The sequence below is a fragment of the Sycon ciliatum genome, chromosome 3 (genome assembly GCF_964019385.1).
Source record: "Sycon ciliatum chromosome 3, ocSycCili1.1, whole genome shotgun sequence".
NCBI lineage: Eukaryota > Metazoa > Porifera > Calcarea > Leucosolenida > Sycettidae > Sycon > Sycon ciliatum.
Window position 1 is genome coordinate 37,224,479 of NC_088645.1, and position 68,453 is coordinate 37,292,931.

General features: G+C 48.3%; 1 protein-coding gene across 1 annotated transcript; it reads left to right on the top strand.

The window, feature by feature from the left end:
- The first annotated feature begins 459 nt into the window (after window positions 1-459).
- Window positions 460-35,997, top strand: LOC135812101 (death-associated protein kinase 1-like). The gene is made up of 21 exons (XM_065325429.1): window positions 460-816; window positions 5,290-5,478; window positions 6,435-6,536; window positions 7,511-7,612; window positions 8,846-8,944; window positions 9,793-9,891; window positions 10,362-10,460; window positions 10,905-11,003; window positions 11,588-11,686; window positions 12,399-12,497; window positions 13,157-13,255; window positions 21,677-21,775; window positions 24,341-24,439; window positions 25,067-25,363; window positions 26,029-26,331; window positions 27,755-27,898; window positions 29,246-29,449; window positions 31,258-31,396; window positions 31,816-32,156; window positions 32,641-32,893; window positions 34,637-35,997. Exons 2-21 carry the CDS (start codon window positions 5,332-5,334, stop codon window positions 34,948-34,950), a joined length of 3,237 nt encoding a protein of 1,078 aa, XP_065181501.1. The 5' UTR covers window positions 460-816; window positions 5,290-5,331; the 3' UTR covers window positions 34,951-35,997.
- The last annotated feature ends 32,456 nt before the right edge of the window (window positions 35,998-68,453 follow it).

Below are 68,453 nucleotides of genomic sequence, written 5' to 3' on the forward strand. Positions count from 1 at the left end.
ATTGTGTGTCCCACGTAAAGTCATCGTTGTCGCTTTTGTCTCTGCGCGGCGTGTTTGTAGCGTTGACCGGACCACACTTACACGCGCTGTGTCGACTGGTAACACCACCACGCAGCCACAGACTCACACAGTGCAGTACTCGCGCGCGTCTCTGTTATGTTTGATTTGAAGCAGAGAGTTGTGTCGTAGACCATGGCATGGTAGAGTGTGAGGCTGTGTACAGGGCTGGTGTCCTCATGCTCAGCTGTAGGCTGTACTGTCTGTAGACTGCACTGATAGGACTATACTAGGACAGTAGGAGTGTAGAGCACAGCAAGTCAGCATCGGTTATCCTCCCAGCTGCGTAGATTCTACGACATAATGATAAAGACTGGTAGATCTACAATACCTACATCCTGGACCTTGTTGCTTGTAGACCTACATCATGTACCTGCGCCGAGCTAGGCAGTGCAGATCCCGCTCGACGTCCGTCACTCGTCAGGCGTCACAGACTCACTACACCACACACTGACACTGCATGCCCCGCTGTGACCTGCATTGTTTCCGCTTCGTTCTGCTGCGACTGCGAGTGTGATGTTCTGCCTTCTGTTTTGACTTGAGCGGCACTGCTAGTACTAGTGTTGGTCGTTCTGCCGCAGTTTGGTTCATGAAGTAAGTTCATCGACAACAGCATCCTTGAGGGGTGGCTTTGTCTTGCAGAGCCGAACTCAGCGGGGCAGTGTTGTTGGATCAGCAGAGCTACTTGGAATGCTCGCGCGCAAGGTTTTTGCCACCGAACATCCACCCGCTCGTGAAGTGTTGCATCGAGAAAAGAAGGTGAGACGAGAAATGCCTCCGAATCACGCGTCGTGTGCCTGTATGTCACTATGTGCGCGCCAGCGAGATCCTCATGGATGCTACGCAGCAGCGAGGAGGAATATTTTATAGTATAGTTCTACTCCACAAGATCAAGATGGAATGTTGAATGTCTTTTGTCATGTGCTTGTACCAGAGTGTTTCACTGCGGATACGCCAGGCAGGGTCTTCCTGTTTGTGACTTGTTCGTGTGTTGCGCTTGTGGCGCAAGCGCTCGTGCTGCGCAGCGTTTTCGTGTTTCTAGTTTCGTGTCTCTATTTCCTCTCGTCACGGTGTGACCGTTTAGCCGCTCGGTGTAGTAATGTCTAATGAAGTCAGTCACTCGTTCTTCTGAGCATGTCCTGTATTGACTAGGGGAAAGCCAGCTTCAGATAATCGACTCACACCCGAAATCGTTGATCGACTTTTGCTTGGCCACTAGTCACTGCTTTTCGTCCAGCCATCAGATAAGAAAGGGTGCGCTGTCGCGCGTTAACGCGTTGGTGTGGGTGACAAGTGGATAGATGTTTGAGCGCTTTTAGTCAGTTGAGCGAACATCTGATAGCGCGATCGTTCAGAGCATTAACTGGTACACCCGAGCCCGGGAAATGTCATTGTTTGTTGAGCGTTCCAACTCCAACTTCCAAGCCGCCCGTTTACGATGCATTTGCTTTGATTGAAGGCGTTCTGATTTAGCACACGCGCTGCATTTCTCTGGTGTCTCTAAAAAGAATTGTAGCGTCCCAGGTTCCCCGCGCTAGAGCTTCCTTCGCCAAACAATTTTGTTCCGCATGAAACACGTGGTTGATTGTGAAAACAGCTGACATGATTTGTCGTGCGCTTCCTTGTGTAGTCGGTTCACAGCCCCAATCAGCTGTTTGTTGGTCGCATGCACACGAAGTGACTGTAGACTGTGTGGACGCTTGCCAGTGAAGCCTGCAGCCTGCCATGGACATGAAAGAGAAATTGGATTCGTATTCGCAGAATGTGAACAAAGTATCGTCGTGTCGTTACCGTGACGTCGAGGAGAGCTGCTGTAGCTGTGGCGCGGGGAACGGTCTACGTCCAGCCCCTAGGCCCCTACCTGTCACCAACGAATGAATACTGAGTACTAAGTACTAGTACAGTGAAACCTGTCTAAGGGACCATCGCAAAAGTTCGCAGAAGCCCCCGAAACGAAGACCGTGAGTTTCGGGCCTGACCCCCCTCCCTCCCCCCTCAAACGAAACGACAGTCACAATATGGGCTTCATTTTTTCACTTCGATGCTCACACATAATAATTATTATAATAATACTACACAAGCATTGTTGTATCAGTGTGTAACAATGTACAGCACTTTATAAATGCAACGATGATATCACCTTGCAGTGGGTGATCTAAGAACGAGAACAGCTAGAGCTATGCAGTTGTATCCTTTGAGCATTACAATGAACGTTGATTGGTGTATATTGCTTTCACATTCAAGCGATATATCTACGCCGGCTGTGATGGCATGCTAATCCTACAGCTCCTATAATTATGTCGTCAATACTTTTTTGAATTGAAGCCCGGTTTGCGATTTTCGCACCGACTCCCTCCCCCCCCAAACGTATGCTCTTCGTTTCAGGGGCTTCTGCGAACTTTTGCGATGGTCCCTAAGACGACCGCTCAAAGGACCTTCAAAACGTGGTCTCTCTTTCCAGGTGGTCTCTTTATCCAGGGTCATTTGACTTGAAATGGTATCCCTTGGTCCTGGTTTCAGTGGTCTTCTAGGACAGGAGGTCGCCTTATCCGAGTGGTCGCATTGACAGGTTTTACTGGCTATGTGGTACTGGTAGTGCTCCTGCATGTTTAATTTATTGAATTATTTTTATACAGACCTGTCAAGGCGACCACCTGTCCTGGAAGACCACTGCAACCAGGACCAAGGGAAGCTATTTCCAGTCAAATGACCCTGGATAAGGAGACCACCTGGTATCAGAGACCACGTTTTGAAGGTCCCTTGACTGGTCGTCTTAGACAGGTTTCACTGTACACGCATCAGTCGTGCCACCACTCCACAATGCCATTGGGCTGCAGGCCAACCCATTTCACTTCCCCACCACCACCACCATGGGTATAGGGAGGCCAATTCCGCTGTCATATTGATATTGCAGATCCTCCAGACAGCCTTTTTTGCTCCACCAGAGTAAAGCTCCTGAGTGTACAGCGTAGATAATGGATGATTCGGGTGAAGGAATGATATCTACAGCGCCAAACTGGCACGGTTTCAGATTTTCTTCTGCAGGCGTTGAGAAGTGAAGCGGCCACAGGGCGTTGGCCTTGCAGCTGCAGCAAGCGCTGCTGATCCATTTTTTCAGTGTGCATGGGAACTACTACAGTGCATCTACGCGCTAAACTGATCAGTAAGGCCGGCGGCAGCGGCCCCGGTCATCCCATCGGATTTCAATGTCCACAACAGTACATAGTAGTGTTGCACGCCGTAGGAAACTCGGTTGCCACAAGATGGCAAACAGTTCTCAGGGCCGTGGCTGGTACACCTTTTAGCGACGGGGGGGGGGGGGGGGGGGGGGGGGGGGGGGAGGAGGTGTGCACGGCCGCATGTGTGTAGGATGGCTGGTGCATGTCATTCACGGTCAATTATGTGCATGCTGAACCTAGGTGTAGGTCGATATTTTTAAGGGGGGGGGGGGGGCACGTGTCCCCATACCCCATGCGAGCTACGAGCCTGGTTGTAATAGGTGTATGCTTGCACTATCACTGCCATTAGCACAACCATCTGCTGTTACCTTGTGTCCTAGCCTTGGGTATTGCTAGTGGAGGAAGGGGACGGGGATCTTTTCGCCAGAAACATTGTGATGTTGTGTAATTTGTTGTAAGTTGAGTGTGTGTTATGAGTAGACTAGTGCAGGCGGCTTATTCTGGCTCAACTTGTTAAGCAGTTCATCAGTGATAGCTGTGCCTCAGGGACAGCTACAGTTTAATGTGTAGCTAGATGTGTTGAGTTGTGTGTTATGAGTAGACTAGTGCAGGCGGCTTATTCTGGCTCAGCTTGTTAAGCTGTTCATCAGTGATAGCTGTGCCTCAGGAACAGCTACAGTTCAATGTTTGGCTAGATGTGGCGTGAAGGTGTTTCTTCATTGGGCAGTACCTCGACACCTGCGTGTACGTCTCATGTATTGTTGTTTGTATTTGTGCCACTCACAAAAAGTGGACAATCAAGGCTTGTTTGCTGCTACTTAAAGTTTCATGCTCTCGCCAATCATCAGGCGACATTTGGCACTATTTGTCCCAGTTATATTATTCCTGAAGATGGGCCTGGCCCGAAAATTTCGATATTTATTCTTTTTGGAAGAATTTGTAGCCAAGAGACCGTTTTCGAGTACTGGTGTATAACTGTGTGAAACATATTATTATGGCCGGAGTAAGAAGTAATAGGACGTGTGGAGTGTGTGAAGGGATGAAAACGATGCACTATTGTCCATTGTTGCATTGTACCCACGTCTACTAGTGTCTAGTGTCGATTGTCGATGTCCCCCTCCCCCCCCCCCCCCTCCCGGATAGCTCTATTGGACTGTATTCACAAATGTGTCTCCTGATACACTCATACATCGGTTATCCGCACCCCGAAGTTACGGGCACTTCGGTCTACCGGGTACCCTTTGGGTGAGTTTAGGTGGAAATATTACTAGTCTTTTGTCAATTTTTATGGAAATAGTGACGCCATATGCCGCATCTATGGCCTTTCCCATTCAGAATGTCTGTGATTCGGTGTTACGGACAAATCAAAGTTGCTGGCAGTGACCGGTCCCGGTCCCGGACTACACGGAAAAATGCGGTATGAGTGTAGAACCGAAACCGCGAAAGAGACACCACTCCATTCAGATCTCTTCATAGTATTGCGCAGAGACCTTTGTTCTTGCTCGGCAGGTATTCGTATTTCCTGTTATGTTGTTCAGTACCTTGGATGTGACAGATCTCTATAAAAGGAAGGTCGTCTCAAATAATTGCAGTGCTTAGTAGATTCACTTCGAATTCTCCCCACACCGCTGGGTGCAGGATTCGTTGGTGCAGATCAGGCAACAAAAAAACTGTGGAGGCAGACTACGTCAGGTGTCCAGTGTACTAATTCCCTGTGTAGACAGACAGATTAATTGTTGAGCATGGTATAGCTTGTTCACTCCCCTTTTCAGCACTGTGTTCACAGATACTATAGTCCACAAATAAAATCAGCTTCCCTTGAAGACCAGCATGTGATGGTAGACATGGATGTGATGGCTAATAGGAGTCGTGGATGTGATGCACGTAGAAATACTGTGCGTTGCATGTAGAAGTGATGAAGGTTGCATGTAGACAATGCTGTGCTGTGCATGCAGAAAAACTGTTCACGTGTAAATAGGACAGGTAACTTTTTTATTTTTAAAGACCACTTCATACGTGGAACGTTGCCGTGTGCGTATCTTTCTGTCTCTAGTGACTGTACCATTGCCCGGGCCATTTCTGGTGGCGTAGGACAATGGACGCAGAGGATGGGGCGCGGCGCACCAGCGAAGCCAGCGCCAATCATCCGGGCGTCAGATTGCTGGAAGCGGCTCGGCGGGGCAAGGACGACGAGCTGGAGATGTGCCTGTCAGCCGGGCTCCCGGTGGACACAGTCGATGATGTGAGCATGGTGATTTTGTAGTAATGCGTCTCTCTTGATAATTTGTTGAAATGGATGCCATCCTAGGGTAGGTATATGTATCACCACAGGTCAGTGTTGTCGGCTTGCCTGACCAGCACAGGTTCCTTTTTGGAGCCCCCACCATTCCCATTGTTGTGTTGTCCTGCTACTTCTCTCCCCTCTTCTTACGAGTAGGTTGTGTCTTCTATAATAATAAAAATATATGACTTGATAGTAAAGGAAAAAGGACCAAGAAACTACAAGTTACGCTGTAATGTCCACTAACAGCAACAGTTACTAAACAAGCAGCTCATCCGATAACATTGCACGACACTGACCGACGTACTGACGTTCTACAACTAACTGGCTAACGGCTCTAGCACATCTTGGATGCTCACTCCAACCGTAGATATCCTTGGCTCTCCATCGGAGTCCAATACATGACTTGTTTGCCTATTAGGTCTTTGTGCTTGAGGTCTAGTAGACTACAATGGTATTTCGCCTATCCTTCCCTGTTCTACTGCACTCTATGACATATCTATTCCATTTTGCGCGGGTTTCCTTATTGCTCGCTCTGAGAAAACATTTTTTTGCAGTATTACAAGGAAAAAAGATAGTATGAATGCTGTTAGGGGTCGTCGCCAAAGGTTTTTGTCGTCCCTGAAACGAACATGATTCATTTGGGGGGGGGGGGGGAGAGGGGTGCGAGCCAAAATCGCAAGTCGACCGACACTGTACATATGACATGTACATGCATGCGATTTTCGTCGTCCAGCATAGCAAGCTGTGTTCGTTTCAGAGGGAGGGGAGGGGGTCCGAGTACGAAATGAACGATGTTCGTTTCAGGGCGACAGAAAACTTTTGCGACGACCCCTTACTGAGCGACGTGTAAATGGATGAGTTGGGCAGGAGTATGCGAATTCCCAGGAACCCTGTCTTGTTCCCGTGTTTTACAGGTCGGCAAGCAAGTGATGCATTACATAGCTCGCTACGGAATGCTGGCAGCGTTCCACGGCTTGATGGCGGTGGATCCGAATCAGATAAACTCAATGGACGACGTAAGGATGTGGCCAAATAGGAAGATTCGTCATGTGCAGTTCGTCATCGTTTGAGATGCTTTGCATTGTGCTAGATTCGCAGGTAGTGTGGTAGTGTGAGAACGGTGATGATAGGCAATGTGTTTTGTGTTTAGTGCACGACGACCGTATTCTCATATGAGAGGAAAATCTGTCCAAAGACATTGCGGTAGCCACCGCCTTAGGTGACCTTAGCCTCAACAGATGTCCACAATAGTGTTTTTCGTCATACCTTCAGCACATGACGAACATTTGTTTTTCGGCTGCAGCTCTTTTTTCCTCCTCCACATACATTCATGCTCAGTGAAATCTGATCACACGTGAGTAAAGTTTTCAGCCGGTGCCATTTCGCAGCTCAGTGCTTCGCAGGTCTAGGGCTGAACAGCTCAGTGCTTGCAGGTCTAGGGCTGCACAGCTCAGTGCCTTGCAGGTCTAGGGCTGCACAGCTCAGTGCTTTGCAAGGCAAGGGCTGCACAGCGCCCTGCTTGCAAGGCTAGAGCTGCACAGCTCAGTGCTGGCAAGGCTAGAGCTGCACAGCTCAGTGCTTTGCAAGGCAAGGGCTGCACAGCGCCCTGCTTGCAAGGCTAGAGCTGCACAGCTCAGTGCTGGCAAGGCAAGGGCTGCACAGCTCAGTGCTGGCAAGGCAAGGGCTGCATGGTGCCCAGCGTGTACTTGACTCCTGCGATCGGATTTCATTGAGTAGCATGGCAGGGGAGGATCCAGAGATCTCTACAGGGACAGTTTAGCCAAAACTGAATAGCTGATGCATGCACAGTACATGTACATGCATATGGTTTCCCGTAGTACATTTGCAAAAAGAATAGGGGGTTCCACGGAACCCTGACCCCCCCCCCCCCCAGATCCGCCACTGCACTGTACTTGTCTGTCTCTGGAATCATAGTGATTTTGTTCTGCCTTTCTGACTTATACTGATTGTGTGTGTGTGCGTGGTGTAGGCTGGTAACGTACCGCTGCACTGTGCCGTCGAGAGACAGGACAGCCTTGGCGTGTTGCAAGCCATGCTGCAGAGGAAAGTCAGCATTAATGAGCGTAACAACGTAAGCTGTTTTTCGTTGTTGTGACGTGCATGGCTCGCGCCCTGCTGTTGATAACTGTTTGATGCGGGTACCGTATTTCCCAGATTAAAAGTCACACTTGATTTTTAAGCCGCAGCCCATTTTCACAATTATCTCACTGCATTCACATAGGTAAGAAGTCACATTCGATTGTAAGTCGCACCCCCTTCTTCGCTCTTCAAGTTTAGAGTAAAAAAGAGCGACTTATATTCGGGGAAATACGGCGTATCAACTCTTAGGACCTGTCACCATGTCTCTTTGATTGAGCGAAGTGTCTACCCCTTTCCAGGGAAGTCATTTGTCCTCTTAGCACCCAGCGCAGATAACCTAATGAGGTGGGGTGGGGGTGGGAAGGAGGGGTGCACTGTGCATAAGAAAGGTGAGGGATGCCAGAACGTAAAAAGGATTGAGTGTAGCTGGGCGCTGATACAAACGAGTACCGTAATTCCGCGCATATTAGCCCATGAGCTTATATCTGAAATAATGCAGTTTGGGGATAAAATATCCAGTAAAACATGTTCGTTTTTTAGCCCATGGGCCAATATTCGAATTTTAAAGGTTCACGAAAAAGTACAAGTCCGTGCTCATAGTGGGTCTACCATACTCTACTAGTAAACTGCACTGAACTGCTGTACCATGGTAGGAAGAGTCCATATTGTGAAAAATTCTACTTGACACGCGAGTTGCATTCGTGTCTGTTTATTAGCCCATGGGCTTAATAACGGAGGTGGGCTTATATCCGTATATAGGCCCGTGGGCTTATATGCGCGGAATTACGGTATGTATTTTATTTATTGCAAGAGAGATTGGAAGCTGTGTCGAAACTCTGAGTTTCCTGTATTACTACGATCGTCAGGCAATTAGTTTATTCATTGTTTTGTTGCTACGTTCGGGCCTGGTTTAGATCTGGCTTTGGAAATTTTTATTTTTCATTGCAATCGGGTTCGGCCTCATTTCCTCTGTGCTGCGCTGATGAGTCCACAAAGGACGAAACAGTTCTGTCCGCAGATTGAGTTGTATTGTTGCTAAACTGTTACAGGATGGACTCACGTCTGTGCATGTGTTTTTTAAATTTATTGTGTTGTTGCTAAACTGTTACAGGATGGCCTCACATCTCTGCATGTTTATTTATTGTGTTGTTGCTAAACTGTTACAGGATGGACTCACATCTCTGCATGATTTTTTATTTATTGTTTTGTTGCTATAATGTTGCAGGATGGACTCACACCTCTGCATGTAGCCGCATTCTGTGGTAACACTCCGGCGGTGTCGACACTAATCGGCCATGGAGCAGCTGTGGAGGCGCGCACGGAGGTACGCCAGAAAGTGACTTGGGACAGGTTTACCGTCATTTTACAAATTTTCGGTGTACTTTTATTTTCATTACTAGCGGTGCATGTCTGTAATACCGAAAATTTCAATAGCCTCGCAAACGCGGACGCACATCCGCAAATAGGAAACTACTTCTCTGTACCTTAAGTTTCTTTTCACCTAGCCTAGTCTTTTGCCGTCGTACCTCAATTTGCGGGCGGGGGGTGGGGTGCAGCCATTTTTATGCACAGGTGATATTCGTTTCTTCTGGCATTGTTTAGTCCCAAAATCTATAGAATGGGCTATGGTGCAAGGTCGATGATGTTTGGAAAAAGGCATACCCGAATATGACATCATGACATCATGTAAGGATTGCTTTGGACGATGGTACCCATTGCTTGTTTGAATGAAGGAGAAGAAGCATCTCATGAAACTGAATTATTCGTTTTCTTCTTTCTGGGATCTCCCTCCCTCCCTCTGTCACTCTCCCCCCCCCCCCCCCCCCCCCCTCTCTCTCTCTCTCTCTCTCTCTCTCTCTCTCTCTCTCTCTCTCTCTCTCTCTCTCTCTCTCTCTCTCTCTCTCTCTCTCTCTCTCTATCTCTCTCTCTCTCTCTCTCTCTCTCTCTCTCTCTCTCTCTCTCTCTCTCTCTCTCTCTCTCTCTCTCTCTCTCTCTCTCTCTCTCTCTCTCTCTCTCTCTCTCTCTCTCTCCCTCCCTCCCTCCCTCCCTCCCTCCTTCTCTCCCTCCATTCCTCCCTCCCTCCCTTTCTCCCTCCCCTCCCTTCCTCCCTCCCTTCCTCCCTCCCCTCCTCTTCTCCTCTCCCTCTCTCCCAATGCCTCTTCCATGTGGCAGGTTTTCAAGACCCCACTCCATCTAGCTGCACAGAATGGCCACTCATCGGCTGTCAAGGATTTACTGGTCAAGGGTGCGGATATCACTGCTGTCTGCAAGGTATGTTCAAGTTTTGTTACGTGCCTAGCAGTACGGTCATTCAATTCACTCTCCTTGACCTGCACTCTAGCAATTTGTGTGTGCATGTGTGCGGTGCGTGCGGTGCGGGTGCATGTGTGTGTATATGCGCACACATGGACTGTGTTTACAATAATTATGCATTTGAGCATGTACAAGTGAAAACTGGTGTGCATGGCCAGAGCCAGCTCTCTTGTTTTCTTGTTCTGCATTGGCTTCTCACAGTACATGACCATCATTCCAGGCTGTGTTTTCAATGTGTTTGTGTTTGTTTGTGTGTGTGTGTGTTTGTGTGTTTGTATGTGTGTGTGTGTGTGTGTGTGTGTGTGTGTGTGTGTGTGTGTGTGTGTGTGTATGTGTGTGTGTGTGTGTGTGTGCATGCGTGTGTATGTATGTATGTGTGTGTGTGTGTGTGTGTGTGTGTGTATGTGCATGTGTGTGCATGTGTCCAGGGTCGGTACATGCCACTCCACCTTGCCGCCATGTCGCCCAGTGTCAAGGCCATCGAGACATTGCTTGCTGGCGGTGCAGACGCGAATTCAACAACGGAGGTAAGCCATTATGCTCTTTAAGGACCAGATTGGAGAAGGCTTTTTGAGTGCTTGGACACTCCTATCTCTGTGTGGAAACCGGGCCGGTCGAGGCAGGTAGAATAGAGTGGTCAATACACACGTGTGCAGAGCATTGTGCGCACCCACGCATCTGAGTATTCATCAGACTTTGGCATTTACTGCTGACGCTGTTGCGAGTGTGTGTGTGTGTGTGTGTGTGTGTGTGTTCTATGGATATTTTGTGAGTCACCCAGGATAGGATTTGAACCTTTGGAACCGTAAAACACCCACTCTCTAAAAATGGTTACCTTGCGTTATACCAGCCATGCAACGGGGCGGAGTGTTGGGTGAGGGCTTTGTGGCATTGGTAAGGTATATCTTCGGAGCAATTCTCGTCTCTTGTCACCTCTTGCCCTTTCTCTCCGTGTCCTTCTGTCGTTGTAGGTCGGAGGCACGCCATTGTACTATGCGGCATCGTACGGACGTCTTCCTGCCGTGGAGCTTCTCCTGCTCCGCAATGCCGATGCTAATGCGTTGGACACCGTTAGTATCTGCCGCCTCCATTAATTGAGCGAATAATCCAAGAACTGGAATTTGTCAGATTGGAATTCTTCCAATTTAGAATTGTGCACTGGTTGAGGGAATGTGAAAAGTCTGAAGGGAAAATTGGCTGTGGCCACCAGGACTCGAACCAGGGACCTTGGCTTGAGGCCAGCGATGCCGTAACCACCGGGCTTTGGTAAAGCTGTCATCGCAGCTGAGACCGTTTAACATTCAACAATTGAGTCGGTTTAGAAATGCTTTGTTGTTCATTAGAATTCATTGCGATCAATTCAGCCGGTTACTCTAAGCTCCGTTGATGAAACCGAACAAGTTGGAAACAACTAGCTGCCTGTAGATTGAGTACTGTGTGCCAAATGTTTAAAACGCTTCCTACGAACTCTCTAACTCCACTGCTGCGTTTTCCTTCCGCTTGTAAACACGTCCCTTCCACGAACAGGGGCTCAGCTGCACAAACAAATCACTACCAGTACTTTCACGTGCACAAATTGTGTTGTGCGTCGCTACAGTCGTATTCATGTTAAGATTTCTCCGTGCGTCTTTGATTTACGTGCCTTTCACTGTAGAACGGACGCAGTGGCATGCACTGTGCTGCTCTGCATGGCCGTACTGCAGTGCTGTTGCCGTTGATCAATGGCGGCGGCATGCTGGATGCACAGGACACGGTAAGCCGATGCAGGATCCACATGGGTTTGCTATAATTATGACGCACTACTATTTTAGTCCAACATCGAATTTACTGATCTGATATGATCATGCTCACAGCTGAGTATTACTATAAATCAACACATATTCGGCCATATCTATTGTCGGCCTGGTCATGCTTGGCCGAAAAATTTGTTGCGGCCGAAATTTTGTTTTGCAAGGTTCAGTTTTTTTTTCTTTTTTTTTCTACAAAATCCACATATCTCCAGACACTGGGGTGAATGATGTTCAGTGTGAGCGTGTGTATGGGTGGCAGCAGTACAGGCCGAACATTTGATGCGGCCGAAATGGGTTTTAGCCCTGGGAGGCCGAAATTTGAAGGGGCCGACAATTTGTCGACTTACATAGTGATCATGCTTCATGGCGTGATACTTGACGCGATGATGTCGTTCTAGTGGATTTGGCAGCCTGATTGCTCGTTCCTGTAAATCAGAGTTTGATCGTGACATCCCCTGTGTTCCTTTGTGTAACCTGACATAAGTATACGTGGATGCTGCTGTGTATGTTGGTGTGTGTATGTGTGTATGTATGTGTGTGTGTGTGTGTGTGTGTGTGTGTGTGTGTGTGTGTGTGTGTGTGTGTGTGTGTGTGTGTGTGTGTGTGTGTGTGTGTGTGTGTGTGTGTGTGTGTGTGTGTGTGCATACGTGCACGTGTGTATGTTCATATGCACAGTTTGGCAACACACCATTGCACTACGCCGCCATGAATGGTCACACGGAGATGGTATCGCTGCTACACCAAGTCAACGCTAGCGTCCTCACACGTAACAAGGTAGTGACGGAGAATATGCTAGGCATCATGCTACAGTGCCCATTGCGCACTTTGATACTTTTCACAACTGTTAGGTACCTCCTCCCGTTCGTTCTACAACCTTTTCCAAGCTGGCCTGCATGCACCCTCGTACTCATCTTTTGTCTCCTTTTGTCACCTTTTGTTCCGTTGGCCTGGGTAGCTACTTGCACGCCCATATTTGCCATAGCTACCCAGGCCCTTTATCTTGCCGCCCTCACTCGATCTCTCTCTCTCTCTCTCTCTCTCTCTCTCTCTCTCTCTCTCTCTCTCTCTCTCTCTCTCTCTGTTCCACAATGTAGTCCATGACTCCTTTTCGTACCCAACACGACGAACACAGCCGTACTGGAAACCAAGCATAGAACAACGTGTATGTAAGACAATATACAGGGGACGGAGGGACGACTTGCGGATGTACTGGGAGCAATTTAACCCACAACAGTATCCAGATAAGTTTCTATACCTAACATAATGCGTGTGTGCATGTGTGTGTGTGTGTGTGTGTGTGTGTGTGTGTGTGTGTGTGTGTGTGTGTGTGTGTGTGTGTGTGTGTGTGTGTGTGTGTGTGCGTGTGTGTACATGTGTGTACATGTGTGTACATGTTTGTTTACACATGCATGTGTATACAATTATGACTATAGCATGGTGACACACCACTACACGTTGCCACCAGACGAGGTCACCTGAAGGTCGTAGAGCAGCTCACGTTCTCCAGATGTGACTTGCACGCATGCGATACGGTAAGTGTATGCAGCATTACCAACTACCACTGAATCAAGAGTATGTTCTATCCCATAACTTCCCGTACGGTCGCTCCAGACGTGTTACGAACTTGACGTCTTTATTGGTGAAAGGTAAAACGAATTCCTGAGTACAGTAAAACCTGTCTAAGACGACCGCTCAAGGGACCTTCCAAACCTGGTCTCTGTTACCAGGTGGTCTCCTCATCCAGGTTCTTTTGACTGGAAATAGCATCCCTTGGTCCTGGTTTCAGTGGTCTTTTAGGACAGGTGGTCGCCTTATCCCAGTGGTCGCCTTATCCCAGTGGTCGCCTTATCCCAGTGGTCGCCTTATCCCAGTGGTCGCCTTATCCCAGTGGTCGCCTTATCCCAGTGGTCTCCTTATCCCAGTGGTCGCCTTATCCCAGTGGTCTCCTTATCCCAGTGGTCGCCTTATCCCAGTGGTCACCTTATCCCAGTGGTCTCCTTATCCCAGTGGTCTCCTTATCCCAGTGGTCTCCTTATCCCAGTGGTCTCCTTATCCCAGTGGTCTCCTTATCCCAGTGGTCTCCTTATCCCAGTGGTCTCCTTATCCCAGTGGTCTCCTTATCCCAGTGGTCTCCTTATCCCAGTGGTCTCCTTATCCCAGTGGTCTCCTTATCCCAGTGGTCAACTTATCCCAGTGGTCGCCTTATCCCAGTGGTCCCCTTATCCCAGTGGTCTCCTTATCCCAGTGGTCTCCTTATCCCAGTGGTCTCCTTATCCCAGTGGTCTCCTTATCCCAGTGGTCTCCTTATCCCTGTGGTCTCCTTATCCCAGTGGTCACCTTATCCCAGTGGTCGCCTTATCCCAGTGGTCACCTTATCCCAGTGGTCGCCTTATCCCAGTGGTCACCTTATCCCAGTGGTCGCCTTATCCCAGTGGTCTCCTTATCCCAGTGGTCTCCTTATCCCAGTGGTCTCCTTATCCCAGTGGTCTCCTTATCCCAGTGGTCTCCTTATCCCAGTGGTCTCCTTATCCCAGTGGTCTCCTTATCCCAGTGGTCTCCTTATCCCAGTGGTCTCCTTATCCCAGTGGTCTCCTTATCCCAGTGGTCGCCTTATCCCAGTGGTCGCCTTATCCCAGTGGTCGCCTTATCCCAGTGGTCGCCTTATCCCAGTGGTCGCCTTATCCCAGTGGTCGCCTTATCCCAGTGGTCGCCTTATCCCAGTGGTCGCCTTATCCCAGTGGTCGCCTTATCCCAGTGGTCACCTTATCCCAGTGGTCACCTTATCCCAGTGGTCTCCTTATCCCAGTGGTCACCTTATCCCAGTGGTCACCTTATCCCAGTGGTCACCTTATCCCAGTGGTCACCTTATCCCAGTGGTCACCTTATCCCAGTGGTCACCTTATCCCAGTGGTCACCTTATCCCAGTGGTCACCTTATCCCAGTGGTCACCTTATCCCAGTGGTCACCTTATCCCAGTGGTCACCTTATCCCAGTGGTCACCTTATCCCAGTGGTCTCCTTATCTCAGTGGTCTCCTTATCTCAGTGGTCTCCTTATCCCAGTGGTCTCCTTATCCCAGTGGTCTCCTTATCCCAGTGGTCGCCTTATCCCAGTGGTCGCCTTATCCCAGTGGTCGCCTTATCCCAGTGGTCGCCTTATCCCAGTGGTCGCCTTATCCCAGTGGTCTCCTTATCCCAGTGGTCGCCTTATCCCAGTGGTCGCCTTATCCCAGTGGTCGCCTTATCCCAGTGGTCACCTTATCCCAGTGGTCTCCTTATCCCAGTGGTCACCTTATCCCAGTGGCAGTGGTCTCCTTATCCCAGTGGTCACCTTATCCCAGTGGTCACCTTATCCCAGTGGTCACCTTATCCCAGTGGTCACCTTATCCCAGTGGTCTTGTAATAGGTGTATGTATGCTACGACCTGAATACTCACTATTTGTATTTCCCGCTTGTTCCCCTTGGCAATGAGCACTCACATAGAAGAGCGCATGCTCCAGGTTCTGTTCTGTTGTAGTCTAGTCTTGAGTTGTCGTTGTCCTGTTCTCCTTGTCTACACTCTTCTCGAATACTTCTAATTATCCAATCATATAAAACCCCTGTGTTCCGGTGTGAGGGGGCATCATTAGCCGGGAGCAGCTAACACTGGTGGCAGCGGAAAACGTCCACCACTACATCGCTGGCGGAGTATGTACGCCTTCGGAGATCGCCGACTATGAAGTACCACGAAGGCCCACGCAAGTGAAACCATATCCTCATCCACTCTCTTCGTCATTATTTTCCTTTCTGCATTGTGTTTCTTTCTGCTCGTCGTTTTCTTGTTGCATGCATTGTTTACCATGGTTTACAGTCCATAGGTCAAGCATTGGCGCCAACCTGTCTGGCCAAACATTTTCGGAACATTTTCTGTGTCCGTGTTTTGTGCATACTGGCTGCTGTCTAGCCTCTTGTTAGGATATCTGCTAGCTGGGTAGTAGAGTCTAGCTACACTGTGTCCGTAGAGTAGTTGCCTATTTGGAATTGTCTCTGCCAAATTTAGTTGTTTGCCGCTACGCACGATAGGTTACGTAATAGATTTAGATTTAGATCGATAGTTGATCGAGGCGTCGATCGAGTCCACGGGAAATTTTTGCAGATAATTTTTTTTCGAAAATTCAAAAATACAAAAACAAATTTTTTTTCACAATGGGCCGTTCAGCGAAATCCAAGAGACAAGAAAAGCTAGAGCGTAGCTTCGCTGAAGCTGGCTGTGACATGAGCATTGCTGAAGAGCGCGAGAGTTCGCCGGTACAAGGGTTGTCCCATCGTTTTCGTTTGCCGGACACAGACACACCACATGCACGTCCACTGCCGAAGCCAGTTTTGCTTCCTGAGACATTCGGAAATCAGCCAGGCCAAGATTTCACCACGTACATGAGGCATTTCGTCCACACATGCGAGTTGAGTGGGTACGACGACGACCAAAAGCTACGGCTACTACCTGCTCGCCTTGTTGGTACAGCTCATGAGATGTTCACCGAAATTCTAACTCACACGCCTGACATGAACTTTTCCGACACAGTCGAGGCTCTGCATGTCCGTCTTGAGCCGCCCCAGCAAGCATTGATGCACGAGGCCAGTCTTCGCCAGCGAGTGAAGCTGGCGAGTGAAACTCAGCACGGGTATGCCACGGAACTTCGTCGGCTCGCTCGTCGAGCCTACCCAGGACAACAAGGTGCACTGCTTGATTCAATGCTTTTGCAACTTTTTATTGATGGCCAGGCATCGAAGGATTTGCGCTTGGCGTTGGCGTCACCTCGGCCCACTGATTTGGATGCGGCGGTCCAAAAGGCCATCGAGGTAGGTGCTATTTATGCTCGCGAGCAGGCCCGCACCGTACCTTACCAGTATGCACAGCCCGTATTTGCTGCTGCTCCGGAAGTGAAGCCCCGTCGCACTGCTCATGGTCGTGACCCCTACGCAGCAGTCGGTCCACTGAAGTCGGAATCTGAGCGAGACCAGTTGGCTTCGCTTTTGTCGAGTTTTGATTCGCGTCTCTCTGCTTTGGAGGCGAAAATGGAGAGCGTGAGTCTGTATCGCCCCACCCGACCCCAGCAAGACCATGTACGTTTTGTTGCTCGTGGTGCTGGTGCTGGTGCGCCTAGTCGTGGTCGTGGCCAGAGTTTTGCTACAAGGCCTGTGCGTGGAGTGTGCCATGGATGTGGTGAAGAGGGCCACTTCATTGCATCTTGCCCGCACGCAAAAAACTAGGTTGGACTGGTGACACGGGGCCGCCGTCAGTCGTCCGAGTGGAGCCCCTCGAGGAGGTATGTGGTGCGATCTCACCCATTATTGTACACGTTGATGTTTGTCTTTCGTCTTCGTATTCGTCTCCTGTTGTTGCTCTTGTTGATTCTGGTTCAAGTGTGTCGTTAGTGCATTCTAAATTGTTGCCTAATTTGACAGAGCGACCTCCTCTAGAGTCGGCTCCGCGGTTGTGTGCAGTCAATGGCGCACAACTTCCTGTCGTTGGATCCATGGATCTGTGTATGTCGCTAGGAAATCTGTCTTTCCAGCACACGGTTGTTGTGTCTCCTGGTATTCACTGTGACATGATTCTTGGTTCCGATTTTTTGTTGCAGCATGGTGGTGTATTAGATATTGCTCGTGGTGTTGTGATGTTTGGCGATGTGTCTGTTCCGTTGCATGTTTCTGGTTCCGGGTGTCCTCCGTCACGTACGCCCTATGGCTATGATCGTATTGTTCCGCGTAATACTTCCCCCTCATGTAATAGTACTCATACTCCTCATTCTGATTCTGATGCATGCTCCGACGATGTACCTGTTTCGTCGTATTCTTCTCGTGTTGCCCTTGACGATTCATTGTCTGCACGGGTTGTTGAACCCATGGCTCAACCTGGCGTTGTCCCGGCGTGTGCGCCCGAAAGTGTGGCCGACCCTGTGGTATACTCATCTCGTGTGGTGTTTGAGATGGAGTTGTCGGTACCTGCAGGACATGTTGTCTTGGTGCCTTGTGCAGCTGTTGATGTGTGCACGGTTGCGATGGATTGCGTGGCAGATCCATTGGAGTCCTTTATGGCGAAGCATCCAGATGTGGCAGTGACTCCTAGTCTTGTAACTGTTGGCCCTAACCAAACACGTGTGGTTGTGGCTGTTGAAAATCATGCAAATCATCCTATACTCATTCATAAAAATACCAATGTTGCCGAACTTCATCAAATTCCTACAGATTGTGAACATATTGACGACACTGAAGCTATGGTTTCCTCAGTTTCACCCGACCCGATCCCGCTAACTGAGCAACGCAAGAAAGTCATCGATGAATATATCAACGCACAAAATCATCTCTCCACAGAACAGTCTCGCACGCTCACTGAACTACTTCATGATAACCACGATTTATTTATCTTGCATGATGATGACTATGGCTACTGTGACATATTCCCTCATAAAATTAACACAGGACAAAATAACCCTATAAAACAACCTACCCGGCGGACTCCATATCACCGCCGGAAGGCTCTGCAAGATCTACTGAATACGCTGTTAAAGCAAGGCATAATACAAGAATCGATTAGTCCGTGGGCATCACCCATAGTATTGGTGCCAAAGAAGGATGGCTCTCTTCGACTCTGTATTGACTACAGGAAGTTGAACTCTGTCACCGAGCCTGATGCTTACCCGATTCCCCGGGCGGATGACATGCTTGATTCCCTGTCTGGCTGTCGGTATTTCACGTCCCTTGACTTAGCGTCCGGGTACTGGCAAATAGCAATGGAAGGAAGCGACAAGGCTAAGACGGCATTTACCACGCCACTGGGCTTGTTTGAGTTTAATGTTCTGCCGATGGGCTGCAGGAATGGCCCAGCGACATTTCAGCGCGTAATGGAAGCAGTCCTGAGTGGCTTATGTAACACACCGGTCCAGCCATTCTGCCGTGTGTTCTTTGATGATGTCCTGAATGCCAGCGAAACGCTGTCTGGCCAACTCCAGATTCTGCTGCCCGTGTTCGCGCGAGTTCGGTCCGCTGGACTGCGGTTCAATCTGAAGAAATGCTCCTTCTTCCAGGAGGAGGTCACTTTCTTAGGACACCGCGTGTCAGCGGAGGGCATCTCCCCGAATGAAGCCAAACTCGTCGCGGTCAGGAACTGGAAGACTCCGAAATCTGTCACAGCTGTCCGCGAGTTCCTTGGCTTCGCTGGATATTATCGCCGCTTCATCCGTGGGTTCGCCCAGCGTGCTGCTCCGCTGACTGCTCTGACAGGCAAGAATGCTCGCTTTGCATGGTCGAAAGCTTGCGAAGCGGCGTTCCAGGCTCTGAAGCGTTCGCTTGCCAGTGCGCCGGTGATGGCGTACCCCCAGTTTGAAGATTCAGCAGGTGCATTCATTCTGGACACCGATGCGAGCAATGTGTCGATTGGTGCAGTCCTCAGTCAGATCCAGGATGGAACTGAGCGACCAATTGGGTACGGCAGCCGTGTACTGACGAAAGCTGAGCGCAACTACGATGCTAGCGATCGTGAGGCCCTTGCTCTGGTCTATTTTGCGGAGTATTTCAGGCACTACTTGTTGGCACGACCATTTGTTGCCAGGACGGACAATACTGCGTTGACTGCACTCCGGAACCTGAAGGAACCCCGCGGACGGAAAGCACGTTGGCTTGACTGTTTATCCGAATATGAATTCCGAGTCGTCCACCGTCCAGGTCGCCAACATCTGAATGCCGATGCTATGTCCCGCGTGGTGACCGATGTGCCGTCTCCTCCGCCGAGTCCGCCGCCTCTTGCCCGTGATGTTCCGTTGTCAGCTGCTGATGAAGTGCCACTTGCTGTTGATGTTCCTCCGGCTGCTGAGATTATTCCTCCGGCCGTTTTTGTTCGTCCTCCTGGTTCCTCTGCTGCTGGACCGTTGCCGGATTGTTACAAGCCTCAGAGTCTTCTTGCTCCGTATGCTGATCCTGCTCTGTCTGAGTGTTTCACCCGATATGATGCTGCCAGTGGCAAGTTTGTTCGTCCGCCTGAAGCCGTTTCCCGTCCTCCCGACTGTCAACCGCCTGCCGTTACTGCTTCTCGTCCTGACCCGATTACGCTGCCTGATGATGATTTGCCGCGCTGCGTTCCGCCGCTACAGCCACCGTCGTCTGATCCGGTCCGTACTTCTTCTCCTGTTTCTCGTCGTTCTGGCCGTGTCCGCACTGCACCTGCTCGACTAGCTGACTATGTCCTGGACTGAGTTTATTATTTGGTTTGTTTTCTTTTGTTGTTTCCTAGGTATTTCGTTCATTCCCGTGGACGTGAATTTTAGCTAGGGGGGCACAGTGTAATAGGTGTATGTATGCTACGACCTGAATACTCACTATTTGTATTTCCCGCTTGTTCCCCTTGGCAATGAGCACTCACATAGAAGAGCGCATGCTCCAGGTTCTGTTCTGTTGTAGTCTAGTCTTGAGTTGTCGTTGTCCTGTTCTCCTTGTCTACACTCTTCTCGAATACTTCTAATTATCCAATCATATAAAACCCCTGTGTTCCGGTGTGAGGGGGCATCATTAGCCGGGAGCAGCTAACAGTCTCCTTATCCCAGTGGTCACCTTATCCCAGTGGTCACCTTATCCCAGTGGTCACCTTATCCCAGTGGTCACCTTATCCCAGTGGTCACCTTATCCCAGTGGTCACCTTATCCCAGTGGTCTCCTTATCCCAGTGGTCACCTTATCCCAGTGGTCACCTTATCCCAGTGGTCACCTTATCCCAGTGGTCACCTTATCCCAGTGGTCTCCTTATCCCAGTGGTCACCTTATCCCAGTGGTCACCTTATCCCAGTGGTCTCCTTATCCCAGTGGTCTCCTTATCCCAGTGGTCGCCTTATCCCAGTGGTCACCTTATCCCAGTGGTCACCTTATCCCAGTGGTCACCTTATCCCAGTGGTCACCTTGACAGATTTTACTGTAGTTTCTATCGTTTGTGATCCACTAAGGGAGTGAGTTTCCTGTTTGTGTGTTGTTTGTGTGTTTGTGTGTATGCAGTGCAGAAGAACACCATGATGTTCTGTTAGTGTCCTGTTAATTATTCGTATTGTGTGGTTTGTACATGCACTGTTTCCCTCTCTGCCTGGCATGCATGAGCCGTGTGCTGCTGCTGGTGCTGTTGGTGCCTGGGGAAGAAAAGCGAATGTAGGAAGTGCATAGGTGAACAGACCACACAAAATAGGTGCACTCGGTTCTTGGGTATCTTTGAAGCACATTAGGGGTCGTCCACAAATATCGATATTTTTTAGAGAAGATATTCGTTCGTTTGGGGGGGGGGGGGGGGGGCGGTTTGGGCCCTGTTCGTCTCGTCTTTGTGAAAAAAAACGAACCCTATCTATGGACGGGCACTGTGCAAACATGTAGTTTATGACCTACACAAAGTGAAAGTCAACCTCGTGAATACACGGATATATCCACGGCAAAGTTGTGTGACCGTGGCAACGTAAACCTAGGTGTATGGTGAATTTAGAGTTGCATGCAGCTGGTCACGTTTCAAGAAGAGATTGCTCTTCATTAAAAAATATCGATCCTCTGCATAAACATGTGTATGTTCGTTTTGAGGGGGGAGGGAGAAATGAACAAATATTGTCTTTAAAAAAATATCGATATTTACGGACGGCCCCTTACTGAAATTCTGTGTAAACCCTGTCAGCCGCCATTCAGTGGAATATTTCAACGTTGCATGCCGTTTCAGCCTTGCCTCAGTGGGTTTTTCAAAGATTCTACCTGGCGCTTCGTAGGCTTACTCTTTCTGTAAAATCTCATCCACTGATAAGTTTCCTCGGAGGCAGGAATGCGATAACACTGAGAAAAAGGACACCACCCTTCAGGCTCTTGAGCAACATCTCGAAGCTCCATTCTTGTTTTCAGGTGTTCATTGTGTGTTTCTTTGGCTGTTGTCTGGTTACCCAACTCCTGTGTTGATTGTGCAGAATGGAAACACGGCTTGCCATGTGGCATCGTTCTACGGCCGTAGCCTAGTGCTTCGCCATCTACTATCCCTCGGCGCACCGATCAATCGGCAAAATGAGGTAGACTTCTGTTGATTGTTATTGTCTTTGGTCCCAGGGAGAGTATAGGGAGAGTTTAATTGTAAAAGAAGAAGAAAAAAGTGCATTGAAGTCGCACTTTCAGCCTCAGCTGGTTGTGGGTGTTCGATAATTTATTCGCGAGCTTTGTCAAACGAGTGCTACACCACATGAGCCGCGCCAAGCTAAAAAGTGGCTTAGCATTTTGCCAACAAATCGAGAAAATCACCAAAACGTCACAGTCGGCAAAATTCTACTCGAGCGCAGTCGCGAAAATATTCACTTTCGAGCACCCTTTGAAACTTTCAAGTAAAATAGTTTGCAAGTGGAGAAGAAGAAAGAGGCCTTTTATTTTTGAGCAACACTTCTTCAGTGTTCCCTCTTTCATCGTTGTGGGGATTTCTTGCCCCTGCCAGAGATCGTAATGAAGCGTTCTGGAGAATGTGGAGGTGAGCAGGATGACACTCTGTCTCCGTGTGCGCCCAACCCCACTTGACGAGGAAGATTCGCTCATTCATAGTGGCCGTGTTTCTCATCGTGGCCACGACTAGAGCGGCTAGTATAGCTATGGGGAGACGTGTACAAGCCGTCCGACTATCATTCTGACAAGCTGCCTAGTGAGTTGGCGCTTGCTGCGATGTTTCACTTGGTTTCGGAACCTTCAAATGTTCATGACGTGGCGTACTGTATTCCAAAATTTCCTCATTTCAAGGCCAATGGTGCCACACGACGAAGCGACGAATTGACTCTACCTGTAAGCATTATTGTGGTGCCTTCTACCACTACCTGCACCAGGGAAGGAGAATGACATGGACTAGGACGGACAAGGAATCAGTGCCGCTTTTTAGCGATGTGCTGTCTGCTAGACCTACACGTACGTGCAAGGGACGGATGGAGCTCGATCTCTGGCACAACACTACGAGCTACATGAAAGGATTAATTCATGCTGGCATAGGTGATCGGAGAGAGTAACGGACTGTCTTGGTAAGACTTAGATGCGACGTATCCCAGCCCAGCGAAAATATAGTCACAGACTCACAACATCATTGAAGGATATGAAAATTCGTGGTGCGTGAAGAAATGACATGAGATACATAGATCAATTATTTATTCTTTCTTTGGATCTTCTAATTAGAACACAAGTGCTCATTCTTCTTGTATTGCTTCCACACCTGCTAAGCTTGGTCTCCACTTGGTGTCCCATGATTTTGGGAGTTTGGGCCGGTCTTCAAATCCTTAGTGTCATTGATACCAGGTATGCTGTGACATGTGCGCAATGTATACGTATTTATGGCACATATACATTTCAGATGGGCACCAAAATTTTCCTGATGGAAGTTGGATAGGTAGACATCACTTTGGCATGGAAAAAGAAATTTCCAAAAATTATGCCTAAGCCACCTTTTTGCTTGGCTCGGCTCACATAGTGATGCAATACATTAGGCGAAGGTTAGGCCCAGCGGCCTAAACGGTTTATTCTGGCGCCGACTGTGTTTGCATTTATCACATGAGCATTGCTGTGTTGCGAGCGGTTTGTATCCATGGAGTAACAGCTCTATCACGCTTGCATGTGCCACGTAACCAAAACCATTCACGGTTCGCGTCAGACTCGGCTAGAGGCCGAGTTTTCCGCAACCGTAGCAGGAGCGTCGCACACGGTACGGTCACTACGGTATTGACCGTACCACTATTTGCCCCAAGTACCCCGTGAATCAATAAATTCCACCGATTTGGCCTCTAAAATTCAAAAATTTTCGGCTCAGCCATCCCTCCCCCACGAGTAAATGGTACTTCAGATGGCTGACCGTTCCACACAAAAATACCTTCCGACGCCCCTGCGTAGGAACGCCACCGCCCTTCAACGATCAAGGCGCATGTGACGAAGCGGTCATGGATAATGCATGTGTTTGGTTGTCTGCGTGTGGCACACAGCTTCTTTGTCCGACCTTGTCAGGACGCATCGATGACGACAGTCAAGCGTGGGGGCCTGTTAGAAGTTTTCTGCAGTTGAGCTCGATGAAATCTGACCCGAAGTGCATATTTGGGGACATCACTTATACGGCCCTTGACGCCCTGAATGCGGCTGGACGTACACACATTCCAAATACAATGATGCAATCTGAACTGGTCCATGGCGCCAGTTTGCACTTTGGGTCGGGTTTCACCGAGCGCAACTCTTGTTCTATAGGAAGTTATATTAATGTTTGTTTGTTCGTTAGGGTGGTGGCGTTCCTACGGAGACGGAAAGCTTGGCTTCCAGCCATGCCTCACGCGAACCGTGAACATTTTTTATGTTTATGTTTTGCCTAATGATTGCGAAAGCAGGAAACTTTGAGTAGCAGCACACAAGCCTTGATCGCCCGTGTTGTTCTGTATGTTCACGATCTTGTATGTGTACATGTGTGGCAATAGGCGTGGGTTCGAATCCCACTTCTGACACCATGTTGCATTCCGAGAAAGCACCTAAAAACTCCAGTCTGCTCTCGAGATCACTCATATCGCAACTGACTTTATTCACACTGAATGAATGCCGTTGTGGTTATGCCTGCATTTTTCACTTGCTGTTAGGATGGTGACACGTGTCTGCACCTGGCCGCACGGCACAATCGCATCCAGTGTGTGCAGGAGCTGCTGAATTCCAATGCTTACGACAACATACCTAACAAGGTCAGTGTCAGTGGCATGCATTTTGTATTTGTGTTTGTATTAAATGGATTCTCCACAGGCCTTAGCCTAAATCGAGGGAGTCTCTGCCAACAGCTTATGAAGCAGAAGAAGCTGAGGAGAAAAATGGAAATGAAAAGCTGTGGCGTATCGTCTTCCGTATTCCATTCCCCCCCCCTCTGTTCTTTGCATTATACAATCTGCCACAATTTGACGCTCATATTGTCTCACGCATCATACGGTAGCTGATCTGGGGAAAAAAACCTGTTATGTGATTGCTAGCGAAGTTTCATTGTGGTCCGGTGAACAACTGCGGAGTACCGACTGCACATTTGAGTGCACATTCCAACGTACAACAATAATTATGTGTATGTGTGTGTGTGTGTGTGTGTGTGTGTGTGTGTGTGTGTGTGTGTATGTGTGTGTATGTGTGTGTATGTGTGTGTGTGTGTGTGTGTGTGTGTGTGTGTATGAGTGTGTGAGTATGAGTGTGTGAGTATGAGTGTGTGAGTGTGTGTGCGTGTGCGTGAGCGAGCGCACATACATGCTTGTGTTTGCATATTTACATGTGTGCCCGTGTGGTCTTATGCGTGCATGCGTGCGTGAATCTACATGCGTGCATGTGCACAGAAAGCGGAATTCCCCATTGCAACGGCCGGTGCGATAGCCCGTCCCCGACTAGAGGACTGGCAGGAGGAACTCACGTACTCCGCGCTGATGCGTTTCGGCCCCGCCGAGAACAAACACACGCCGATCGTGGTGTACGGCGAGAGCGAAGCCGGCAAAACGGCCCTGATCGACTCGATGTGCCGTCACAAGTCCAATCCGGGCCTGCTGAGCAGCAGCGAAACGATCTACAGTACGGATCACCTGCCAACGCTGGGCATACACATTCGCGAAACCAAACTGGGCTCGAAGATCAAGTCGGTAAGCGTCCTGTGAACGCCGTTGTCTTGGTTCAGCTAGGTGATACTCTGTTCAGTCTTTCTCTGAGTGTGTGTCCGCACAAAAGCAGATCTGAAGCGGATGATGGTGATTCATGAGATTTAAGATGGACTTATGTCCAGTTTTTTTCTTTTCGATTTTAGCGTAGAATGGAATGGTGACACATCGGCTCTGCACGTATCCACACGCCTGGTTGAGCAGAGTATAGTTATGTTGGAAGGACACATTGTTTAGCAGCCTCTTTGAATCTTCCCAGTCACTTACTAATCTAAAAAAAGAAGGAAATTATAATGTCCGTTCCCCAAGGGAACTCACGACGGCCGCTAACACCCCGGTAAACCTAGCGGCAGATGCCGCGCCTAATAACTTCCTAACCAAACGACGTCATGCAACTCATGTTCCTAGTCTAATGACATCATGTTTCTGTTCTAGTGATGTCATTCTCATGAAAAAATGTCTCCTGTCAGATAGTTTCTTTTTAAAAGCATGAAACTCTGAGTGGAAAGATATATATTTTTAATTCCACTGGATGCTCGTTTGCACTGACGCTCTGCACGTCATGTATGGTGCACTGTGACCAGTAGTAAAGGTTCTCCTGTGTCTTCATCACGTTATGATGCAATGCTGTTATGGTTTCTTGGCATTAGGTGATGCGTATAGTGGAGGCGTCGGGGCACCACGACTTCCGCGCTCTGTGCGCGCCGTGCCTGCGCATACCGCGCGCCATCCACGTGCTGGTGCTCAACCAGCGCTGCGGCTACGACGAGCTGCAGGCGCACGCCACCGCCTGGCTGGACTTGGCGCGCATTTGCATGTCGCGCACGTCGCAGGGACGCGCGCTGCGCCTGCGCGTGCCGCTCATCCTGGTGTTCAGCAACGTGGACAGCTCGGCGCTGCGCGTCACCAAGAACCCGAAGAACAACCTCAACTCCACCAACGTTGCCGAGCGGGTAAGGTCACCTCTTGTTGTGATGACCGGTGTGTTGAAACGGGACGACATACAGTTGCGCTCGGCGAAATCAGACCAAGAGTGCACATTCGGAGCCCTCAACTTGCACGGCCCCTGACGCCCTGGAAGTGGCACGAATGCGGCTGGACTTACGCACGTACAAATACAAAGATGTAATCGTAACTGGTACAGCGCGCCAGCTTTACACTTTGGGTCGGATTTCACCGAGCGCAACTGTCGTTCTGTCTACAGGGTGATATCACTCAATCTCCTGACACCTGCAGCTGCTTAACCCTTTGAGGACGAAGGACGAATATATCCGTTTTTTCAGGTATAGCTGGATTCCTAAAGACAAGTATATCCGTTTTTGAGAAAATTGCGATATCGATATATTTTTAGGTGCTTGAAGTCGCTCTTATGTTGCTCAGACGAGTACGATCTGATTCTTCGTCAAGGTGAGACATGTCGCAGTCGATCTGCGTCGGTCCCGTGGAGAACTGGCCACATTCGAGTATACTTAGAGAATGCGCCGATCGAGAAATTATTCGGAATTTGAAACTAACTTGTTACTTTGTTGAGAGTGCCGATGGCATGTAACCTGTCAAGAGTCTCCTTGTCTCAGGCCCTCGGCATTATCTTTATGAGCAGCGATAGTGAGGATGAACAGTGTGATCCGTTTTACTTTTCTGAGGATGACAGCGAGGTCGATGTTGGCTAAATTCGTGGCGATACCGCTGAGGCATTTTTCGCAACATACACCTATTTTGAATTGACCATTCTGATCTCTATAATGGATGATGTTGAAACTTTGGTTTTGTTGCCCACTGATGTCTATGTCTCTTTAGAACCAAATTTTATGACACTAGATCAATTTTTGAAAATACCGATTTTTCGCCTGAAAATGGTAGGAGTCCAGGTGGTTTTGGGTAGTCCTCAAAGGGTTAAATAGCGGCGGGGAGAGGTGAGAGATTGGCCCGTAGATAAGAAGGCATGTTGACAAGTAAGGTGCTTGGTGATAGTGTGAAAGTAAGGTGTTAGATATGGCACATAGATGTGGTCATGTAACAAAGTGTAAAGAGGAAAATTGTCACACTACCCCACCGGTCTCACTCGACTAATTCCGCTTCTTGTCCTCTGCATACCCCTGTTTTCCTTCGGCTCTTCATGCTTGATTCTAGTACAATGCTGCTCAATGAAATCTGATTGTGTGCGTCAAAGTTTCCACCCTGCACCGGTGTTCGCAGGTCCGGTGCTTCACAGCGCCGGGCATAGCATTGCCGCGTTTGATCGGTTGTTGTTGAGTAGCGCCGTACATACATGTATTGCTCTGAAAATGTCTCTCCTTTGTGTTCACTTTCTGCCTTTCCTGTGCCTGTCTGCTGTCATCTACCTCTTGTTGTCTTCATACATGTTTGGCACAACAGATGTTCAATGAGCTCCAGCCAAGGTACAAGGAGTGGTTCGACTTTGGTCCGTCACCTTGTGTTATGGATTGCCGCGTCCCGTTTAGTGCCGAAATGGACATGATCGCAGAGCGACTCTTTCTGGCCAGAAAGTCCATACTCAAGGTATGTCGCATCTCAGTCTGTTCCTTGCCTTTCCTGTGCATTTCCACAATCTATGTGTCGCATGTGTGGATGTGCACGTGCACATACGTATACATGTATTGTGAAAAGAAGAAGGACAAAATGTTACGAGTTATGACTAACTAACCACCAACGTAACCAGATCTTCTACAGCCAGCGAGTGCGACAAAATGGCACAAAACTGACAAGGAGTGCTGAGACACTCGGCGACCTGCATTCTTTTCACGATAATTTAATTGGCTCACCATCCGAGTTACAGTATACATGTATGTGCATGATTGTATACATATGTATGTGCACGTGTGTTCATGTGTGTGTATTGCTAACACTTCCTTATGTACAGCTTGTAGGTAGTCTGATGTTGTAGCAATACCGTAAAGTCCCGCCAGAGCGCCCCTACCTCCGCAACCATTCCAGTGGGTCCATTTGGGGAGGGACGGATGGGCAAGTCATACTTCCCTCATTCAGTACTACATGAAAAAGTACTCACCCTACGAAATCTGTGCGTGCGTCTCGTACGCCGACCAAAGCTGAGAGTCGTACAGACCCATCAAAAACAAGGTTTTGTGCGATTTCTGGTCAAGAGGGTGGGAACTGTTGCGTACATTTCCAACCGGGTCGAGGACGCGTCTGCACTACAGTCCGGCGTTACACCCTTCACAGAGTCATGCGAGGATACAGTCATTATCACCTCCCTGGCAAGAAGTCAGGGAGGGGCGCATGGGAGAGACGGGGCGCAAGGGAGAGACGGGGCGCATGGGAGAGACGGGGCGCATGGGAGAGACGGGGCGCATGGGAGAGACGGGGCGCATGGGAGAGACGGGGCGCATGGGAGAGACGGGGCGCATGGGAGAGACGGGGCGCATGGGAGAGACGGGGCGCATGGGAGAGACGGGGCGCATGGGAGAGACGGGGCGCATGGGAGAGACGGGGTGCTCTGGCGGGATATTGCGGTACATGTATATGGTTACGGTGGATCGCACTTTCTATAATTTGTCTGAGCGTAGTGATCTCAGACAATAATCGAGGGTCACATGTGCCTCGACCCTTGAGCGTGATAGCGTTCCCATGGATGGGGAATACTCAGTGTAACCGAGTCTCACGCGAACCGTGAAACGCTCTTTCTCAGATCTTGCACCAACAGGCATTCTGTGAAAGGAACTCGGGTGGACACATCCATTCCCATAGCGCTGCACTATGGGAATGGATGTGTCCACCCGGATTCCTTTCACAAATGAAGCTGCAGGAAGCCTTAGCCCTTCTTCACAACTGGCATTCTACTGTGCATCTACTGAACACATTGTCTGTATTTTATACTGGTGTCTGCAGGAGGCCAAGGACGTGCCGAGGATCGTCGAGAAGATTGAATCGCTGGTCTCCAAGATATCACGCAAGGCCAAGCAGCCATGGGTGCCCTGGGAGACCTTCCAGGTCGAGGCCGGCAAGAAGTTCTTTCACAGCGAGGATCGCACTCGCACGGAGGCCGAGGTATTCCTGAGGCGCGCCGTGGGATTTCTACACAAGGAACTGAAGGTAAGTTACATGCAAGAGATCAGTACTGTAGACTGCTTAAACAGCCTGTGCCCCTCGTGGTGAAGGCTGTTTCCATGAGGTTTGGATGAGAAGAGTGTTCGGATAAGGGAGCAGTCACACATCTATCTAAAACATCGAATTTCCGGATAGTTGACGGCCGGATAATCGGCGTTCTGCTGTATTGTAGAAAACCCTCATGAAGCTGGTATGGAATAAGTCGATGTTTCATTTTTGCATTCCAAGTCCGGCACGATTGGCTGATGAGCCGGATTTATTACAAGTCTAATCCGAATCGAACTCCTTTTAATTATAGTCGTCATGTTAATATTGTTCTTGTTCCTAACGCCCTCTATTGGCATCTGACTTACATGGTTGATTAGCTTTTTTGTGCTTACTTTCCTTCTAGTATGATACTTCCCAGGGGCGTAGCTTGCACATCTGTGGTGTAGTGACTATAACACCAGAGTGCATCTGTGGTGTGGTGACTATGTGCCAGATCACATCTGTGGTGTGGTGATCATGTACCACTAGCAACCCCACAACCTACGAGAGCTTGCTTTGCTGGTGCGGTGACTAGGCACCGGCGGATTCTGCTCGAAAAGGTGGGCAGATTCTGCTCGAAAAGCAGAGAAATTGGCAGAACCATGCAAACCTTATGGCGGGCAATTCCTCGAATTCTGCTCCATTTCTTTATTCACGTACCAAACATGCATGAAACTTACCAGAAAAAGTACCGAAATCTGCCAATATTTCTGCCGTCATTATCCGCAAAGGCCTAGAGGTGACCAGACTATGCTGATTACACACGAGCTACGCGCCTGCTTGCTCTTGTGATTGGCTTCTCGGGAGTCTTACTGAGTCTTTGTTGATTCTGCTGTCAGGTGTGGTACGGTGAGCCATCTGAAGTTAGTGACTACACCCAATTTCCAAAACTTGCTCCGATCGCTTCGATTTTGGTCTCATTCGATTCTCCCAGGCGTAGTACATAGGAAATCTGCAAGTATTATTCAAATCGGCCCAGCCATTCTTGAGTTATAGTGATTTGAAGTGCGCCAAGTTGGACTTTCGCCGGAAACAGAAATGAATGGGAGTGATGGGAGAATCGAGACCGACCGCACACTCAGTGCATGCAGTACAGTGTACAGTGCACACGCCTCGTCACTCGAACTGCGCGTACGAAATTGCATACTTTCGTATGCTGGCGCAGAACAAATTCGCTCGTAGAGGAAGACGAAAGCTTCTCACCGCCTTGTAAGTTCACATGGCTAGTAGTTTTTTGACGCTGAAGACGATGGACTAGTCCGCGACGCTGCGACCCGACCAGAACAACCCGAAATTAATACCCTGAAAAAGCGCGGAGCGCAGAGCTCGTAAATTTTGTCGTATGGAAACGGGACTTCGGGTCTCAAGGGCACGAACATCTCCTCTCTCAGATAAAGCAATCCACTCGATGCGATATTCTACAATTTGACCTGGCCACGCCGAAAAGCACTGCGATGTCGGATTCTCCCATCGGAAGTATAGAAACTTGTTTCCAAAAAATCAGCGTCTGGGTGCGAGGGAGTAAAGTCACTACTGAAGTACAATTTATTCGTGGGGGGGGGGGGGAGGGGTTGCTGAGGCGAGAACTTTGGAAATTTAAATAAATAATAAATTTTTGGAAATTTAGATCCCGTAAATTATGAGTGTATTTTATTAATTCACGGGGTGCCTGAGACGAAAAGTGGTGCGGTCAATACCGTAGTGACCGCACTGAGTCCGCCGCCCCTGGCTGTCTACTCTATCTCCTGTTGTTGTTGTTGTGTCAGGTGATTTCATTCAGCACTGGACCGGCCAAGAACTTCATCGTCCTGGATACAAACTGGTTCTTTGAGAAAGTGTTGCCACAACTAACGGCGCACGCCAAGCGACCTGTCGGTTTGAAGCCATTGACGTCTGATGACGAGGGTAGGTTTCCGCTGGAATTGACAATGGCATTAGCCATGAATTGTGAAGCAAACCTTTCTCTTATTTGCTCACTTCCACTCTCTTAATTCACACTGTTGTGGGACGTATCCACTCACCCCCATTGTAAGGCGCTGCATCTGCTGCTACGGTTTACCGGGTGTTAGCGGCCGTCATGTGTTCCCTTCGGGAAGTTGAAATGATTTGTCGCGAAACAGTTTCACATCTGGCCACGGCCAACTACCCTTCACTTTGTGTGTTGTCGCTATTGCTGTCTATGTCTCTGTATGTGCCAGAATATGTGGAGCGAGAACGGACGCGATAATTTACTTTTACTTTTTGATCCACAATGCTCGCATTCTCCTGCTCGTCACCAACATATTGTATATTGTGTGTACCGCTCTCTCTCTCCCCTATCAAAGGCCACATGTTCATTTCTGAGTTTGAGGCCATCATGGCGTCCATCGTCGGAAATCAGCCCGTCAGCGGTATGATTGCACTGCTGAGACAAATGGAGCTGCTCCACCTTCTCCGCGGCGATGAGCTGCGTGTGCTGATGCCCAGCTGGATCCCGTTCGCCAACAACTCGCCCGGTCCGTACCTGCGCGAGCGCGTGGCGTTTGCCGGTCGTCGTCTGAAGCTCGGCGGCATATCGGCGCGCTGCGCAGTGCCGCTGGTCAATGCCCTGGTGCTGGGCATGCTGGAGGAGTACCCTGACTTCACCGCATCCGTCTGGCCACTGGGCATTCGCATGGTCAACTTGGTGAGTTGCCTGTCACTATTTTTAAAAGGTTTTGTTATGTCGAACACAACCATTTACTAAGAACCCTCCAACATCCTCTGCAGCATTTTCTTTCCACTTGTTAGCACTTCACACCCTCCGAACAGGCCCTGAGCCCCTCTGACCCTGACCGGCACGGTAATGAGTGTACCTCGGTCTATGTGTTTGTCAGGTGTACACTGCTGTCTGGCTTTGGTCTCTTTGTGTTTTGCGCGCGCGCGCGCGCCTGTGTGTGTGTGTGTATCCCTCATAGTGCCCATGCTTGGGTGGAGGGTGGTGTGACCCGTTTGGGTAGCTGTGTCATGGTAGTAGCAGTATAGTCCTCCTCAATGAAATCCCGTCGCGTCACTCAAGTGTGAGCCTATTTCGCAGCCCAGTGTTCGCTGGTCTAGGGTGTGTGTATATGTGTATGTGTGTATGTGTTTGTGTGTATGTTCCTACGTGCATGCATTCAATGGCTTCACAGATCGAAAGTTCTGCCGTGGAGATCAGTGTGGAGCTTGGTGAGCAGCGGTCTCATGGCATGTTGCTGGTCTACGCCACCAGCAATCTGTCTGAGGACCTTGCCAGTGAGCCACTGAAGGCACTACTTGGCGACGTGTTAGAGGTACTGCAGCTACGTTTGCAGACCGAGGCACCGTCAATCAGCGTGGAGGTGGCCGCTCTCAGCCAGGCCCAACTGCCACAAGTCCGGCGAGGATCCATAGACACGATCTCCAGTAAGACATAGCGTAACATGAATGTCAAACTTGCCTTCAATGTCATCGTTGTATTCCTGTGATTGTCTTGCAGGGCAAGTCGTACGGTATCGCCGTAATCCTGTAATTGTTACGTTGTGCAAGTCAGGGTATGGAGAATAAAACGGCACCAGTTCGCTCCTCCCTGGATCGGTCACCCTAGATAAGCCTCACTGTAATGACTGACTGGTTAAGTACCTGAAAGGTGGTGCATGCTCAGTTTCCAATCCAGGCCTGTCTCTGTACTAGCTGAACAAAGTATAGGTCCTGTACACATGCGCAGGTAGACTATTTGCAGTGGAGTACATATCCTCATTTTTAAACATAATTCCTAAATTTTGCTGGGGGAGTTATATTCATAAGGTCGAGGAAGTTGAAACGGGAAAAATTCTGAGGAAAAATTGACCCGACCGCCACCAACCATTTGCCTAATAGTTTGTACATGAAAACAACTGTGTCCTAGTTTCGTAAACTTGGAATAATTCCGAGTTTAATGCCGTGAGGCAATGATCAGGCAACTCATTTGTCTGATGATGCCGTATGACATACAACTCGGAGTTACAATTACAGTAAAACCTGCAACTAAAGACCACCGTGACTAGCGACCAGCCTGCTACTACAGACCACTTGGCCAGGCACGGACGGTCTCACATTCAAAATGCGCTGTGACTAGCGACTACCTGCTGAACGCGACCAGCGACCGCCTTTTCTTGTCCCAAAGACGATTTTTGACCCGTAACTAGCGACCGCGATGGAGAAAATCAAATGTTGCTCGAAGCTCCTTCTTGAAATTTTGCTGATTTTCCATAGTCCTGAAAGGAATCTTTCGGTACTACAGCTGAACAAATGAACGCAGGCCATTATGACTGTGGAGTCGGTGTGGACTGCACTACACCTGTCAGAATTTCAAGCGCTGTCAAGAATAAACATGATAGGAAACGTCTTTGAGAGCGCATCGAAAGCGCTCTCTGCTCGATGTTACTACTCGGAGGAGAAACGAAGACTGAGCGGCTCTGTCACCCAGTCATACAAATGAATCGACGATGGCGTCAAGGAATCCAGAAACAAAGCAGCACCGCAAGGTCCTGATGCTGAAGGATCGCGTTCAAACAATCGAGAAGTCACAACAAGGATAGTCGGTACGATTGATCGTATGAACAAATTTGAAGCCCAGCGAAAAACGAAACTTCCACAGGGAACGTTTGACTCCTGGCTTCAGAAGAAGCAGCTGAATTTGAATTTTGCAAAACATGTAATCTTCTCTCTCTCTCTTTTTTGTCTCTCTCCATCTCTCCGTCTTTCTCTCCAAGTGTTGTTTGACCTGAAATAAGAATGGCATTGCGCAAGTCCTGGGGAATTGTATTAGCTGCATTTTGATATGCATATCATATACTGGGATCCATATATGGTCGCACGGTGCAAACCTCTAACTAAAGACCACCTGCTACTAAAGACCGCTTTTGCTGGCACCAAGGGGTGGTCGGTAGTCACAGGTTCTACTGTAATTGGAACATCGTCTGCTGAGTCTGCTATGGTGTAGGCCTTGTCTTTGACATTGAGCACTCTCCGCAGCTCGGGGACCAACGGATTTGTTAACGTGGAATGATATGAATTGCCGTGCAGTGATTATGAAGCATATTGAGAGGACTATGCTGCTCCAAGGAGTAAAATGCACATTCTATATCCATGATTTGCTGTGTATTTCCGTGTGTGTGTCTGCACCAGGCAACATAACCGCTAGCCGTAGTGCCGCTCTAGCCCGTGCCCAGGCCAGCGCTCCACACCTGGCCGTCACGCCACGTCGCCAGTCACCGGCATCGCGCAGCGGTGAGCGTCACCTGTCCACGTCCAGTGCCCAGCTGACCAACGAACACTCTTTGCGCATCACGCCTCGTCTGGACAGTCCGCAGCTGGGGACATCGGCAGCAAGTGACATACAGCTGGAGGAGTACGTGCAGTCGCCGGGATTCCGGCAGAACACGGTATGTGTGTATGGCGACGACGAGATCGACAACGAACGTACCACAACGGCAATATAACGCTGACACTACTACCTTTGATGGCCATGCTATTGAACAGAGTAAACAGAAGAAACTGACCCGTCGACTGACGTACGGTTTGTTTTCGTCATCTGTGTGTTGAATGATTATCCTACCTTTGACAGCCACCCTACTGAACAGTGAACAGAACAAACTGACCCGTCGAATGACGTACGGTTTGTTTTCGTCATCTGTGTGTTGGATGATTTTCCTACCGTTGACGGCCACCCTACTGAAGAGAGTAAACTCATTTGATAGTATCTGTAGGATGAGATCCGGCACGGTTTCGCCATCTGCGTGTTGGATAATGTTCCGCCTACAGTCGACCGATGCGTCCACCCACGTTGACCATTTGCTCTCTCCTTGCTTGGTGGAAGGAAACGAAGACATGTCCAAACGCGTTGAGTATGCAGAATTTAGATTAGCTAGCTTCCCGCAGTAGAAGAGATTTTGAATTTTCGTTTTTAGTACTTTAAACCGGAGTTTGCACTTCTCTTTACACAAACACATTCTATCATCCATATGCTCCTGTAGTAGCTCACACTGTACCCCATCGTGACCCCATCCCCCTGCTATGTGTTGGTTTCCTTACTATCTAGACTGATTTTATATGATTCTGGACTGATTTGAATCATATTATCTTCCTTATTGGCCATGGGCCATCGTGGAAATAAAGAATAATAAAGAATAATAAAAAACACGGCTTGTAGCCAAACACGGCTTGTAGCCAAACACGGCTTGTAGCCTTGTAAATCATTTGGAGGCGCTAATCTTCATGGATCAGGACTGTGTTCCTTCTCTCCTTGTCTCCCCCCCCCCCCCCCCCCCCCCCACACACTCTCTTTCCCTATTTATCAGCACTACAGATGGAATATCATCGACTCGTTGTGCATGATGGATAACGAATTCACATCGTATTTTCGCTAGACAACTAGTCCACATAGTAAATCTCTTCCATGCTCGCGAATGCTGCATTTTCATTTTAGAAATTAGAAGTTATAATTTGAGAACCCGTTTGGAGCCAATATGACTGCATGTATGTCATGACTCTGCAATGTGTGTGTGTGTGTGTGTGTGTGTGTGTGTGTGTGTGTGTGTGTGTGTGTGTGTGTGTGTGTGTGTGTGCGCTTGTGTGCGTGTGTGTGTATGTGTGAGAGAAAGAAAGAAAGAGAGAGAGAGATGGAGAGGGAGAGAGAGTGCGCAGTTGTACTCGCATGTGTGTGTGTGCGTGCGTGTGTGTGTGTGTGTGTGTGTGTGTGTGTGTGTGTGTGTGTGCACATGTGTGCAAGTGCTTATGTGCACGTGTGCTGATGTATGTGTGCGTGCGCGTGTACGCACGTGTGTGTGTGTGTGTGTGTGTGTGTGTGTGTGTGTGTAGAGAAGGTGTGCATTGGCAATTTGTACAGTGCATCCGATATAGTCTATGACGACAAGGTATCAGTTGTCTGTAGATTTCCATCTGGCATGACACAATTAGTTACAGTCAGACGCGTGGTACTCTGTGACTCCTGTGGTACATGTACATGTACTGTACTTATGTACTGGAAGTATACATGTATCCGCCAAGGACACTCCAAAGTCAAGGATTGCAACGGTTCCCAGGGTCCTCAGCAGGTACAGTTGCGCTGACTGAAATCCGACCCCAAGTGTATAACTGGTGAATGTAGAGGGCACCAAGATATGCACTTGAGGTCGGATTTCACCGAGCATAACTGTATTTTTAAATGCAAAGATAATGAATGGCCTATGACTATACACGGACATAGCATGCATGATATGTTCAGTGTTCATGTGCATTGTACTTCAAACTGACGTTTCACGGTAGAGTGTGCAAGGTGGCAACACGTTTGATGTATTCTCACTTACCAATTTATCTCTTCCTTGAATTGCGCGAATTGTGCTGTGTTTCGCCGAAGTCGCACCAACCTCTTCTTCACTAAGTCTTGTATATCGCGCTGTCATAATTATTAAAATAATCGTTTTCCGCTCGTTCTCATAATTATACATTTTTTGTTTCGGGAGTGACACCGCAGCATTGTTACAAACCAGAGCCACTGCATTTTAGGCTAGTGTAGGCCGGCCTATCGTCTGCCGAAAAGTCTACGATAGCAATTGTAGCTCCTCAGGTGTCTGTCGAAGAGTTTGCTGCAATACAGAACAACAGAAGCTTGCCCCCAACTGATAATTACACAAAGCAAAGTTTTAGTGGTCTTGCAAAAGTGCCCAATACGCGAAGAGGAGTGTAACAAAAACTCTCATGATGCGCAAGCTCGCGGTAATCCCGAGACCACAGGCCGGCCGGCTTACCTCACCAGCACAGGTTCCTTCTTGGAGCCCCTATCATTCCCATTGTTGTGTTGACCTGCTACTTCTCTCCACTCTACTGCAGCTCGCCATCACCAGCCTGTAGACACCAGGTACCAGCGCACAGAAGAGGGGACCAGTTCGTTTCTCCTCTCCACCAGTCAGAGCCTTGTAAGGTGCATGGTGAAGTTATGTTTGCGCAACTTTGCCCCTGCCAGCAAAAACCAGAACAGCTGAAGGATTGTAGCCGACGAGAACAATCGGTAGGCAGGAAAAAGCGTGAGATCGCACGGAGGGAGCGACTCACATTTCCCTAAATGGTAACAACCTCGTCTTGAGAACAATAGCATTGTAGTCATTTCAATCTTACTCCTTCTCCTCTCATCAGTGTTTTATGCATTCCAAAATACGGGGACAAGGAGCTTATGAAGCAGCCCGTAATGATGCAATTAGCGACATTGTTCTCAGATTCATGGACCATTCCAAAGACAATAGCCTGATCGGTCCTGAATGCCAGACAGCTGCTGACCAGACTGAAGTGCCTGCAAAATAATCTTGCGGAACACACGCCACTGTGCTGTGAAGTAACATTGCTTCGGTGATTTCACGTACTAGTGTATGACACGTTAAACAAGCTTCTAGCAAACAACCAATCACCGTAGGATGCAAATACTGTATTCAGACTTCACCTGATATTAGTGCTGGCAACTGAAATCCGACCTCTGCTCCGTGCTCTCTCACATTCCAAAGACCCATCAGGCGATAATACACTGTACAGTGTAACAGCGATTGCTAATCACTGGTGCACTGCTGGCTCCAATCAGGTAAGATGTCAGTTGGCAGGTGAGCAGTTACGGAAACGGTATGACAGGAAAAGCTAACAGTGAATTTAGTAGGTGGCATCTCGTTGATCCAGTTTGCGGCTCTTATTCTTTTCATGCCCCAGGCTATACAGCACAAAGAACCCATTCGCCATTCTCCCTCCACTCAATAGAAGTGTCAACCATTTTGAAAGTGAAGAATGCCTCACAGCAATAGTAAAAATAATACTAGTACACCCAATTTAAATGTATACAGTGACGTCATCATCAGCATCAACACAAGCCCATAGCCCTAAGGCCGTCGGGGCGTCACAGAGCAAGTTTGAACAAGCAAGCGCCAATAAAAATCGATCGCGTGCAGCAGCTAGCAAGGACTGCACGTCAAGTGCAGTCCATGAAGTTATTATCAAGCCCTGACATTCTGGGCCTGCCTCGGCCACGACCTCCAGCAACACAACCCTGAAGAACAGTCAATGACAAACAGCCGGAACGAGCAATATGACCAAAAATTGCAATTTTTTGGAATATTAGTGCAATTAGGAGTATAATCGATGCAGACATGGCCAAACAACAACGAGTTCATGGAATTTTTAAGGATTTTTATGTTATTCAAAATCGATTTTCGTGTTCCGCTCATCAGTGAATAGTATCGGAACTGAGGGTACTGTGTACAACAATAGAACATTTTATAACAGCATAATTAATTAAAAGTGTGAACAACAAAGGAAGTGCTACAGCATTACATAATAGGTGTCAAACATAGTGCTAACGTATATAACTGAGTGCAGCCACAAAGCAAGAGGTGATACAGTGCAACATGACACAACATTTACATCTGATAACCAGCTACGAGAACAACTTTAGCGCGACTACATGCTTCTTTTGTTTACAAAGAACAGGATTATGCACACGAATACATACAGCTTCCAGAACCTTCAGCTGCTTAACATAACTTGCACGGCACAAAACAGCTTTGTGGCTGCACTCAGTTATATACGTTAGCACTATGTTTGACACCTATTATGTAATGCTGTAGCACTTCCTTTGTTGTTCACACTTTTAATTAATTATGCTGTTATAAAATGTTCTATTGTTGTACACAGTACCCTCAGTTCCGATACTATTCACTGATGAGCGGAACACGAAAATCGATTTTGAATAACATAAAAATCCTTAAAAATTCCATGAACTCGTTGTTGTTTGGCCATGTCTGCATCGATTATACTCCTAATTGCACTAATAAAATTGCTTTCTCCACGCCGACTCTTTTTGGAATATATAAATTTTTAGTGACGTTATACACGGTACATGGATGCAGCTAATGGGGTTGTTGTGAACCCTGCAAGATTCTCTAAATTGTCAGGATCGTACGACCACACGGCACGAGGACAACTCTTTTCCTTTACACAGTATATTTCACTTCATCTGATAATCAACAATGAACACTAATAACACCAGCTATTTATAGCATGCAAAAACAGCGTACATGCAAAACATAAGCAGATAAAACTGGACATAACAGCGTATACAGCAAAACGCACACAACGCATATAGCGTATGCCATGCAGCAACATCAGCGGTACGGCGGAGTCGAAATACAACATTTCAACGAATACAATGCCATAAGCGCGAAGGCCTTTCCCAATTGAGAACTGGTGGTTTACAACATTCTCCCCACCAAAGGGCTTCTCACCGCCGTACAACAATGCACACAAGTCAAAAACGATCCGGGGCTCTGACTACGCGCCCAGAACGCGTTATCTCCTGCTGCCGTGGTGGTGGTAACGGTGCTGACGGTTCATACGCTGGCTGCTGAGGGACGATAGCAGGTTGAGCGGTATCTGCAAGCCTAGGAGCCACGTCCTGTGACGATACTTCTAACGGCACTAACCTTTGGATCGGCCTCAACAGGGTACTGGTACTCAACTTAACCTTGGCAACACGACGCTTACCATCTCGACCAGGGAATAACTCGATGATCCGTCCCAAACGCCAGAACTGTTTGCGCTTGGTATCATCGAGAACAAAGACAACATCACCCACAGCTAAAGGGCGCGACATGGTCTGTTGGTGTTTGTTCAGCTGACTTAGGTACTCCACCTCCCAACGATTCTTGACATGCTCCAGTGTCCGACTGAGGTAACGCAATCTCGATGACATCTGCGCAGCGTCCAGGGTACCTGCTGGCTTCTCTGACGACATCCAGATGTCACCCATCATCATTGCAGGGGTTACTGGTGGCTCATCCAGGCTATCAGACACATAAGTTAGCGGACGACTATTCACCACTGCTTCAACCTCATACAAGAGGGTCTCAAGCTCCTGGACCTTCAGAAACGCTGTTCCCATTACCTTTTTCAAGGCACTCTTCACTGTACCAACCATTCGCTCATAGAAGCCTCCATGCCATGGTGCAGCTGGAGGATTGAACATCCATGGCACACCCAGTTTGTCAGATGCCGCCTTGAACGTTGTAGCGTTGTCAGACCTGATCCGAGACGGCAAACTACGTCTCGCGACAAACTTCCGAAATGCCATCAAGAATGACTCGGTACTTAAACTATCGACCACCTCCAAGTGAACTGCTCTGGTGGTGGCACACACAAACAATGCTATCCATACCTTCGGAGATGACTCACCACGGCGCACGTACAACGGACCAGCATAGTCGATGCCGGTAGTTGCGAACGGCCTCTCGTGAACAACTCGGTCTTCCGGCAGCGGCGGGCAGACTTCTGAGGCAGCCTTAGCCTTGTAGCGGCGGCATGTAACACATCGCTGAGTAATGTTGCGTAGCGCTCGTCGACCACCGATAATCCAGAATTTCTGACGGATGAACGACAAGACTCCTTCTACACCTTGGTGCATCCTTTCAACATGCATTTTCTCCAACAGCAACTCGGTCAGATGATGTTTGCCTAACAGGACTGGGTGCTTGGCTCCATACGCCAACTCGCTGTGCTGAAGTCGTCCCCCGGCTCTGAGCACTCCATGCTCATCCAGAAACGGTGCAAGCTGATACACCTTCGACCCAGGCTTCACTGGTTGACCTTGCTTGATCAGCTCAAGATCCTCAGCGAAACATGCGGCTTGAACGATGCGGTACAATACGTTGTCTGCTGCAAAATAGAGTTCAGCACGAGGCTCAGTGTGCTTCCACTGCAACATCCGAGTCACCATGCCCTGTGCCCTCGACCATTTACTGAATCGGAGCCACCATTCCTTATCAGATTCTCGACTACAGGTGGTGGCTGACACTCGTACTTCTACACTGGACTCATCTGTAGCTGCGGTTGAGGACGCGGTGGGCCAGTCATTGGGCTCCGTGATCCAGGTTGGTCCGCCCCTCCAGAACGGACTACGGATCTGCTGTGCACTACTCCCACGCGACGGTAAATCTGCTGGGTTGTGAAGGCCTGGGCAATGGTTCCACACAATGCCGACCTTCTTCGATATCTCTTGGACTTGACTGACGCGGTTAGCCACAAATGTTTTCCATTTGTACGATGGATTACTGATCCAATGAACGGTAGTGAGACTGTCAGTCCAGCCATAGACTTGCGTGACGGTCACACGCAGCTCCTTCACCACAAACTCAGCGTAGCGAGCCGCTAGACATACTGCTTGTAACTCAAGGCGGGCTAACGTGGGTGGAGACACGGGTACCACTTTGGCCTTGGCAAATACCAAGTGCGACTGTCCATTGACGACTGCATACAAACAACATCCAAACGCTTTCTCACTGGCATCGGCGAAGGCATGAAGCGCAATAGGCGTGTCAAGATTGCAGCAAATCCAACGTGGTATGTCAATGCTCACCACTTCGGCCAACTCTCCCCACCATTGCGCGCATGCGGCTGCGATGCCATCAGGCAACTTATCATCCCAGTCGCCTCCGACTTTCCAGGCTTGCTGTAGCAGTATCTTTCCGGGCACAACTGCCGGTGCTGCTAGACCTAGCGGATCAAACACTGACGCAACACACTTGAGGAGTGATCGCCGGGTCCAAACAGACGGCCTATCGGACTCGCCTAGCGCTGCTATGCTGAGCAAGTCATCACTGGTTTTCCATTTCAGACCGAGAACTTTATCTCCGGCCTCTGGATCGCACGGGATTTCGTTGCCTCGCCACTTGCGTAACTCCATGCCAGCATCCGTAAGCACACGCACGCTGAACTCTTGCATCTCCTTAGCTTCCGAGGCATTTGAGACACTAGAGACCAAATCGTCAACGTAGAAACTCGTGAGCAAGAGATCAATACGATCTCGCTCTTTGGGTGCAGACAACGCCCGTAGCTCCTTCAAGTGATGCTGAATCACCGCAGTAAGCATGTATGGCGAGCAGTTTACGCCAAATGGCAGTTTCGTTAGCCTCCAGGTTAACAGTTCATTGCTGTCGCTTCGACCGGGCCACAAGAAACGCAGGTACGGACGGTCTTCGGGATTAACCGCGACCATGAAGAAAGCCTTGCGGATGTCCGCTTGCAGCGCGCTCTTATATTCACGGAACCGTAATAGCATACCTGCGAGACTCGGCAATAGCGACGGTCCAGGGTCAACCATGTCGTTCAACGACTGGCCATCTGGCGCCGTCGCCGAGGCATTGAACACCACTCTTAACTTCGTGGTTGCAGCGTGCTCGCGGAACACACCATGATGCGGTACATAGTACCCGGCATCGCTCTCACATGGCTCCAGCTCAATTGCTCCAAGCTCACGGTACTCCCTGATCAGCACATCATCATAGAGCGCACGCTTCCCATTCCTCTTCAGCTTTTCAAGAAGCCGCGTTGCGATGACTCTAGCTTGAGTAAAGTTATCCGTTGGGCGACGCTCATTTCGCCACAAGAGACCCACTTGGTACCCGCTGCCCTGGCGACATAGCGGGAAAGATGGCAGGTGCTGATGTTGTTCTGGAGGTTCATCCAACTGCCATAGTTTGTCGATGTGGGCTGTGACACATGACACGGTCACCGGCTGACTGTTTCGACTTGGTGCAGACGCTGGACCAGATAATACATTACCTATCTCTGTGTTCCACACCGTCTCACCATTAACTTCCTTCTTGCTGTGCAGTACCGCGTTGATATAGGCTGCACCAATCAGCATATGTATTTCGTCTGATGTCCCTTGTTGAGGCTTGTCACTCAGCTCTACTCCCCAACTGTGCCACTGCGCAATGGTCTGCGGACTTGCGCACTTCAGGTCCAGCTCAAGCGTTGGTTTCACGAACGCGCGTACCCGAATGCTAGCGGAGCTACCCTGGATCGTGATGGCGTACTTATCCATGCGCTGTTGGGTTGGTTCCGCGCCGAACGGCTTCACCTCTACATTTTCAACCCCAACGTGTTCTGCATCGATTGCTGACACCAACGCTGCAGTCACGAATGACGCCTCAGCACCCGAGTCCAGGAACACGCGAACCTTCGCGTTTCGAGTTCTTCCCTCAACTCGTGCCACTCCGGTCATCAGCCGCACACTTGGCGAGTGTAGACAGCACGACCCAACATTCTTCTCCGTAACTATCTCAGTCGGTTTCTCCCGGCTGTAACCTGCTCTATCCAACACATCATGTAGTAGCAGGTGGTGTTTCCTCTGGCATTTCGTGCATCTCGAGCCTGACCGACATTCTCTGGCCATATGGCCATACTTAAGGCAGTTCCAGCAGAGTCTCTCTCGCTGCAGAAAACCCTTTCTCCCTTCCTGTGGCAGCGACTTTAGCTGCTTCTCTGCATCTGCGACCGATATCGCCATGCACTGTGCCGACGCCGTGGGCCTTGGCACGGATCGTTCTACTGGCTTCCTGGCAGTATCACCCTGTCGTCCGTGCGCGACCTGGTAAGACGCGCCGTGCTCCTGTACCTGGCGCAGTGACATCCCGTAGCACTGCCGTTCGACCAGGTACGTCTTCATCTCAGGTCCGCATTGCTCCAAGATTACCTGCTTTGCCATTGCTTGCAGCACCGGGGACATTTTTCCTATATCGGCGCTATACTTGGTGTCCACCTCGCCATCTTCGGTCATAGCGAGTGTGGCCCACACCTCTACCTCTCGGCAAACACGGACAACGTATTGATGAAACGACTCATCTGACCGCTGCTTGCCTGTCAGCAATGTCTTCCACGCTTTATCCGGAGTCTTTCCGAGCGAGGCAAGCAACTCTCGTTTTGCTTCCTCGTAATTATTGCATCCAATACATATCCTCTCCGCTTTGCTACCTGCTAGCGCGATGCGCAGTCGCAGCAGCCATTCGCTTTCTTCGAACTCGTTCTTGGAACAGATGTCCTCGAACAGGTCAAGATAACGCTCCAATGGCTGCGTTCCATCATATGAGGGGATTTTCATCACCGGTTGACGCCCACCGCTGTGACTGGGAGATTCCTCTGTACCTCCCATCGTGGCTTTACCCTCACCCTCCTGCGCATTGGCGATGCGCTCGTTAATCTCCTTTAGTGTTTTGGCAAACTCGGTGCGGAGCGCCTCCTCTCGCCGTCTGGCACTGCGCTCCTCACGCTCCGCGTACTGTTGGAGCCTCTGCTCCACATGTACCTTCAACAACTCGCCTTCTAATCCTAACCGCTCTCCATTGTCGATAAAGCTGGCTTCCAAATTGTTCCATAGTTCCTCTGCCATGCTCGCTCCAATCCTGGCGTGGTCGCCAAATGTTGTGAACCCTGCAAGATTCTCTAAATTGTCAGGATCGTACGACCACACGGCACGAGGACAACTCTTTTCCTTTACACAGTATATTTCACTTCATCTGATAATCAACAATGAACACTAATAACACCAGCTATTTATAGCATGCAAAAACAGCGTACATGCAAAACATAAGCAGATAAAACTGGACATAACAGCGTATACAGCAAAACGCACACAACGCATATAGCGTATGCCATGCAGCAACATCAGCGGTACGGCGGAGTCGAAATACAACATTTCAACGAATACAATGCCATAAGCGCGAAGGCCTTTCCCAATTGAGAACTGGTGGTTTACAACAGGGGTCGTTGTCGGCACTTGTGCCAGTGGTTGTGAGACTTATCCACTCACCCCCACCATTAGGCGCTGCATCTGCCGCTACGGCGCTAGGGTTTATCGGGTGTTAGCGGCCGTCGTGAGTTCCCTTCGGGAACGGACACGATAATTTACTTACTTATACATGAACTAACTAGGAAAGAGTCTAAGGTATAAAGTTTAAAGGGGAAGTTAAGGCAAAAAATAAAAGTTCACCAGTTGTAGTCTTCGGGGTGCTGAGTCGAATGGTCTTGGTCCGAGAAAGCTGAGACGCTCCCTTCCTACTTGAATCCCAATCGAACTCGCGCACTTCCACCGAAACTGGGTGACTGCGCCCTACTAGATGGGGATTTGTATGCAAAATGTCACTAAAAGCGCCGTTTCGTTCTTATAAAAGCACGGATGACCGCGATTGGCCCATATGTTGTAGTCTTTTGGACGCGGAGTCGACTGGTTTTGGTCCGAAAAGGCTGCGATGGAGCGTTCCTCCTTTATTCCCAATCGAACATGGTTGAACAAGCGGTCACGTGCTCCTGCGTACACCAGTCACCTGGTCACCGTGCCTGCAGGGTACAACTTACTAGCCTGTTTGACCTTTTTTGGGTGCAGTCCTGTCACTCGAGTTGAACTCGAGTTGAACCTTGGTGTGAAAGTTTTCGCCTGCTGGCGTGGTGACCAGGTGATTTGGGCACCCAGGAGCACGTGACCACTTGTTCAACCATGTTCGATTGGGAATAAAGGAGGGACGCTGCATCGCAGCCTTTTCGGACCAAAACCAGTCGACTCAGCGTCCAAAAGAGTACAACATATGGGCCAATCGCGGTCATCCGTCTTTAATATAAGAACGAAACGGCGCTTTTAGTGACATTTTGCATACAAATCCCCATCTAGTAGGGCGCAGTCACCCAGTTTCGGTGGAAGTGTGCGATTCGATTGGGATTCAAGTAGGAAGGGAGCGTTTCAGCTTTCTCGGACCACGACCATTCGACTCAGCACCCCGAAGACTACAACTGGTGAAATTTTAATTTTTGCCTTAACTTCCCCTTTAATGTGCAATGTAACGTTACATGTACATGTACAATGTAGAATCGGGGAAGACTTGTGCTCATACTCTTACAGTGACGCAGTAAAGGCACTACCTACATGTACACAGGTTTTATCCACGCACAGTTGCTGAATATTGGAGAACACGAGCCAAGTTACGTGTACATGTACATGTAGGGGAAGTACATAATTTATTATACATGTACATGTACATGTACATGTAGACGAGTAACATGCACAATTGCATCTGGTAATGAAGCTGCTGTGCGAATGACGACTAAGCGTTCTCCTGTGAATTGTTGGAGCGTACAGATCTACGCAGTACTTTTTAAGTTTGCATGGTGTCTTCTTTTAAACATTGCCTGTATTCGGTATTATAATCAGTATCGGTATTCAGTATTATATGTACGATCATTGCTTGGACTGGAGTATAGCAGACCGTGTTTGTGAGGAGGTAAAAGTAGTTACTGTCATTATTATTATTATTATTATTTTATTAACTGGTTTTGAGGGAAAGAGACAAACGGGAAAAGTCTGAAGAAAAAATTGACTGTCACCACCAGGACTCGAACCAGGGACCCTCGCTATTATTATTGTTATTAAAAGTAGAAAGGAAAAGGACATATGGAAACGAGTTAAGAGTAACTCTCCACCACTGTAACTAGATACTATTATACAGTCAGAAAGTGCAACAACTAGGCACAAAACTACTTTTCTACTTTTATTATTGGCTCAATACCCGAGTTTCAAATTATTATTAATATTTATTTACATATTTTATTAGGGAAGTCCGCACAGACCCACAGACCTAGGTCTGTGCGGACTTCCCTAATAAAATATGTACCTATGGTCTTCTTACAGGGTTCCCTAGTCACGTGAATATAGCGGAGCGAAATGCAGCAGGGGGGCTCCCCGGTAGTACATTGGGTACTGCACTTGCCTGCGACCCGAGAGGTCGCGGGTTCGAGCCCCGCAGTCGCACATCTGACTGCAAAATCCCCACGACGTAGCTCACCAGATCAAGGTGTGGGTCCTCTGCACTCAGTAGAGTCAAGTCGAGCGAGCTGCAACTCCCTGTGCCGAAAGGCGGGCTAACGCCCCTACATGGCTACTTCCCCTTGTCTAACCCCCAAGACGAAATGATAATAGCAGACTGGCCGAAATTTAAAAAAAATGCAGCAGGTATATGGTGCGAATCGCGGCAGGGAGGGAGTTCCATCGGTCAGCTCCAAGATACGAAACAGACTGATAGCCAAAATACAATCTGGCATGGGGCAGTACTAGGCCGAGCGATACTAGTATCGTATTCACGCATCAATGTTACCAGGAGGGTATTAGTATACAAGTTAGCAATGGAGCTAGTCTGAATAAAAGTTGTAACTTGGAGTTGCCTGGCTCTCCGCCAATCCTCAGACAACAATTGGGTTCGGCGGATAGCCATGAAACTCCGAGTTACAACTTAATTAAAAAACAGCTTTTATTTCTTGTGTACTTGCATAATAATTATTAGTTTAGTCCCGCAACTTGCGATAAAAATGATTAGCTGTAGCACCTACATGTAAATGTAAATGTATAACAGTACATTCATATCCCACTTTTATGTGTATGTACATGTATATTTTCATTCGCATCTTTCCAAGTTAGTTGTACATTGTACTGTTGAGATGCCGAATTCAAATAAATCAAACAAAATACAACTCAGCCTAATTCCATTGTTAACTTGTGTTTCTGGCTCTGCATACAGTACCTACATGTACATGTATAATATATTGTACAATGAAGCTAGTGTTACTAGAAGGGTACATGTACATGTACGTGTATGGCATGTACATTGTAGGTAAGAAAACACACAAGGTAAAGCCGGCTTTAAAAAGGGCAGGCAAGTTGCAATTCTCAGGTGATATCCAATGTACTCCGTTCATGACACAAGTGCCCCTCGCTGGTGTTGTATTTCACTAGTGTCCGGGGAAACAGATCAGTATCACATTCCTTATAGGATCCGATTGTTCCGTGGCCGAACACTGCAAAAGACTATTTTAGGTCTTGATCATTATTTTCTGCTGTCAGTGATCATGTTTGACAGCTGCCAAGAGGTCTTACCTGTGTGTATGTCACGACAGTCCGTCAGGGCACGCATCACAGGTACGGACATTTGTTGTGCATCAGAATTGATTGTGAAACACATGTGCCTATTGATATCTTGATTGGTGTTGAAATCCACTGAGATTTAATTGGTGCATGATCTCCTGTATTGTCGACAATTATTAAATTATTTTAAGGTCGGCCCAGCTTTCCCACCTCTACTACAACGTACAATGTAGATTGGTGTCAATTCCCTTCGAGACATGGCCAAACTTGGTTCGATTCGCATGTTGGCCATTGGATGGCGCCATGCACCATAAATTGACACTGGATAGTGCCTCGTAAAACGCCAACCCGCCATCTGGTACAGCCTGTTCTCCAGCGATGCTGCAGCGTTTAAAGACCTCACCTGCAAACAATAATTGCTGTGTGTCTCAATCTGTACTATGTGTCTTGAGACGTCCTGCATCCACTGACTGGTCTCTGCTCTGCGGAGTGTGGAGTCGGGATCTGTTGTTACTAATTGCTGCATGCTGTTCACTACAATCATGTCACCTAGTACCTGTACTAGCTGTGTTGAGTAGCTGATGTTCAGGGAGAATTGACATTATTCCATCATGCCATCTTCATGCCCTGTACTACTAGAATCGGTATAACTGGCAGAAAGAGAAAAACAGAAACTATTCCGCCTTCAACTACTTTTCAGAGCGCGTTCTTCCCACAGACTGGGGTGTCTGGTTGCGCTTACGGTTTTGCGACTGGTCATCGAGCATATGAGACTGATCATCGGGAATTCGTGATGGCATGACTTGTACCACTAACTCTATACAAGTACTTCTGCGGCTCTTCTGCCCCTTTCCTTCTCATTTGTGCTGTTTTGGTTCTGATGTTTAACCTATTTTCCACAGCATAATAAATATTATTATATTGTTATCCTCCTGCCTTCGCTGGCCAGCACAAGCGAAGAAGTGGACCTATCGGTCGACTTCAAATCGAAACCGCACGTAATAGTAATATTTATGAATAGTTACTGGACAGTGTAGGCTTTGATTCGTGATCAGAATCTTTGAAGGAGCTACAAATTTGCTTTTGAAAAACATCCATGGTTGTTCATTCCCCTTTCAACAGTGATTCAGTGTCGTTGCAGACGAGCCCTTTACATACACAATGATTGTGACGAGGATATACATGTAATTACGTAATTACAATTCTACACCAGTGGGGAGATCAGGAAAAGAACATGGACCAATGTGTGGTCCCTCCTCACTCAGTAGTGTCGAGTTGAGTGAGCTGTACTCCCGGTGCCGAGAGGCGGGATCACGACGGTCCCTACATGCCTACTTCCCCATGTCTAACCCCCAACATGAACAAAGAAGTAAAGTAGCTACATGTATACTGGCCGAAATGAAAAACAAACAAACAAGCCATGAAGTGGGTACTCTGGAGAGGTTCAGATTAGGATAGCGATGACAAATTGGCTCCATACAGGGCCTGCGCTCTGGGTTTCCTACGTCACCATTTACATGTACTTGGAGCTCGCCAGAAGTCGCAGGCATAAGAAAATATTTAAGAGAAGGTGGAGTGGGCTACGCATCCCTATTCTTGATATTCATGCACGTATTGCTAACATTAATACATTGCCGAGACACCTGGACATTCTGGTCCGCCAGACGAAGACAATACCATAAAATCCACTCTCAGTTGGTTGTGGAAATTGGAATTCAAGTTAATTCGGAGCGCTTGCAGATATATTCCCAGTAAGCCATGAACGGAAACCCCCTCGACTTAGGCCTCAGCCTTTGGGGAATCCATAAATAAAAAAATGAAACAATAAAAAACGTGGTACTTCGCAAGTAGAAAACAGTACAGAGAGAGAGAGCATGTTAAAATTGTCGGTGCTTTATTAAAGTGATAAATAACGGATACTAGCTGATCGAACTCGAATATTATATGACTAAATGTACATCAAGGCGCAGCAGAGCTTCCTCTCCTTCTATTGTGCCCTATTGACTTCGTGATGGCAAGAACAAGAGGCTTCCTGGATGCACTACACACTGCAATGCTGCTGGTCAACGTCCTGACTGAAGCCAAATACGCCAGTACTACTACTCGCGCTACGTGTGGTCACTGCATTTTAATCATTATTTTTTATGTTTAGGCTGAACATGTACCTGGCGGCTGGGGCAGCATAAAGATGCTATAAAGTGTAACGTGATTATCACTTCGAAGTGCGTGGTTATGAAAACTTGCTTGCCCCAGTTCGCTTCGAAGAGGTTGAGCGTTTCCATGCAGGTGTCCGTTTGGGAACCTAGCCGGTCCTCAAGCACGAACTACCCATTACAGTATAGCGGCGAGCATCTCACAAGACATTACTGGTATTTTCAAGTATTTCCAAGCACCTCGAACAGCTGGGCACCATTCGATGTTCTTCGCCGCTGCCTTGAGTAAACGTTGCATTCCTTCTGCGCCACCAGAACATGCCAGGCAGGTGTTCGTCTCCGCAGGAATATTGAACGCTCAGGCTGTCATCTAGCAGGCGCGCAGCAGCATAACTGCGCGCTTGTGTGTGTGTGTGTGTGTGTGTGTACGTGTGTGTGTGCGTGTGTGTGTGTGTGTGTGTGTGTGTGTGCGCATGGGTGTGCGGGTGTGTGCCTGTGTGTGGCCCTAATGAGTTGGGTGAATAAGCATCGCCGCCGCGGGGGATCAAGGGCTAAACCCCATGGACCAAGTACAAGTAAGTGGCAGTTGATAGCTACAACATGATTTTGGTTGATGAATGCACTCAGGATAATTGCCTTGCTGAAGCTCACTTGCGCCTCACCGGACTGATCCTCTTCTGTGTTTACAATGATGCGTGTCGAGAGGTTGAGTTAGTGCCACCTTCAGCAGTGTAGAATGTTGGTTGGGACCGACCTGTAGATGGATTCCAGACCACCGATCGTATGTCAGTTGATGCCACGCCGAACCTCCAATCTGATCTGTGTAGGATCTAGGAAGCGACTTCAAATCAAGAAGTTCGTTTTTGTGGTGTTATGACTGACAATGCGTCTTGTGGTAGCCCTCACGTCGTGACAGGACCAATAGCGATGGACCCGTCCAAGAGGAGTCTCAGGACCGTCTTCCCTCTTTTTTCTTTTTTTTCTTCTTTTTTGAACTTTGTTTTACTTCGCAAAATCCAAACGGGAATTTCTTCCCAATGACAACACCCTCTTTGAAGGGGATCCTCATGCACTCAGGCCATGGTAGATGATGGATTCGACTGAAGAAGTGTATCGCTGTTGTGGCAGCCTTGCAGTCTTTCCAACAAGACCAGGTTGCCTTGAAGTGCACGCGCTTTGCGGCACCTTCTTCAGTGTCACGAATATCATAGTGCCTTCTGCTCAAAGTGTCCAACTGTTGATTGGGTTCTACTTTGCTCTCCCCGAAATGCTCAGCGGTGCTTAGCGCAGACAAAGATCCCATTGTTCCGACATCCGGATCCTAAAGCTTTACAGCACGCGACTGAGCAGACGTGTGAATGTCACCAAACCCGCGCTGCAAACGAATCACAACTGGAGTGCGGTCTTGTGATCAGAGGTGCGGCGATACGCCAAGCGCCAGGAAACACCGGATATTGCAATGAGCTGGCAATGTTGCTAATGAGGTTGACATCGTAACATAGTACCACAGACTGAAGTGAAGTGAAGTTGGGTCTTGGCGGGCACATCATGACGCGTAGCCGCCCTGCCATAAACCAGTGAAGCATGCGAGTATGCCAGCCAACACACGCGCCGCCGAGAACAGACGGCAACACGATCTTTCAGAACTAACTTACTTGAATCTCAGAGCTGCAATACCCACGGGGTCAGAGTTGTGACTGAGATCGCAGTGTTCCGTGCACCGCCCACCCGTCCACAAGTGAAGTAATCAACGACATGTCGACAATGTCTATTAGTCTGGTAATCCTTGTGATGTAGTAATGAGCATGGATACCTGGCAGGTGCCGATTATCAACGCCAACGTCCGCCTGCACAGTGCAGTACAATGCAATACTGCACAGTGTACTGTGAGGGAAAAACGGGATTGTAGACGTTGTCTGCAGCACACGTGTCCGCATTCTGCTGTACCGGCGAACCCAACATTGCTTCGCCTTGTCCTCAGCATTGCATGCATCCCAGCGCGCAAGCTTAGGCAATGATGCATGCATGCCATTAGGTGCAACGTCTGCGGCAGAGTTCATAATTAGCAGTGCCTTGTCCCGGACCCTCTACACTACAATCACGTTGCATGTTTGCGGGCTTCCTCCCAGCATACTGCATTTCATGTAAATCAGTGTCCATCTCGAGTCGTTATCCCCTTTAGTTTAGGCTCGCCCATAGGAACTCAAAATGCATAATAACGAGCGCATTTTAGCAAGGATACTGCTAGTTTTAGTGGCGCTCACTGAAATCCGACCTGAATGCCCTCAACTTGCAGGGTCCTTGATGCCATGGAAGTGGTACGAATTCGGCTGGACGTACCCAGTACACATGCCCAAGTACAAGTGCAGTGGTGTTGTTGTAGCTGGTCCGGGGCACCAGGTTTGCACTTGGGGTCGGATTCCAGTGAGTGAAACTCTACACATTTCACCATCCACCAGAATGCTTGATGCCTGCCTCTTGATGACACTAAATTCTGGACACATTGGACGCACAAGCATCCGCCCACCCACCTCCGAACATACATGTACATATATGTACATGCCATGATTCTAAGTTCACACATCCATCCTTATTCACAACGCCTGTGATATATCGATAATGTTCCATAAAAATCTGGTGCATCATAGTGGAGGTATTTGATCGATTGAAAGAGAGAGGGAGAGAGAGAGAGAAGGAGAGAGAGAGAGTGAGAGAGGAGAGTGAGAGAGAGAGCGTTAGAGAGAGAGTGTGAGAGAGAGAGAGAAAGAAAGAGAGAGTGTGAGAGAGAGAGAGAGAGAGAGAGAGAAAGAGAGAGAGAGAGAGAGAGAGAGGGGGAGAGTGAGAGTGAGAAAGAGGGAGAGAAAGAGAGAGAGAGAGAGAGAGAGAGAGAGCCAATGAGAAACTCACGTAATTATCACGTGTGAAATGTGCTGTGAATCAAGGTCCAATCTACAATTCAATAAGATAGAGTGAAAGCTTGAAGTGGGTCGGAAAGATTAGAAAACAGCATAGGTAATATAATTACAGATCTATGAAGATCGCCAGGAGTTAATGGAGAGCGTTCCGTTGCACCATTTAGTGCTGAAATATACATGTAACCATCCAGGAATGCTGGGTTGAATAATTCTGTAAGCATTAACGCAACGCAGGCCCTGTGGAGGCCACGTGCTAGCTGGAGCCGTATAAATATAGAAAGAATAAAAAAAAGATAAAATAATTCTGTCATAGAGAGTGTCAGCTTGTTGAATGGACGTGAGAAGAGAAACAGAGAGGCGAAAGGCTGTGTTCATGACAAGCCAGAGAACCAGCGCAGCTAACAAGCCATGGCACTTTCAATGATCTTATTCACATGGCTGTCGAAGCCTCTCGCCCCGATATAGAGAGTTCCGATCACTGACCGGCAGTGGTGGCAGTTGGGGGCATTTTCCCGAACGTGGTGGATGCAGGAACTGGAAGGTGATACATCCGGCATGCCAAGCTGTTTGGTATCGCTGTACACATGTCTCGTATCAGGTACAGAGCACGTTCCAGGCAGCTCACCAATACCTCTCCAGGCAGCTCACCAATACCTCTCCAGGCAGCTCACCAATTCCTCTCCAGGCAGCTCACCAATTCCTCTCCAGGCAGCTCACCAATACCTCTAGATCTGGGATGCTCTTGTGGTAGGGCAACACGCAAGCTCTGGCGGCCCCGCTGGGGGACCAGGCAATCTCGTGAACTTTACGGCTCAAATTTTTTTACATCTACTGTGGCTAGCTGTGCTTCTCTTACGGCCCACATAGTGCTTTGCAAGCCTGGGTCCCAGGGACTGCAGGGGACGCTGCGTTCAATTGCCCGTGTACATGCCGTGGTCACTGGAAGATGGCTCCATGGCTGCAGAAGTCGGTGCTGACTCCTGGGACCTTTCTCGCGCCGCTGCCTCCTCCTTGGCTTGCCTGTGGACAAACTTGCGCCACTTTCTGTAGGCCTTGGGCAGTGGGTGATTATTGACTCGTTGCGGCCAAATGGCACCCATACGATCCAGGTGGAAGATTGGTTCATTGCTGCCAGGACGATGGCTGAAGGACCCCATGAACAGGTTCGTCGTGACGCTGTCTGGGCGCGAGCATACACAGTCGCCGACGTTTCCGCCGTCAACGTGTATGTATATGTATGGTCCTGTGTGGTTGAGCTTGGGTCCGGCTGCCGGCACGTGGTCCACGCGTGCCTTAAGGACAAAGTGCCGCTTGCCACCGGTGACGGTCGCGTTGGCGGAAATCACGCTGCCCATGAACGCCCACGACCAGAGCGTCGTGTTGCCCAGCGTGTTCATCTCACGCACCTGAGCGCGCAGGTGCAGTGCGCACTGCACGCAGCACGTCATGTTGTGCGGATGGCCCAGCACGGTCAGGACATCGCGTTCTGCCGGCGGCACCTTGTCGTGCCTGGACAGGAAGCAGCTGGCATTGGCGTACGCTCGCCGTCCGCTGTCTCGCACCGCCTCGTTGTTCCCCGTGACTCGCTCCCAGGCGGATACCTGTGTTTTCACTGCTTGCTCTACACGACCAACCATGGCAGAATGGCCAGGACCTTGCTCCCAGTCGCGTTGTTGTGTTTGCTCTTCTGTGGTGATCGGCGGGTTTGGTTCGGGCGTGGAGGACTCCTGGACTTCAAAGCCAGCCTCCACCAAGTCTGAGCTGCTGTTCAGGCTGGGGTAGAACGTCATGTCATCGCAGAACTCATGGTCGTTTGGTAGTCTGTGACACATCATATGTCTAGGCCACGGAAACTCCACGTGGTTGAGATAGCTCTCGCATGCACTGCGCACACGGTTGCACAGCGCCCTGGTCGGTGCAGTTGGAATTTTTTCCTGAGGCTGAGGGCCAACGTCCGTGTACACGGGAAAGTGGAGTAGGCAGAGGAAAAATTCGAGCTCCGGATGGCATTCGGACTGAACGAGCGCATTGTATTTGCCGAACACAGCCAGCGCGTCGCTCTGGTTGTTCTGCCCGACAAAGTTTGGCATAACGATGTTTCGGTAGTGGTATTTGCCGCACCTCTGGGCAACAGCTTCGTTCATGCTCTGCGCTACCTTCTTCCTTGGGTTGAGCAGATAGTCGAGCATGATTTCAGACGGGCACTCGACAAACTGAAGATTATCGCCACCCAACACGACAGGCGGATGGGGCTCGTCAGTTCCATCTGGACTCACATAGTACTCAGAGCACCAACCCAGCTGGACAGCAACTAGAAGGACAATACAGGCGAGCTGAGATCTACAATCAGACAAACGCATCCCTACACACTGGCGATGGAACATTGCTGCTGCCGTTAGGTCGAAAAATTAGAATTTATTTCTATAGAAGCTTTCAGGGCGCAAACTAACTTGGGGCACGCACTACCTAAGTCCTTGTCTTGTCACGTCGCTAGGTTGGTTCCGCTGAGAGCGATTATTATGACAGACAAGCGCCGTTCAAGCTCTCTCAACCGCGTTGCGTAGCACCGAGCCGTTTTATAGCGCCCCAGTACGGACGTCGGTATTGAATGGTATGCCGTACGCGTATGGCTGTGTAGCTGGTGTCGAGCTGCATGTTATTCAAGCACCATTTGCTAAGTCGAGCCATCGCGCGGCTTTCATTTCTATGCAGGATAGCCGCGGACTACACACTGATGCTAGAAGCCTAAAGCTAAACCACTGCTGCTGCGGGAATATACGCTGCGATCCCCGGCTGATAACTGTAAGTTCATGCTACGCTCTCCGCCACATTGTTTATTAGGCGAAAGGTGAAATAACCAAGTATAGCACTTGCTGATTTAGAGAGCTTTCCACTGTGAAACTGCTCAAGAGCTCTCTGTAACCAGTGTGTACCTCGTTCACCGTCGCTCCGTAAAGGAGATACGCTTGCAGTGCAGGCAGTAGCGACGCGATCTGGTTAAGGACACACATGGCACCAGCAGGCGAACGTGAAAAACTGAGTTTGAGATGATTCATTTCGCGTATTGAATGTGTCAGAAAAACTCTGGTCACCGTCTTTGCCATCACGGAAAATCCAATTCACATTCGATTGGATAGCCGAAGAGGTCACGACCTAGTCTATGTTGAGCACGAACCGACCAGGCCGAGCACCAACACCACATTTCCGGACCCGAACGTGACGTTGTGTTACCGACATTGTGTACCAGAACAGCATATGTGACCGGGACGCCGCCGCCATTTTGTTCACACGTACATGGCGCTCCCCTAGCGCTACGCCTGGAGATCGTTCCCGATTAATCGATCGGCGGGAGAAACTGAGAAGCTCATCGCGCGCTTGTCCTGGCTGTGCAGGAAACGCTGATTATCCATTGTCAACCGCACTGTCGTCACATGCATGTAGTGAGAGAAACCCGAAAGGATTTCCCCTTCTACCAGCATTTCCCCCTTTGTAAATGCGACCAATTCAATTATTCTACTAACATTTAGAGAGCAATCCGTCATCATACGTCTTGTGCCAGCGTGGAGTACGAGTACGCGAGTATCGCGCGTATCGCGATCCGACCAAAGACTTCACGTGCTCGCCTCGTGGACATGCATGGTACGTATTATAGAAGCTTGACGAGATGGAGGAGGGCCTAACTCACTCGTGTGCTTGTCCACGTTGCTCTCAAATCAGTCACTTACATGACTCTAGTGTCCTTGACCTTGGTTAGAGGTGTTGCAAATCCACAAAACGTTACGTAGCAATAATATGTGTCGCATCATTAATTTTACATGTACATGACTGTATCTGTTACAATCATGTCCCTGATGATGTAGAGAGCGTGCATGGATGTGTGTTGGTTTGGTAGATGTTCGGTATTGCCCCATGCTGTTCCGAGGATCATCACCCGCGAGGTTGCGGTTTTTTTTATGAAGAAACTAAAATTGAAAGTATTTGAAGCATGTGCCTGCCTGGCTTCTCTCTCACGTTGAGAGATTATGAAAAGAAAGCGCACAAAAAGAAAACAGCACTTGCCATTATACACGAACTGGTGCTTCGGCACAATCCGCTCCATTCAAGTTGACACTCGAGCGACGCTTTCTGAAGGGCCCTTGAAGCTTCCTCTTTTTGAGTTCGCCGGCAGCGCAATGATGTCATCAGCTTCAACTTTCAGAATCAGTGCTTGATATATCGTTCGAATCCCTGGTCTGTCCTAGCAGCACGCACAGGCCGACAGTTGCTTAGCGGCCACAGCATTGCCGTGAGTCCGCCAACTATTCTTAGCTTATCCCCGTAGCAAAACATCATCCTCGACGATGTCTGTGGATGGAGACGCGGCAGTATCGATGGCTGGTTGACCAGTACAAGTAGATGTAGGCTAGCTGCAATTTCATCAGGACTAATAATGTGGAAGAGGTGTAGACAAGACCATTTATGGTCAGTATCAGCCAGCAAATAGTTCAATTGATTGAATAATAGGATCGGCTTCTCATAATGAGCTGCATCCATCCGAGTTCAACCAGACTTATGTTAGCTGATTAATGATCGACCACTCCTGCTGCCTTTGTGTAAATTGGGTGACATGTCCTTGATTCGAGCACACTATGGGTGTGTGAATGGGGTGTTGTGATGTGGATCCACAAGACCTTTACACATGTGTGCATAATCGCCTTCAATGAGTTCACTAGGGTGGACAGTTCCCCGTTTGCCTGAAGAATGGGTGGAAAACCTTGCACTCTATTGCGTGGTTCACACAAACGAACAGCTGCGGGAACACGCAACAGCAAATGGCACCGAACAACTAAAGCATTTTACTTCGAAGTATCATTCTAGCTGCGACTAGCCCTGCACCTAACATAATACGGCGCAATCCCCCAATTCTCTCTCTCTCTCTCTCTCTCTGTTTCTCGACACTTAGTGCTTCGTTGCCCGCGAGAAATGGAAAGTCTTAGGGGCACTCTATCGAGGACCAGTTAGTGTGTAGCGTCGATATAGCGAAAGCGGCTCAAGACTTGCTGCGCCGGTGACGAGCGATGACCCAGTGTGTCCCATGTGCACGGCTCATCACTTCTTCACTTCAGTACAGTGGCGATCAAAGCGGAAAACGAGGAACCATAGTGAGGCCGTTGCCAGCTGATTGTTCACCCATTGTGTATCACGTACACGGATACGCAAAGCGTATTGGTGCTGGCAGCTGGGCGTGATAATGTTTGCTACAGTCGCATCAGTTGCTGAACTCTGTTCGTTTCATTGCGCTCCGTGCCTCTGCCGTGCGCCGTTTATGGCAACCTGATGAATGCGTGTGACTCTGTGAGGTTCAAGGTTAGAAATCCTGTACACTATATGAGGTGTGACGGAATGGGTTGGTTCCGTGTGGTTCAAACACGAAGCCATGCTCTGGTAGCTGTTTGTCGCAAGACATCCTGGCCTTGTGTTCAATTTACATAAGCTCCTTTGCTTCATCAAAGCAAGTTAGTTTCATGTCCCAGCCGAGAATTCAAACGTAGAATGCGGCATGAGGAAATGAATGAGAAGACCTCACACTTCACGGACACTGTGATACCAGGGGTACACAGCCAAGGTCGCAAATAACGACATTCGGTCAGGCATTAGAACAAGTGCTGTCACTCCCGAGTTACCATAATTTACGAGGTTAAACGTATTCATTCAAAGGATTACTAAATCTGAAGATATTGTCGTTCTTGGCGAGTTGCTATAGCTACGCTTGTACGGTTGTTCTTCACGAGACTGAGTGTATTTTATCTTGGGCGCACGAGACTCACACACGGTCAGCGCACCCATCTGTGTATGTTACAGTCTAGCGCTTTCCTGAATCCAGGGGCAGCTGTGATAATCAAAGACATTCATACCTCTGAATAATGCCTCTGGAAAATGTGTGGAAGTCGAAGCGTCATTGAAACGGGCAATAAATTTCCAAATCCAAGGAGACAACTCTCCTGGAAGGCAATAATGATTGGACGAATGCACGGATTGTGGCGGGGATTTACATGTACAATGTACATGTACGTGTAGGTTGGGAAAAAGTAATGTCCCTACCCTATGAAGGTCCCAGAATTCGAATTATCAAGATGCCAGTAGTCATCCGGATTAAATACATGGACTCGGATGGAGAGCCAATGATATATTTATATTGACTCTTTACTCTTTTCCTTGTTAGCCACGGTTGGCTATAAAAAACCTGAAACCGCCACGCAAAGTGGTCATTGGCTACCCCAGCCATGTATTGCTTGGAATATAAAAAATAAATAAAAAACAAGGGAAGAGTGTGTTTCTCCCTACATGGGAGCTCGCGGTTTTCCTGCCGACTTGAATTCTCACTTGACTGACTCATGACTGCCATCCAGACCAGAGCACACGAGAAGTCCATCGAATCGTCCACCCGGCAAACCTGCAAGAGAGCACCACTCCCTGCTCAATACACAGTGTTTCGGGGAATTCACCCCTCATCAGTTGATCTTGAGTAGGCTGAGGAAGATTAAAAATAAATAAAAATAAAGGACCATCGGTCAGTGTTGTGCAATGTTATCGCATGAGCTGATTGTTTAGTTACTGGTGGTATTTTTTATTCTTTCTTTTTTTGAAAAACCACAAACCTTCAGTCATGTGAATGTGCACATGATATACAGTGTACATGTGCATGTACATGTACATGTACAGAATTGTATGTATCGAGAAGGCAGCACTATTATTATTACTGGACATTATAGCGTAACTACACAACTGTACTGAAGGGCATGCGTGGGGGAGGCAATGGGAATGCCTAGATCATAGATGCTGTAGGCTAGTTCCTTCGGTCCCAGTCTACATTGCACATGCAGACGAGGTGCTTAGAACTGAAGAGCAGACAAGACCAATGGTAACGAGGCTTGGGGCCCTCCAGTCTAACACACACGTATAATATACATTGTACATGGACACGTACAGTGGTAAAAACGTCTTTGCACCAGTCTGCGTCAAATCCCTGTCGCCCACATGTGCCTGGGATTTAGTGATCTAACTGTCCTAGCGACGATTACGTATTTCAAGTGACTATGGTAAACAGTGCTGTCAGAGCATTTGGAATTGAAAGCTGCGAGTGCCAAACTGGACCCTCGTTCCAATTCTGCTAAAGCGCTCGTATAAATGTTGTAGACTGATGTTGGCCTCAGATGGTTGCGCGAAACGAGACCTTTTGCATCGAGGTACGCGTTTCCTCCTTCACACGCCATCTTATCCTCCGCATCCTGGCTCCAGAGCCCTTGATGTAAGTATGTTTCGACACAAACACGGGTTTGTGGTCGAGATTGATTTCAATCAATAAGATGTTTCCCTGCGCCACCAGTCGTGAGCGACTCTTGTTCTGCGCGCGTTGTACCTTGTATTGAAGGGGCTCGTTCAAACCAAGGTTGCTGCCCCAGATCATCTCCCAAGTCGCTGAGTATTTCCTCTAGTCTCTCCACAAATTTGGTCACAGCGCTTGGACTTTCCCCAGAGTGTTAGAACGTGAATGAAGGCAGCATTTTCTGAACCGGGTCACAGAATCTTAAGTCTAACACGAACAGCACATTAGCACAAACGAATGACTTTCTCGTATGGCCTTTTTCTGGGACAATGTTTTAGTGCATTATAATTTTGTTGATGGACGCACGTTAATAGTCCGTTCGTGACCTCGTTCATCGAGAGGCAGTCACGGCCGGGGCTCCCGCAACATCATACACGTACATGCATGTATGCGATACTAGCAGAATGTATAGATTGGACCGTTTCTAAGCAGTGCACAGAAAAGGAGCCCGTTTACTGGGTAGGATAGCGTTTTGTCTGGTTCGTCTTGCTCAGTCCGCGAAATAAACGCAAAGGGTTTCAGTGAGAGTGATTGAGACGTCGAGACAATGCGCCGCTGTCAAGGCGCTAATTGTCCAAGCTAGTCGAGTAGGTATCAATGCGGTCGCTTCAACGACGGATGCATGGCCTTTTGTGCTGTGCCGGGGTGGAGTGGGCCTGGGCACGTGACCGCCGCTGACGTACGCAGCAGTGGGTGCGTGCCACCTGTTGAAACCCAGCATGGTTAGGTACCCTGTACTAAGCAAGGTCTGAGGAGTGAAGGTATCAAACCCCAGCTACACCCGTCAACTAGCGAGTACAACGAGCAACAAACTAACTTACTTCAAACCATGTAATGGTTCCAGTGGGGTTTGGAAAACGCCTGATGTCTGCACACGTTTCCATGCAGACTTTGCATTTATCTATGCTGCTATGTGTGTTGTGCTACACCAGGAAAACCTAAGATACCAGAAGAATGTCGTCCACACAGCAAGACTTTACGTGGGGAAAAGTGACAAACAAAACTTCGCCAGCAAGTTCAGGCTCACTCACTCACGACCTACCAAGTGCTGTGCATCAACACAACCACTGGCTACCGCCGCAGCAGGTCCAAGTGTACTTAAAACCATGAAACGCAAGTGCGCACAGATTTCACTAGTGCACCTTCCATTCAGAGGGGTACCGATTCCACAGCAATGCTACGTTGGGTACAAAATAATGATCCAGCCATAGTTAGAACCTACAGTGCTGTCAACTGAAATCCGACCCCCTGGGCGGTGCGCTCACATCGCAAAGGATGTGTATTCACCGCTCAGGGGGTCGGATTTCAGTTGACAGCACTGTAATTGCGGCTACTGTAATAACGTTTCACAAATTTTCGGTGTACTGTACTTTTAATTTCAGTACTTTCGGTGCATCTGTTTCATACCTAGAATTTCAACACACCGAACAAACTCCAACACCCATAATACAATGTCAATAGGGAACTGCTTCTCTGCACCGAAAAGTTCTGTTCACCTAACCTGGCCATTTGCCCTCCTACCGAGAATATTGAGCACCTAAAATTTCTGAAATTAGAGTACTCTTTATCATTCATTATATTGGTTGACACCATGACATCCATGAATTGAGAATAATAATAATAATAATAAATAATAAAACCAAAAGACCAAAAGGTTACAAATTATCCGTAGCTTGTCCAACACTAAAGACTATAAAACCCTTTCCATGCCATGGACGCGTATACGCGTTTTTTTAGTATGAGCCGATTGGCCATGGACGCGTTTACGCGTTCTGCCTACACTGTACAATGTACACTGTTTAGTACATGTGTATCGCGCGCTATAGACGAGTGTACAACTATCGTAACTCCGTCCAAATATCTCGGACTGCTAAGGTTAAGACACCGCTGGAAAGGTCTTGAGCTCATCTTTCCAGGGATATAAAGTTCTTCGCGATACGACAAGGTATGACCGAGCAGCGATAAATTGAACGGCCAGAATGAGCAAATTTCATTTTTTGGTGGTCGATTCTAATTTTTTGTTCGCGACTTCGTGCGGGCTAGGGGATTTCCCCTAGACACAGCGCGTGCGCAGTCAGCTGCAACAAACGCGCTTGAATCTCAGCTTTCCAACGCAGTTTAAATCGTGAAAATCAGTTCACAATGAGCAAGAAGACGAAAGAAAACATGAGAGGCAGTCGTTTTGTTATTTTCAGGCATGGTAGGGGGACTTTGAGAGGAGATGGAAGTGGCCCTGGTATGCCTGTCGCGCTGTGAGTCCCTGAAATGGCTTCCTGTTGTCCAGATCTTTCCAACAAGCCATGGAACGTGAAAATCCATCAAGGTACAATGAAATAGCAATAAATTTCGTTCTGAGGTGCGCGTGCAGCTTTGAACAGTTGAGCTCAGCGCCTGAACAATGCGTGGCCAACACAGGAAAACATGCTGGCATGGAAAGGGTTATATAAGCAGGATTCTGGTGAGTCAGGACGAGCAAAATCAGCACAAGACTGACTGCGGATGTGATACTGACATGCAATGACCTGATGCATAGCTGCATCACGTATGGAACGCACAAACCAACAGCCTTCCAACTTGTAAAGTCCTAAGTTTTGCATTAAACCTAAAAAAATGGGGAAGGTGAACGCACTCAGGACGAACCAAAAAATAAGGGCAATAATATACCGCCCAGTCATAGTGGTGTGCATCTGTCATACACGTCAGTCGCACCAACCTCTTCTTAATAATAATATACCTAGTACTAGTAAAATGGCAATAAATAAGATAAATTGTGCACTCATAACAACAGCAAAAATGAAGAAAGTCAAGTTCCATAACGTTTTCTTGTGACTGTCATCAGTGGAACGCCGTCACATAAAAATGTAATAACTAAAACACACACTTATATACATGTAGCTAATATGGTTTCAGGTAGAAATACAGAAGCTAACAAGTACAAAAAGCGAAGTTTGCACCTTTGCAATGTGTGAATATAGTGTATGTGAGAAAGGTAGTGGCAGATGAATGTGATACTGTGTGAATGGTGCAAACTTCGCTTTTTGTACGTGTTAGCTGCTGTATTTCTACCTGAAACCATATTAGCTACATGTATATAAGTGTGTGTTTTAGTTGTTACATTTTTATGTGACGGCGTTCCACTGATGACAGTCACAAGAAAACGTTATGGAACTTGACTTTCTTCATTTTTGCTGTTGTTATGAGTGCACAATTTATCTTATTTATTGCCATTTTACGACTTTTGTCTCCTCGTCGATTGTTTAAATACCTAGTACTAGTAGCAATATAATACACTGTATATCAGATGTTTGAGGATTGCCTTAGCTTTGCTATGTGCATGAAATGCAGCGTTACAACAATGACCTAGCCGGCTGTGTCTGTTCTCTTCTGCCTTTGTAACATACCGTATACCGGTAGGTATTTACCTTATCAATTGCAATAATTATCAGTATCACCTTCCCTGTGAAGAAGAGGTTGGTGCGACTTCGGCGATACTTGGGGAATTGTGTCTTGCGCCCTACATGGGAGCTCGCGGTTTTCCTGCCGACTTGAATTCTCACTTGACCCCCTCACGACTGCCATCCAGAGCACACGAGAAGTCCATCGAACCGTCCACCAGTGGTCCACTCGGCAAACCTGCAAGAAAGCACCACTCCCTGCTCAATACACAGTGTTTCGGGGAAATCACTCCTCATCAGTTGAGCTTGAGTAGGCTGAGGAAGATTGTGCCTGAAGAGCACCACCTATATTGTGCTCTCCAGACACAAACAACACCAGGGATACAAACTTACAGAGACGCTCCGTTTCCAGCGCGACAAACACCTCGTGAACACCAGACAGCAGCGTGAGTCAGTGTCGCTCATGGAAGTGCTGAACAAGCGCTGAGGACGGTTGGCCATTCACAACGTTGTTGCGCTGGGGACAACAATTGTTGCAACAATTGTTGTCCCCAGCGCGGGCTTGCGAATTAGATGGTTTGGAGGAAACAACGTTGTGAATGGCCAACGATCCTCTTTGTGGTTCTTTTTCTGTTTCCTTTTACTTCGAAGTACCATTATTCAACCGCATACATTGTACATGTACCATAGAACGTTGTCATGGCAAACTCAGACCTGCCGTACGTTGTAACATATTATGTCCATGTGCGTACACATGTTCTTTTCGCCGTACTAGTACATGTGCCCTCACCGTAACCATGGCAACCTCCCATTCAACACATTCCATGATCGTGCTGCCACCCGTATTTCCCATTTGCTCTGTAGTGCTCCTGCTTACTTTTTTCTATTTTCGCATTTTTCTGCTTGGCGTGCATGAGCAGTGCTGAAACCGAGACCCCTGGCCGGTTTAGCTGCTCTTGCCCCGCCTCCACTGCTTCGGCTGCCATCGCTATGTGAATCTCTGTGCGTTTCTGCCGGCGTTTGCACCATAATGGTTTGTGGCTATCTTGTTGAAAAAAAACCATGGCACAGTGTTGAAAATAAACAAAGCATGGAATTGGGGGGGGACTGGCTAGCTCCCTTTTGTGTGATCGCTTTACCTTGCGAGCAAATGGTCCCCACAGTGCCGCCACCACTCGCGGACAAGTTTCTGCTGGCCTTGTTCTTCCCCATGGTAACACCCGATTTGGTTTCAGTGCGATTTCTGACTTACATGAACATGTAGGTGCTGATGCTGTAGGTGGAATGCTCTGCCACCGGCTTGCCGTACGCCTAGGTCACCAGCTGAATTTCGCGCATCAATCAAAATGTTCCTAGGGTTCCCTGTAAAAAGGCGTCGCCGCCTGTTGGGAATTCCCTAGTAAAACAAGAATAAATAATAAAATTTAATAATAATAATAATTTGAAACTCGGGTATTGAGCCAATAATAAAAGTAGAAAGGAAAAGGACATATGGAAACGAGTTAAGAGTAACTCTCCACCACTGTAACTAGATACTATATACAGTCAGAAAGTGCAACAACTAGGCACAAAACTGACAGAGTACTGAGACATTCGACGTCCTGACACCTAGGTTCTACACATCTCCGTAGCGCTAACCTACAGCCTTCCAACTTGGAAGGTTCAAGGTTATGGAAATACCAAAGAGGGGAAGGCAAGCGCAGCGAAAACGAGCACAAGCTACAGTCCCAACGGAACAAAGAATGTCGATTGTCACTGGACGATGACGAGACCAGTAGGCGATTTGACAAAGCGGTCTAACTACAATTCGAAGCAGCAAAGCAGCACACCACCCAACTTGGGTGGGTCAAAAATATCAAAGATAAGTTAAGAAGGGGGAAGCTTTGCGAGAACGAATTGTACAAGCCGAAATCTAAACTCCTAAAGTACTCCTCATGCATGACATTGTGATGGACTAGTTGACTACGAAACAAGTTGTTTCACACGACGTACGTTTCGCCGTATGGTTCGTGACGGCTCATCAGGTGTGCAATTTGAAACTCGGGAATTGAGCCAATAATAAAAGTAGAAAGGAAAAGGACATATGGAAACGAGTTTCAAATTGCACACCTGATGAGCCGTCACGAACCATACGGCGAAACGTACGTCGTGTGAAACAACTTGTTTTGTAGTCAACCAGTCCATCACAATGTCATGCATGAGGAGTACTTTAGGAGTTTAGATTTCGGCTTGTACAATTCGTTCTCGCAAAGCTTCCCCCTTCTTAACTTATCTTTGATATTTTTGACCCACCCAAGTTGGGTGGTGTGCTGCTTTGCTGCTTCGAATTGTAGTTAGACCGCTTTGTCAAATCGCCTACTGGTCTCGTCATCGTCCAGTGACAATCGACATTCTTTGTTCCGTCGGGACTGTAGCTTGTGCTCGTTTTCGCTGCGCTTGCCTTCCCCTCTTTGGTATTTCCATAACCTTGAACCTTCCAAGTTGGAAGGCTGTCGGTTAGCGCTACGGAGATGTGTAGAACCTAGGTGTCAGGACGTCGAATGTCTCAGTACTCTGTCAGTTTTGTGCCTAGTTGTTGCACTTTCTGACTGTATATAGTATCTAGTTACAGTGGTGGAGAGTTACTCTTAACTCGTTTCATATGTCCTTTTCCTTTCTACTACTGATAATAATAATAATGGAAAATCGAAATAGATGTAAGACAGGCTATGGCCCTGGCAGAGCAGCAAAAAAGAAGAACATAATATTATATGAATGGGTTCATACTGGTCAGCAGTAGGGGTAAGCGGATTATGCTCGGAAAATGACCAGAGTATGCTCTAGCGGATGCTCACAGGATGCTCGAGAAAACAGCCAATTATGCTGTTATATACTTCACCAAAAAGACCAAAAGAACAGATAAACGTCATGAAAACAGGACTCAGACCATTGTCATGATGTGGACTGGGAGTTTTGTGGAAGTACAAGACAATAATATGCAAGAGAAATATCAAATGCACAAGCAAACGCTGAACTTTTGGGAGATGTCCTATAGTGGCTGGTAAAATATTGTTTCAAATCGACAAGAAGCGCTATGATTGTATGGCCCTTCAATAGCAGGTGTGCATATAACAGCCTCATTGGGCATCTGCCCTTGTTATTCGGGTGCCTTTTTATACTCCTTCTCAAAAAGGATCTGATTATGCCAAAAGGTATGCCTTCAAGTATGCCTTCAATAGCAGGCGTGTATAACAGCCTCATTGGGCATCTGCCCTTGTTTTTCGGATGCCATTTTATGCTCCTTCTCAAAATGGACCTGATTATGCCAAAAAGTATGCCGGCCTAATCCGCTTACCCTAGGCCCTAGTCAGCAGTAGGGTCCAGCGGATAATGCCGGCATTACAATCATGTATGAAGAAGGGCTGAGGCTTCCTGCAGCTTCATCTGTGAAAAGAATTCGGGTGGACACACCCATTCCCATAGCGCTGCATATCACATCCGAACCTGTTAGAATACGCAGTCCCTGTCTGGTCATTCGCCGTATCCCATTCAGATTCGCTTACGTTAGACCGACTGCAAGCCGTTGCTGCTCGTTCATATCTGCTTTGTAAGACCCGGCACCCTCCTGAGTGGGAAACCCCGAAGCAGATTCTTAATCGTACTTGTGACTGGTCATCCCTGAAGTGGCGTCGTCAGATTCTGTCCTTGCTGTATTTTCATCATGTCTTTTACCAGTTTCCGTCTTTGCTAATTCGTTTCAAATTCAATGTATCCCTTAGTTGTCGTCACCCGTCCTCTATAGTTTTACCTCGTTCTGGCGCCCATTTCCTTAAATCCCCTCTCTTCAGTTTATCTGTGGAATGGAACAAACTTCCAGAACACATCCGCTGCGTTCAGTCCTCTGTCAATTTTCGCATTGCTCTAAAGGCTCATTACTCTCAGCATAGATATTCTCTGACTGGAATTCCGAACTTTTCCGTTTGAGAATTTTTTTTTCCTTGAAATTAATCCTTGCTGGGTTTTTTCATCTAAATGTCCCGCTATTATCTGCAGAGGTGATTTCTTCCCTCGTCGATTTCTTTCCTGCTTTTATACCTCGATATTTAGGTACTTGTTTCCCTTCTTCCCATGCTTCATCTTCCACTCTCCTCTCCCCATTTCCCCATTTTTCTTGCGATATTTATGTGGGAGACTTCCGTGATAAGCATCCATTTGCTTTTGGAGAATCCTTTTAAATAAATACAATACAATACAATACAATACAACCAGTTCCGGTATTTTACAACGTTTCGGCACTTGGCCATCATCAGGTAATAACAATGAATGTTATTGATGGCCAAGTGCCGAAACGTTGTAAAATAACGGAACTGGTTCGGATGTGATATGCAGCGCTATGGGAATGGGTGTGTCCACCCGAATTC

What these genes read in the sequence shown, in the direction of transcription:
- LOC135812101 (XM_065325429.1), top strand. Translation starts at nt 5,332, where the DNA reads ATGGACGCAGAGGATGGGGCGCGGCGCACCAGCGAAGCCAGCGCCAAT. An exon ending in GCATTAATGAGCGTAACAAC is followed by an intron (nt 7,613 to 8,845) that starts GTAAGCTGTTTT and finishes ATAATGTTGCAG; the next exon opens with GATGGACTCACACCTCTGCA. An exon ending in ATATCACTGCTGTCTGCAAG is followed by an intron (nt 9,892 to 10,361) that starts GTATGTTCAAGT and finishes GCATGTGTCCAG; the next exon opens with GGTCGGTACATGCCACTCCA.